At 41.5% G+C, this 70,248-nt stretch overlaps 2 protein-coding genes across 2 annotated transcripts; both read right to left on the bottom strand.

Moving 5' to 3' along the window:
* Positions 1 to 10,278: 10,278 nt before the first annotated feature.
* Positions 10,279 to 20,465, bottom strand: DDO (D-aspartate oxidase). The gene is made up of 5 exons (XM_085306869.1): positions 20,330 to 20,465; positions 17,200 to 17,403; positions 16,585 to 16,693; positions 15,138 to 15,314; positions 10,279 to 12,201 (listed from the first exon to the last, which is right to left on the bottom strand). Exons 2-5 carry the CDS (start codon positions 17,369 to 17,371, stop codon positions 11,634 to 11,636), a joined length of 1,026 nt encoding a protein of 341 aa, XP_085162995.1. The 5' UTR covers positions 17,372 to 17,403; positions 20,330 to 20,465; the 3' UTR covers positions 10,279 to 11,633.
* Positions 20,466 to 28,647: 8,182 nt separating this feature from the next.
* On the bottom strand, positions 28,648 to 65,167 carry SLC22A16 (solute carrier family 22 member 16). Its single transcript, XM_085306958.1, has 8 exons — positions 65,118 to 65,167; positions 42,961 to 43,437; positions 40,133 to 40,250; positions 37,685 to 38,234; positions 35,601 to 35,728; positions 35,107 to 35,216; positions 34,501 to 34,600; positions 28,648 to 29,204 (listed from the first exon to the last, which is right to left on the bottom strand). Exons 1-8 carry the CDS (start codon positions 65,165 to 65,167, stop codon positions 29,013 to 29,015), a joined length of 1,725 nt encoding a protein of 574 aa, XP_085163084.1. The 3' UTR covers positions 28,648 to 29,012.
* Positions 65,168 to 70,248: the final 5,081 nt, after the last annotated feature.

Here is a 70,248-nt window from a genome sequence, read left to right as displayed (position 1 = left end):
GGGCGGAGCCGCGGCGGCAGCGAAGGTGTTACAAAAGTAAAGGTTTGCGTGTTACAAAAGTAAAGGTTTGCGAACGTAATTCTCGTTTTTTACCCCCCCCCCCCGGGGGGCCGCCCGTTCTTCTCCCGTCCCTGTGTAAGTTCGGCAGAAAGGTCCCGCGCTCGGGCGCAGCCGTTGCGGCCGCCCGTCCTCGCTGAGCCGCGGCCCCTGCGCGGGCCGCCTGCTCTGCGGGCGAGCTGAGGGCGCTCCCGGTGCGGGGCGGCTCGGGGCTTTCGCCTCGCGTGTCCGTTTTCCTCTCGTATTTCAGCAAACAGCGGATTTTTTTTYCACCTCTTCTTCCTCATCTCTTCTCGGTGTAAGGCTTTCTGCCTGTTTAAAACAGCACGCGAGGATTCTCAGCYTTCACGAAACGTGCTCGTGCCTTGCGCCGGGCAGCAAGGAGCCTCCTCTCCCTGTTGCCCCACAAGSTGCGCAGAGCAAAAAGTACTGCCGCATGACACAGACTGGCAGCGAAACRCTGATTTTGAAGATGAGCACAGAATTGCTACTGGCGGCAGAGAGCATCATACTCCCTTAACTAAAAACAGACATCGGTCCTACTGGATCTAACTGCTATGTGTGTTCCACAGATTTCCRCAACTCTCTTTGCACAGAAAACTTTAAAAATGTAAAAATCCTCAAATATTTGAAAACTTATCTGCGGTGATAGCAGAGTTCTAAATCGCTAGAAAGAAAAAGTTTGATGTTTGCTTTTAAGAAAACCTTGAGAGCAGAGAGAACGTGGGGCTGTGGATCTTTGAACATCACAGAAAAGGCGAGACAGGCAAATTCCTTTAGTTTCCCATTGGCAACCCCTTTGCAACAGTTATTTAATGATTTCTCTTATGGCATTTTCAGTTCAGACATCTTGTCTACTGCCATCCATCTTCTGCCTCCTCCCACTGTCAAGACTTGTGTTTATCTTCTGGCTAGTCAAAATGCCTGCCCAGATCTCTACGCAAAATTAAACCCTCGGCAGAAAAAAAACACTGCTGGGAATACATTGGATTCTCCAGGGGCTGATAATGGAAGCAAAATGTTCCTCTTATAAAAGGAGCAAATTAATAAAAATGCACTTTTCTACTCTGCTTAACAGCATCGCTGGATTTGATGAGCCTTTTTGCCAAAAACTACAGGATAGAATGAAGGAAGATTTTCTTTTTTTCTCTCCTCCTTCCTATGTTCCTGGCTGATACTTTGAAAACGGAACACTGTTGCTACATACACATGAAAACAAGAGAGTTTTTGTGTAGAAGCTTCCACAAGGTTTAGAGTGAAAAAGCCAGTTGCTGCCACCGTGTCATTGGAAAAGTGTCCATAAAACGAAGCCCAGCGCCCGCCCTGCGGAAGATGCGTGGCTGCACCAGGCATCTCAGCCTGAGTCCCGAGGAGACAGCAATCTGGGTCCGGGTCCATCCCGTTGCCTTGGGGTGCAGCTCTGCCATAGCCCCAGGAAACGTCAGGCAAAGTGGTTAAGGCTCTCTGGGTGACTTGTTGGTGCTCACTTAGCTGCAAGTCTGGTCTCCCCTGTGCTCCTTAAAATTGCCGCTGGAAATGCTGGAAGTGCTGAGCCGTGCACCGAGCAACAGACCCCCCTGGGCCCCAACGCAGCCAGTGGCTCTGCGAATGACGTACAGCCCTTTCTCCTTCATGTGCTTTAAATCCCACTTAAAACACCAGGAAAGAATCTCCGCTATCTTTCAGACGTTAGCAACCAAGAAGTAAATTGGCCGCGTCAGTCTACTATCTGCTTACTGCTGTGAAGAAATGTGCGTCTGAAAAGCTGTCGTGGCTAACGCTCGGCTGCGTGGATCGTTAATACCACTTCTTAGCTCACCACTGGTAGGTTTGAAGATAACRACTGAAAAAAACGTTCATGTGGTCTCCCGTCAGCTCTCCTCAAGCTCATGGGCTATTTAGGCAGCTTAACAAAAGATTGATCACACTGGTAGCACTGTATGGGGGACGCAGGCAGAAGCTCTTTTCCCTCTGACTACAGAGAAATTCAAACAGCACAAACTAGCCACATGCTCTGAATTTGATGAAAAGTATTTGATAGTAACTGATCTGAAGAAGGGATTAGAAACCAAGACTTACCTCTGAGTCATGCATTCACACACAGACACCCCTATATCTATGCCCATAAAAAGCATTCGCTGCTGCAATAACAAGGGGGACAAGAAGGCTCTTTGGTAAAAGATGCTCTGCAGCCCTTCGCTATCCTTAGACACTAGCTTTATTTATTTAACTCGAAACTTTGTGGCACCTACAAATGCGACTATGCCTCCAACAGCTATGTTTCACTTAGAGAGAGGAGCAGTAGCACATGTTAGATTTGGCCTTTCTCTAAAATACCTGATTATTCTGAGCCTGCAAAAATATACCTGCAGTTTAAAGTAGAGGTTGGTGATTTTATTGAAAAGATTCTAGTATAAAATTAGAAAACAAACTGCTAGTTTTTTTAAAAGAGATTCCAGTTTATGGGAATTAAGTGGTGATGTCTCATGCAATTCGTAAGCTATTGCACAAAGATTTTTGCAATATTAGTTTGTTGTCTACATTTCCCCTCTATCTGTACTGTAATCTCAGACAGATGATCAACTTTGCTTAAAAATTACCCCAAGTTTCTATTAGAAATGTCTATTTTCARTATGTTTGAAGGGATACCTTGTATTACTCAGGACTCAGGTTTCTCATTTTATTTTGATGCAATCGATTTTAATGGCATTCTCGCTCTTCTAATTTTAAGGACAAATAGCTTTCATTAAGAAGTGTAATTTGGCAAAGGAATTAATCTTTAATTCTCAGAATTCTACAAAATACCGTGGCTGGGGTAGTAATTACAGTTTTAAGAAGTTATATGAGCCTTTTTATTGCATGTATTTAACGGGCTTACATAGTACAGTACAAATGCTGGTAATAGCACTGGAGTTATTTAACAGATGTCATAATTTGTTCAATGCAAGTGACCTTCTTYCATGTGTGCTTGGGGAAAAAATCCTTCCGAGGGGAGATGGAGAGTCAAAGCACAGGGGCTGCTGAAGAGCAGAATAGCAACATGGTCCAGGTAGCAGTTTCAAAATATTGATCATAATTGATGCTCCATGCATGTATCATCGATGATACCAAGCTGGGAGGAGTGGCTGAGACACCAGAGGTCTGTGCTGCCATTCAAAGAGACCTGGACAGGCTGGAGAGCTGGGCGGAGAGGAACCTCCTGAGGTTCAACAAGGGCAAGTGCAGGGTCCTGCACCTAGGGAAAAATAACCCCAGGACAAGCTGGGGACCAACCTTCTGGAGAGCAGCTCTGCAGAGAGGGACCTGGGAGTGCTGGTGGACAACAGGCTGACCATGAGCCAGCAATGTGCCCTTGTGGCCAAGAAGGCCAATAGTCTCCTGGGGTGCATTAGGAAGACTGTTGCCAGCAGGTCGAGGGAGGTGATCCTGCCCCTCYCCTCAGCCCTGGTGAGGCCTCATCTTGAGTACTGTGTCCAGTTCTGGGCTCCCCAGTACAACAGAGACATGGAGCTACTGGAGAGAGTCCAGCGTAGGGCTACAAAGATGATCAGAGGGCTGGAGCACCTGCCCTRTGAGGAACGGCTGTGAGAGCTGGGCCTSTKYAGCCTGGGGAAGAGAAGACTGAGGRGGGATCTTAYCAATGTGTACAAGTACCTGAAGGGAGGGTGTCAAGGGGACGGGGACAAACTCTTCAGTTGTCCCATGTGACAGGACAAGAGGCAATGGGCAGAAATTGAAGCACAGGAAGTTCCRCCTGACCGTGAGGGGGAATTTCTTCCCTGTGAGAGTGACAGAGCACTGGCACAGGTTGCCCAGAGAGGTTGTGGAGTCTCCTTCTCTGGAGATCTTCAAGGCCCGCCTGGATGCAACCCCGTCTACCATGCTCTAGGTGACCCTGCTGAGCAGGGAGGTTGGACTAGATGATCTCCAGAGRTCCCTTCCAACCTTACTGATTCTATGATTCTATGGTCTTCTGAAATCTGTGGTGCAATGCTTTGTGCTGTTCCAGCAGGCTCCTTCTCACGGCAGTTTGGCYGCAGTGCAGTGTGGAATAGCTTCAGTGATACGGACTTACTGGTATTGCTATGAAGTGGATTAACCTCCTTAGCCCAGTGTTGGTATATAGGTGTATATATATATGCATGTATATAYAGGTGACATTCTTTTGGCGTGTGCTTTCCCACAGGGTGCCTGCATCCACCCTTGGTCGTGGGAAGTGCAGGCCAGCCAGACTGCTTGGGGATGCATTGAGGATGAAGTAGGTCTGTGAAGATCCAGGTTCCTTTGCAGGGCAGGGATGCTTCAGGTAGTAAACACTCTGCCAGGCTAATGTTTGATTTTGCATCCAAACTGTCATCTCACTGGCAGTCCGCTTGTTAGGAGGAGCTTGTTTGGACATATTTGTTTGATTTTCTTCAGGAAAAAAGGTAATTTCTCTGAGCTATGTTAAAAAGTAAAGTACGTACTCCCAAAAGGGTAAAGGCTCTTTTCTCGTGGCCTGGTTGCCCTCCCCTGCAGAGCCTTCGTGGAGGGTGGTGGAGGGGGGATGTGGCTGCAGCCCACTGCTATCCTTGTGATAAGGCTGGACAGAAAGCAGGCAGCTGTCAAGGAAACCTGCTGTGCCAGCCCTGAGCCGTCCAGGGGCTACCTCAGAAGCTACTTACCTCTCCTTCAAGGCAAAGGAGAAGTAACTAGTCTCAGTCATAGCTGGGCGAAAGCCCGAAGCCAGGCTAAAATGCAGCTTACCCTGGCTGGAGTGCAGGGCACCCAAGCAAGCACTGGGCACCCAGCACTGAGATCAGTACGGCAGAGGCTGAAAGAAGCAAATTTCCCCACTAGCATCTCACTCCTCCCTCAGGCTAAATGAGAGGGGAGGAAAGTGATGACTGATATACAGCAATGGGAACCTTTAAAAATCAAGGGCTTTTTGCTCAGTCGTTGTGCTAATGTGCTCAGTCTTGTCCCTCTAATACAAACAGCAGCAAGATTGCTCTCAGAAACCCAGACAAGAACATTTTAGTGCATAATTATGTATGAGCTGCAAGAGAGTGAAAAAAAAAGAGTGAAAACATCTGTTCACATACAGTTTATTGCCATTCACTTAAGAGGCCCATTAAATGCCAGAAAAAGGCAATTTATCCTTCTGTTTGAGGCAGTTATCATACTGCAAATCTCTATGGCAATCAACTCCATGATTATCCCTGGGATCCTGACAACGTGCAGATATACTCAGAACATGGAAAAAAGATGCCTTACCCTCCATGACTTATGGAGGATTTTTCAAAAGCAGGTTAGCCAGTGCTTCTCAAAGTTTTACCCTATACTTCACTTCTGTGAAAAGGTGGGTTGTGTCTTGCAGTCTGAGGCTTTCAGAGTTTTCCTGATGCTTAATTTATTTACTTCATGGACTAGAAAGTGGGCAGTTATTAGAAAGTGAAAGCAAAGTTACCAAGCTCCGTGGGCAAAAGGCTCCAGGACTTGGCTACCATGGTGAAAACTGCACAGTGTACTTTGGCCTTGTGCATTCCACTTACAAGGCATGGAAAGAACTGCTCACCGAAGGAAAGGATGCCACAAAGCTGGGAAACTGTGCAGAGCTGCCAAGCCTAGAGAAGAGAAAACGTGGAGGGAACGGTGCATCCTAATCATGTCTTCTCCTAGCAGGATGTCGTGTTGCTTGGCCCTGCAAGGACTCATAACTCCTGATCTTCTCCTGGGCTTCRGATATTTAAGCTCCTTTCTTTCAAAAATCAAGAGGATTGTTTTCTGTGAAAGTACTGCTAAAAGAGAAATTGCTCTTCTTTAATCCAGTATCCCAGTGACTGGGCTCTTCCCCGAGATGTGAGAAGCCTGAACACAGCTCTTTGCATGCTCAGAGGAGACAAGCTCTCCCACCTGCTCGGAGACTGCTTTACTTGCTAGGCAGCAAGACGTGCAGGARGAGAGGCTGTACCTCTTGAAGCCTGGTTCTGCACTCCTTTGGTGAGAAGGAAAGCCAACAGAAGGGTGAGGTAATCTTCCCTCCTTGGCTCCAGCGCATTCCCTGAGTGAAGGTTTGTTTTCCAGACCTTTGCTTTAGCCAAAATATTAATTGAAGCAAGGGTGGAGCCGAAGCTGTGAGTCCTGCCACGGCGCAGGTGTAAGTTAGCAGATCGCCAAGACAAATGTGTCGCTGGCCGTGATCACAGGCAGAACTGGCAGCAGGGAGATCTCTGGAGAGCTGGCAGTGACTTGAGGATTAGTCAGGAGTTTTGAAAATACTCCATTCTGATAGAAGTGCATAAAGCAGAAATGAGGACATAAATCCCTATGTCCTTTCAATAATATAAGTAAAGTTAGAAACATGAGATTGTTGGCATGGGGAATGTTCTGGRTAGGTGACAGTGGCTGCTGGGAACACTGTGTCACCCACAGCTTCRTTGCTGTCCTGCTGAAAAGCTGCCTAGCAAGCCCTGCCACACACGGGCAGCCCAGCGAGGAGCCTGGACTTCCCTCTGCCGATGGGTTGCAGAGGAGCACAACATATGCAAGGTCTTCAGAAACACTGACAGCTTGTTCGGTTGCTTAATTCTCTGGTGACATAAAAAACAAACAAGAAAAGCCCTCACTCCTTTTTGCCTCATTAAATTTAAGGAAAGGCTAATGCAAGGCGGTCAACTGAGACATTACAAAAGTGAAATAAAAGGACAGCAAAAAGCAACTGTGACAGAAGCACAGTRCGTGCGGCAAGCCCGTTAAAAATATGAGAACTATATTCTCCGCATTGTAGGCAATGGAAATAGCATGAGCACAAATGGAGGAGAGCAATGAATTCAGAGAGTGCGGTCCTGTGCTCACTGAAAGAAATGGCAAAGTTCTGCTTGCTCTCAGTGGTGTCAGGTGACGTCTCAAAGGAGTGAAAACAAAACACAAGAAAAAGTGTCTCTTGAAATTTCTTTCACATTTAGAAATATCATTTCTATGAAACGATCATTTTCGGTACAGCGAAGTAGTTCACTCRTAAAAGAATATTTCTTTCCTTTTCTCCTCAGCCATTGCATTTCTTCACATGGCTAAATTTTGACTCATGGCACTTTTCCTTCTCCAAAAAATGTTAATTTTGCCTTCTTTTTTGAGGAACACAAACATTTGGGGGAGGAAATTCCCTGGAAAGAGAAAAGACCATTTCTGATCAGCTTCAAACAGTGCTTCTAGCTACTAAAGAATCTGCGTGCACAGCRTGAGATGAGACGTGCACCTGGAAGGGCAGCCGAGGCATCGGGGCGGGCAGCTGGCGGCGCTGCGAGAAAACTGCCCTTGGCTTCCACGCGCTCAGCACCGGTAGCGGTACCAGGGGAGCCAGGACCGCGGCCGGACGGCTGCTCCTGCTAGCGGCTTTAGGGCCCCAGCACAAGGAACTGAGGACTCTTGGCTACCCATGAGAGTGTTTTTCMCCACAGCCTTTTGGTGGCAGAGAAGTGCTAGGAGATCCTGTAATAGCAATGGTTTGATCTAAGATTAAATCCAATTATTTTTATTAATGACAGCACTGGTATGTTGCTCCCTCTCATGTTCTCATTTCCTCAATGCACATTTTCTTAYACTCTCTCTATAACATTTCAAAGTACTAACTGAACGTTATTATTTCTCAAGCTCGACTGCTGCTCCCTCAACCTTCAAGCCACCTGTGCATTACACATATGTGGGAGCTCTGTAGCCCAACAGGCTACATTTCCACTTACCTTCTTAATTTAGCATCACTGTGTCTTCCCCTTGTGGTGGAATTTGTGTTTTCCTTAGTAACTTCTTAATCCAACATCGCCCTCTAGTGGAAAATAGAGAATAAAGCAGAATAAAAGAAACCATCCCACAGCAATTACAATTATTCGAGAAGATGTGAAAACAATACAGATGTCTGCCCAGGCCTTGAGTTTTCCCTTTAATTGCTATATTTATCCCAAACGAATTAGAATTTATGAGACTGAAGTTTGTCTCAAGAAGTCGATTCGTTTGGGAAAGAATGCTAATGAATGGCACATGCTGTTTTTTCTCTATTTTTTGAAGAAACTGGCAAATGTGTTTAAATATAGGCAAAAGTCTATATTGAGACAATATATCTTTACAGCTTTGTTTTTGTGACACAAGATGAGTAAAATTCATTATTACAGAAAACTATTAATTTGTGCCTAGGTTCTAARATCTATCATACAGCCCATCTGCTGGCTGCAATCCTAAGGATTGATAAAAATGTTTCAAATATAATTGTTCCTTTGTTATGTTGTAATTATGCCTCTGGAGTTCATTATGGCTGAGACAGATCGGTTGCCATCTGTCAGGCATGTCTATTCCACGTAGATTAGAAAGTGGGGATAAGAAGGAAATACTCGTGTATGGTCCATTTAACTTTTGTCTGGACACGCAAGGCCTTAGGAATGGGGCAGTGATAAAATGCCTCATGAGACCAGGCCATTTCTGAAACCTAATTAACATTCCCAGGGATTTCAGACTGAATAGTGAAAGCCATGGGAGGAAAGGACATTATGCTGGGTAGAGAAAGACAAGAAAAGATGTGCCTTGAATTGAGCTGTGGAGCTTAAGCAGGTGAAGCTCAAACTGCTCTTGTGCTTCAAGGAGTGCTGACAGCTTTCTACAAGTGATGGCCAAGTCTTTCTTTAAGGGCCATTTCATCAGGATGGAAAATTGTTGAGATTTAATGACTTTCAACTGTTACCCCTCTCCCACGTGCAAGAGTTTCTCTGGCACTTCCAGGTGAAGAAGTAACAGCACAGACAGATTTAGAGTCAAAATGGAGTTTCACAAATTCCTTAGCTACCAGCTAAGCTGGAGTTGGAGCTAAAGAGTTAACACAAGTCACTGGTTTGCTTCAGATCCTGGCAAGGCTCTTAAGTGAGGAGCAGAAGCTCAGGGATGACTGATGAGATGTTGCCAGAGACTAACACAGGAGGGAGGGCAGCTGAAGAGCACAAGGATTCATCTCTGTAGCCTTCAGCTACCTCAAAGCCAAGGTTTGCATGTAAGCAAGCCAGCTTGCAGGCATCTCAGAGTTGTGAATCCCCTTTGGGGGTAGGTGTGTACTTGGCTCAGGGCACTATCATCAGGAAATGCCCATGTCAACCCTGATAAAGCCAACTCTGACATGGGACGTCATGTCGCTGGGGCCGTGCAGTGCTGCTCCTGGRCTAAGTAACACCGTGGAGGGTGGCCCAGGGCCTGGGTGACCTGATGCCTTGCTCAGAGCTCCACCAGACCAGTTTATTTCTGTGCTGTGTGACAGGCACTGCCTTATAGAGAAGCTAATGGAGGRACAAGCATCCGTGCTTCCTTCTTTCTTTACTATGTAGATAGAAAATTGGACTCAGTAWTTAATTTCTGGCTGTGACTGAGAGATTATGATATAAATGTATAAATTCACAAAAGATGACTAAAGCGTAGTACGTGGTTTCAAAAGTGATCTGACAAATGTGTGGAAGATATCACTTGAGGGCTATGAAACACTAAGCCACTGCTCAGCTGAGGAAGCGCCCCAGCCAGGAAGGGCTAGAAGTGGCCCTCTTCTGCTGGGCCACTTCAGGCAGCTTTTAGAAGTAAATTAGAAGAAATCCCACCATCCTGCAGAGTGGAAATACACAACCAGAGCTCAAACATGATTTGAGTTTCTCATGGTGCTAYGAGCATACCATTGTCATTAGTAGAGTTTCTAGCTCCAGACTAAGCTGAACTGTTTGTTTGTGTTTCTTAGATGAAAATCAAGATTAAGAAAAAATAACTCTTCCTCTGGGTTTTTTCCACACGTTTCCTTGTTCCGTGTTAGCTGAGGACAAAGCTGCAGCTCAACAAACACTATGCCGAGACCACCGCCAAAAGAAGCAGCTCTGCCCTCTCCTGTCGCTGGAAAGGTGAATTAATGGCGAGGGGGAGAGAGGAGCAAAATTAGCAGCTAGAGCTGAGAAGAAAAGGGCAAGACACCTGAAAGCAAGGCTGGCTTAGGCTGATCCCAAGCAGATTAACCTGTGCTTTAATATGACGACATTCCTTTAGACAGCTGTCCCTCGCTAAGGATAACTGTCTTCGTCGCCACTGAGAGTAGCAGGAGTTGGCAGCCTTTGCAAAYGTGATAGCTATGCATGGGCTTTTTTTTCGCCCTGTCAAGCCCCACTGAGTGGAAAAAAAAAATGAACTTGTTTATGAAAGAAAACACTTCAGAAGAGACCTCTGCTTCATTATTAGACTTTTATTTATCAGTTAATTTTAATCACRTGAATTCTTGAAAGGTTTTGATTTGTTTTGTAATTGTAAGGACAAAAGCCAGTCAAAAATGGATGCTAATTCTCTTAAATGAGTCATTTAAGATCTAATGAGYAGTTAATCCCTAACAGTCAGACATTCATCCTGTACTTTGACAGTAAGCTCTAATTCTGGGCAGTGAATATCTTCAGACACATCCAAGGGCTTGAACTGTGGAAAGTGGAAAGTTCAGCTCAGCCCTTACATGACAGTCAGAAGTTTGGCTTCATCATGAGAGATGAGTTCACTCACATCSCATTTCAGAAAAATTTGTCTTTATAGTGTTTAGCTTGACTTAAATGTTTTTTCTCTCTCTTATRTAACTGAAATTGGTGTTAAGATCCATGTTGGTTTGTCACTGGTTAATCATATCAGTCGTTGCAAGAAAAGGAGTTACAAGTTACATGTTACAAGTGCTGATGAGAAGCAGCCAGGAAAGGATACACGCCTAAGCCTGCCCTGAAAAATCCTCTTCCGCAGGAGACAGGCCATGTCAAAGCTGCTTTTGAGGTSGTACATGGGAAAAAAAACCAAAAAAATAAAGAGAGCAAGGTCTCAAAGGTTCAGGAAAAAAGTGATTTGCAAGCTGGCATGAGAAAAGATACACAAAACTATAGCTCATACAGGGCAACTTCCTCTCCCAGAAGCCTTGTGTTTCCTCCTGAGGTGTAACATTAGTGAATGCAGTGATCAGTCTCATAAACCTGCTCTTAAAATCATGCTTGTGTGGTCACTGCACGTGACAGTGACCTAACGTTTTTTGTAAGAGCTGACCTAGAGCACTGCAATGCAGCACTATGTGGGGTTTTCATTTCCCTGTAGATTGTATAGAAAATGATAAAAGTTTGTTRGCAAGATGGCAGGAACAAGGGCAATATTAGATTAGATTTAGTACAGTAGTAGAAAATTAGTTTTGCTGAATCTGAATCTAGTTCATCCAATACAATTTAGATGCAGATGAACAAATGGCACATTTATATCATTTATATTATACTTCAGCAATATGATTCCTGCTATATGGACATTTATTATCTCTCATCCTTCTCAGCACAAACCTAGGAGAAATCACTGAGGCAAGAGCAATACTAGACGGAGGAGACAGGCAGCTGTGCTAATGCTTGGATCAACCCATCACACCTTCTTAGAGTGCCACCTGTAAGCCGGGTGAGATACCACCAGGCGCCTGCAATGGCGCTAGCTGTTAGCTTAGGTTTCTTCCATCCAGAGGTCCAAAGATGCTACTAGGGGATGCAGTATTAGCTTATCATTAATGGAAAAGAAACCTCTGAAGTTCAAAGCTTGGCCCTCGATGAGGAGTCTTGCAGGGCGGCAATGCACTCCCCTACCAAGTGGGCAGCCTCTTTGGCTGTGCCCCTGTGCATYGAAAAGCCACCTGACCCGTGGCCATAGTTGTGGACCACCAGGAGCTTTGCTCCTCCTTGGCTCAAGACCTCTCTCTCCAGTCTCACGCACGCTCGGGACGGCCTCAGGCCCACCTTCACCTTTATATCCCGAGCTTGATGAAGTGAGGGCTCAAGGGAACAGCATCTGTCAAAGATATCTTTGGTAGTGCTGGGATCAGGGGAGAGGCTCCAGTTTTCCCTTTCCCTGGTTCCCCCTAGGGTTACACTGTGTATCCCTGGGTAGATGTAAGTTAAGCCATCCCCATCCCGGATAAAGTTTTTCACCCAAGGAGCATGAACCTCGAGTACTTGGCCCCTGACAGGAAACAGCTTCTGGTCCCCCACGAGCTGGTGGGCACCAATGCCCGCACAGTTGACAACGATGTTATATTCGCTGTGCAGCTCCCATAAGTTTGTGACTTTCCTGGTATACATCTGGACACCTTTTGCTTTCAACCTGGAAAAAGACAAAACAAAATAAAACACCCTGAAGTGAGGCTGAAATGAAACCCCTAAACCCTCATGTAATTGTTATGCACATCAAGTAAGTGAGATTGTCTTTAACATACAGATCAAAAACAAGCAACAGATGGGACAAAAAGCAAAGGAAGTGGTATGGGGCTTCTGTTTGTGGTTTGTCTGATTTGACCTGATCAAAAATATTTTTTAGTGTGAGMAGGAAAAGATACAGCAAGTTGATAGCTATTACAGAGAAGGGTCTGACATAAGATCCTAGATACATATTCAGACAGATCCTCGTGGTCTCATTGATTCATTTCTATAACGATTCCAAACTTTAGCAGCCCCAGCAAGCTGAAAATGTCACTGCTCATGCTGTTCGTGATAGCATGTCCCCTTTTAATGTTCGTGTTGCATACTGTCACGTTCATTCCCTTGACACCAGGGGAGCCACTCWGCAGTACTCGGGTACTAAACTCAGTCACCTCATGCCATGTCARATGCCCTGGAGTCTCAGGGATGTCCCTACAGGCTGGGCAGGTATGGCATAGGAYCCACAGGAGACCTGGGCCTTCGGGAACAGCGGCTGGGAGCCATACAGCGTAGTACAGAGCATTAACCACCCATCTCCGAGCACCAGAACCACTTCACAGGCATCAGCCAGGCCAGCGGGCAGCCTGACTGTCTCAGGCAGAGCTTGCATTTCTAAAACTATTCCTGTAAGGTCTTTTTTTCTTCTGTGTTTACTTTTGTGCACCTCCCTGCGTACCCTTCTGCAACAATAATAAGGGATTGCTCTGCAGTTAAGGGGGCCTCCCTTGCAAATGCAGGGGGCTGCAGGGCCTGGCAGGAGTTAGAAAGGAAAGAAGTATGAGGAGAGCAAGGAGAGCGAGACCCCGTTCCCAGAGCCATTGCACCGAGCAGCATTTGCTTCTGTTCACACTATTTGGAAATGGAGATCTGCTGCAGGATGGRCAACATAGTTCTGGACAAGTTCAGTTCACAGACCACCATCTCAAGCAAAACTCAYGCCTTCCCAAGGTTCATCTCTGGGCTAAATTTCAAGCTAAACTCCACCCAGAACTTGCCTGAAGCTTGAACTCCTTCCTGGTGGAGAAACRTTTCCCTGGCCCCAGGGAAATGCTCTGTCCGAGTGAGGTGAAGGCACCATGCACTGCCAGCCACACCAAGTGCTTGGCATCTTTGGCAGGAGTTTTGGCATGAGCAAATCAGGAGACAGGCCATTGATCCAGGCACTAAGTGAGAAATCTTGTCCCTTGCAATACTCTGGCAGCTGGCAAAGTGATCGGTCCAAATATAAGTTGGTAGTTTCCTCCAAAGCAATGAATGAGCCAAGGATCAGCTCAGTGCTTCAGGACCCGGATTTGGGTGCAGCAGGACACAGACTGGCTGGGAAGAACTGGGGAGGTCCCATGCAACAGCTCTGCCTGGACAAACTGCTGGGGATCTCACAAGCATTGTATTTAGGACTCTGCCATTATGCCACCAAAAATACAGCAATATTAAAAGCTGCTGAAAACTCCTGAATTCAGACAAGCAAGCAGGAAAAGGTTCCTATTTTTGAACCAGCAAAGTGAACACAAAAACAGTTTTCCTTGTCAACTGCGAAGAGAACGGTCCATAAATACTGCTCAGATCACTGGGGTTTTAAGAATTAGTTACATGATTGCTATGCTCTCTTTTCTAATCACCAGAGAGAAGAGAAAGAAAAGAAGCTTGATCATCTTATTAGACTACATCCTCTGAGAAATAAGGAGGCTATAACAGGAATAAGGAGGGAGCAGAAATCACATGACAGATACCAAATGGATTTAATAATTTAGTTGTGCTTCAGTGGAAATTTCCCATGGGGTGAGCAACGAAACATGACAGAACATGTGTTCGGAGGAGACAGAACAGCCGTCACGTGGCCTTGGTGGCACTGGCGTGCTCCCAATTGGGCGGGTTGTAAGAACAAGCAACATTTTTTCACAATTTGCATTGAGATGAAAGATATCCTAGATTAGCTGGCAATTTGTACCATGATGAAGGTACATGGCTTGTTACTTAACCTCAATTCAGCTTGCGGCTCATCACTTTCTCCCAAGCCAAGACAACTGTTTGCTCATTTTAAGGGTACTAAGTGGACTAAAYGTACACTCCAGGTGCCAGAACTTTTTTAGATCTGCATCCTGTGACTGACTCCCCTGTGGTTCTTTGAAATCCATGTAATTTGGGGAAAGCTTGTCTTGCCAACACGTATAACCTTCCTGTCAATCCAGGCATGACTTCTAAAGCTGCGATTCCCCTGAGTGTATCACCYGTTCTGCGCAGGAAAATGTTTCCAGAAGGTTTGTTACAAGACGATGTTATCTAAGCTTTTTTTACCTGCCCGGATTAAAAATGACTGAGGTTGTTGACCAAATTTGAGRTGAATTGGACCAACCAATTCTTAAATCCAAAGTCCTGGCAAATTAGACATCTTCCCAGATATCCACATTCCCCTCAGGAACTAGAGGTATCTTGAAGAGTGGAGGAATATATCTGGGAAGTCTGGCAAGTGAGGAGAACCCATGTGCTCCCCTCGGATGTGGCAGGTTCCCAACATATCTTAAAAGTTCAGCTGGCCTGTGGCTCCCTGTGGCTGTATTAATGCTGTGCTCAGARGTATTCCCAATTTAAAGCCCCATGGTATAACCAGAGTGATAGAAAGTTGTCAGTAYGAAAATGGGGCCTTTAAAAGTTTGGAAAGATTGGGTATTTATTGCTAGTGCTCTCCTCTAAGAATCACCTTGCTGGAATTTCCCCAGTGAAAAAGAGTCCTTTTCCAGATGAGTTCAAACCTATGATTCCCAACCTCTTATGAGTCCCCAGCTTCCCACAGTCCCTTCGGTTGGATGTCGCTCTGCACCCTCAGCCTGCAGCAAAACCAACCTTTTCTCCAGCCACAGTAGGTAGGGTGGGCAGTTGCATTTCAGCGTCGTAAAGGCCTGACCACACACGTGCTGTGGGAATTTCTGGAGTTCGGCTTCGGACATAGGTCGAAATCCCAGGACGACGTCAGACCAGAACGGTAACTCTTCCTTGGGAGTGCTCTTAAACACCTGCCAGCTGAAAGGACATGGATAAAAAGCAGCAGAACTTAGTTATGATTGCTCTACCATGTCACGTCACTGCGACCTTAGCTGAAAAATAAGAGTTCAGGAATCCGTTCYCATTGATCAGTGCAGCTCACCAGTGTTAATAGCAAAGGGAAAGCATTGCTGCCTGCAGCCRTAATAAACGCCTCTGCAAACAGGCAGAGGGGCTGTCACAGTCGAGCTGGAGGGCTAGATATTGGGATAAATAATGTGGAGAGAGGCTCAGAGTCTAGATTGAAATTTGCCAAATGTCAAGAACTGAAGAAAATAATATGCTCACAAAAGGCCTACTATGTGGCCTATGCAATACGGGGGATGGAGGGACAGGGACTATTTCTAATATAGTCTCTGTCCTCTTGCGTCTCCATGACCACTCTCAGTTGGGACACAAACTCCTCCAGGGGCAGGAATGATGTCCGTCAAAACCGTCCTCCTGCTCTCCACTTGCTCTCCAGCTCCCTGGAGCAAACCTGGGGAGATGCTCAGGAGTGCAATTACAGCAGCCCTGGCTCCTGARGGCTCTGCACTTTGGACAGGAGGAGGTTTATGTCTAGATCCCATTGGCTCCAGAGTGGCTCTCACAAGGCTCATCAGCAAAAAAAATCCCCTCTAGCTTAATAGCTTTTCTCCATATGGTCTTAAACCCACATTTCTTTCCAGCTCCTCACACAACAGTCTCCCAGCAATTATAAAAGCATGAAGTCCCCTCACCTAATGCAGTGTGCCCACCACTGCTGTGGCSTCCCCAGCTGGACCTTTTTGCAGGGCCACCCTCTGTGTAGGGTCACACCATTTTTGGGTGCTCATAAAGCTACACAGTGTCCAGCCTCAGCACTCTCAACAGGCAGATCTCTGTGTACATATTAGGCAGCATGAAACACCCATGCATACACTGATCGCATCCGTACACCTAGCTGCTAGAGCTGGAGGATCCTGCAGTCCCAACCCTATGCAGACCGCCCTGCTGCAAGCAATTGATGGATGACAGTACGGAAAACATCAGTTATAAAAAGATACTTGTGGCAAGCAGGCCAGCTGAGAGTGTTCCTCTCTGTACCCCTATGGATGAATCTTGCTTGAAAATATATCCTACCTGAGCAGCTGCACTACAGCTTTTGGGGAGTACGGCCAGGTTCCCCACTCTGGATGGGGAATGCAGCTGGTCTCCAGCAGGGTATTGGCRCTGTGTGCTGCAGCGCGTGGCACACGGGCACCAGGCAGCCTCGGAGGGCTGCTCTTACCCGGACACGAGGTGAATGCCAGCCTCCGACGCCTCYGCCGAATTGCTGATGGCAAACAGGTAAGTGAACGTCTCTTTGAACCGCTGCTTCTGCACGTGGATTGGTATGTCTGCACGGAAATAAGACCAAAAGTGTCAAGAGGAAAGATGCAGAGGAGGACAAGATACGAGGCAGCAGCGGAGCGAAGGGACAGGCAGGAGCGCAAGGAAGGGTGCTTTTCTCCCCGGGAAATGCTGTGCGTTGGTGCTGCGCTGCGCGCGCAGGGGACACGCGAGGTGAGCCACGTCCGGGCGCGTGGAGGCCGTGCGCGCAGGGCGCTGGCAGCGGGGTCCGCGCGGGCAGCAGAGCCCGAGGGGGAGGCAGCTCCCAGGTCTGGCTTCCCGCAGCGCAGGGGGCGAGGGGGAGGCACAAAGCAGCGCATATTTGTATGGGTGATTGCAGGAACAGAGGCGTAAGCAGGGCCATTTCGGGGGCCCCGCAACCCCTGGGGCAGTGGGTGGACAAACAGCCGGAGCCCCTGCTCAGTCCTGTTTTATTTGGTGCCATAGAGCAGGGCAACGACTGTCAGACTGCCAGTTTGGGGGTTGGTTTGGGGAGGGGTGGGTTTTTTTGCACCTGGGGTGGTGTGAGGGATGAGCATCCCCGCTGCCACATCACTCGTCGTGCTGGGGGTGAAGCGCTCTGCAACGACAGCGAGGGAGCAGGTGGGGAAGGTCTCCACGATGCACAGCGCCGTGGACAGCCCGACGACTCCTGCGCCGACCACGGCCACCTTGGGGGCTGCCATCACCGGAGAAGGGAGCCGCAGCGCAGCGGCGCCTGCAAAGGCACAGAAATAGCATAGCCCGTGTTGGCAATTACGGGCTACAAAAGCAGCCGAAGGAYGCTGCAGGGCTGGATCCAGCGAGCAGCCGCATGGGGCATGCTGGCGGAGGACGTGCTCATATATGCCACGGAAAATGCAGATTTTGTAAACCTGCCTGGGCAGCAGGACTAAATGCTGCACGAAGAGAATGGAGACTGCAGTAAAAAAAAAAACACGGCTGATTTTGAAAAGTTTTTGAAGTTCAGGAGCTGCTACCCCCTGTCCTTAGCATGGGGCGCAAAAGGCAGTAGGGAGATTTATCTGTATAGCACTGGTGTTCAAGCTGGAGTAATGTGGAGCCCAAGGGACTGAGGCACCCATCAAGTTTTCTGCAGCATCYGGGGCAAATGTGCTGTTTGGAGCTYTGGGAAAACTGGCCTTTTGCCACCGAGAGAAAAAATGTTGTTCGAACATTGGCATCTCTAGCAATGAGGTGAGACTCTGCCCAGACAGTGGAAGCAAATCCCAAGGAGGCAAATTGATTCCCCGAAGCAGCAGGTCCAACACATATTGTGGGRAAAAAAAATCGTTTTTCTTAGCGTGCATCTTAATTCCCCTGCTGCACATTGCTCTCTGTTTTGAACCTGCAGATGGGGGGGGAACTTGCTGAGCTCTGGTCTAGGAAACAGGGATTTTTACCATTAACTGCAATGAGTTTCCTAAGGTGCAGCTGGGCTGTTTTTACTCCCACATCCACAAACTGCCTGGRCCCTGATCCCTTAGCTGGGGTAAAGCAACGCAAGAGAAGCCACCTGCACCCCGGGGGATTTTGTGGTCCTGCTGACCTGAGGCCTCCAGGAACCGGCCGGGTCGCTGCCCKGGAGCGTGCTGAGCACGTGCGTTTGCCCCCCTCCACCTTGCACTATAGGCAGCTTTGTGGCCTGGAGCAGCTCTGCTTCACTTCTTGTTACCTTTTAATTATTGCTCTGGGAGGAGCAAGGTTTGGGGGAGGGTGGAGGGGATTGCTTAGCTGGGCCAAATTTCTGAGCTTGGCACCTGCCCCAGCGAGTGGCGTCCAGCTCCCAGTCAATACTTACCCGGTGCAGCTCCCGGAGAGGGGCTGGCGCGCCCACAGGTTTAACACGGGCAAAGGCTTGAAGCAGAATGAAACCGTGCGACATGATCCCCCCCTGCAAGCTTCCCGAAGGCAGGATTTAAACGGATCTGAAAGGGGCTGCAGAACCCATAGGTGATAAATCGTTCTGTGCCTTTGAAATGTAGGCGTCTAGGTGCACTTGCTGGCTCAGGCACTCCTTCAGGGTTTACTGCCAAAAGCTGAGAGCATATGTAGGGGGAAAAACAGCCTTGATAACATGATGTTCCTGCTACGCAGGAAGGGAGAGAGGACAAGGCACCGTTGCCCGTCATTGCATTGCAGCTGAGCGTTGTTACAGTCCCTGTTCTCCCTCCCAGAGCAATGCTTACGAGTCTTCCTGTTAATTATTATACCTTCTGCAAGGCAGCTATGAAAGTGCCCACACAGCAGTGAAAATGGAAACTGCACAGGGTGAGGATGAACCCGGCACCAGAATCCTGGACCTGCATTGCTGCCCAGGCAGAAACCCAGGCTGGAAAAACACCGATTCGAATGTCAGCTTCRTCTCTCAGCTCGGCCGCTGCCCCGGAGCCCCCTAGACCCGGCGCTGCTTGAACCAACTGCAAAATGGATTTCTACAGAATAGCAATGTTGTTCCCATTTCGCAGGGCATGAGTTGTTTATACTTCTCTACTATATTCTCCAGAATATTTTGCACTATTTTTTTTATTTAAAGACAGAGCAAGAAAAAAAGTAAATAAAAATGAGGGAAGAWTTAATTCAGAAAATGGTTAAAAAAAATAGGTTCTGAAAAGAGTGTCTCATAGCATTTTAATTAACAAATCTTTTCGTTCACCGCTGGCAGCTGTAGTGGAAATTGTATGCCGCTCTCTGCATGTYCACCAAGTGCTTTCGTGGCCTCGGAGCAATCCAGGGATGAACCCAGTCCTGCTTCGTCAGCCGCCCCCGGGATATCCGTGATGGACACGCCATTCACCTGCCAAAGACCTGGGCTCGGTTGTCCCTCACCTCTCTCATCTGACACTCGGTCCACGAGGGAGGCTGAATTTCTTCGCTCGGACCTTGCTCCGGAGACAGCCCCGGCCACCCAGACCTCACGACTGAAAAGCTAACAAGCTGCTTTTCCCAGCGCTTACTGCCCTACCGGAGTCAATCAAGAGTTAATCCGCTAATATGCCAAAAGTTGGTCCAAAACAGAGGCTAAAGGCCACYCAGCTTATACGAGCGAGCCCAGTCTGTGTTTTACAAAACTAACAGCGTGGCAGCGGGAGCGAGAGCCACCCGCGCCTGTGTGCCTGGCAGCACCGGCTGTCCCGGCAGGGGCTGTGACCCTGCCCGCGGGGGCACACGAGGACAGGCTATTTCCAGCCTGCCTGGCACACCAGCTCAGTCCTAGCCGCCACTTCTCACCCCCTCAGACTGGCTTGTGCTGAGGGTTTTGCAAAAATTGGCATGAAAAAGCAAACCCAGTTGCAATAACCCGGGTTTTGGGGGGAGGAAGGGCGAGCTGGTGCCATTTAGCTCTTTGCCCAGAGCAGGGCTTTGCCATGCTGATGCCTCTTCCTCGCGGGACGAAGGCAAAGATGCCATCTTCCCCGAGCAAGGGGCGCCTGTGGGAAGCTGTCCAAGACCCTCCTCAGCCTTCCTGCCAGGCGCATGTAGGCTCCCAGCATCGCACATGTGAGCTGCTTGCACGGGAGAGCCCCAGACTACCGGGGAGGCTGGGGAGCACCCCTGCTTCCCCACATCCTGCGCCGAGCAGAGGGGCGCTGCACCGAGATACTCCCAACGGAAAGAAAAGCAGGGGGAGAGACGGGAAATACCTGGCGAGGGAAAGACGCCTGGAAGCGTTGCTGTCCCCAGGGCAGCGCGCGGCGGCCGAGCGGCGCAGGGAGGGAGCACCGCCGGCGGGGAGGAGCGYGGGGCTGCCCGGCACCAGCCCCTGGCCACTCGCCTTCGCTCCCCGCCRCTAATGAAGGAGCTGCGTGCAGCCGGGCAAAGGCCGCTGCCGCTGGCGTGTCGCCRGGAGGGCTGTCCCGGGAGGGCAGCTCTGCCCTGCTTCGCCCACCGCTAGTTCTTTTCCTTGGCTTTTTTCTCCATGCATTTGAAAGGAGACAGGCAGTTGTCCAACGCACGTTGCAATTTCTTTTTATCTCACTCACAAGCAATTAATTATGTTCCTAACRTTCCTGAAGTTGCACTGGGGTCGCTGTAATACTTGAGTAATCGTGCTAGTAATCAGGATCTTAATAGCGCAGCGTATCTGCAGGCCTGTTTCCAGTCATCCCAGTTGGATGACGAACAAGTCCCTCTGCTCGACCAAGTTGCAAAGGACTAATGAGCCCGGCCAGCCAGGCCAGTTTTGATTACCCTTCTTCATCAGAAAGCACAAGTTTGTCAAAAATAAAGCTGCTTKCAGGATCTCTGGGATTTTGATGAGACTGTAAACCAGGGGTTTTCAGCTCCAGGGCACAATTTMCCCATCGGAAGAGCTCACATCCTCACTGGTAATAACTGGTCTGGCTTAATCTCACATGCCTGGGGACTCAGGGGTGCACATTCACATTTGCCAAAATTTTGAAGACCATAATTTTATYGGTTTGAGCCATACTTTGTCACGGGAAATGGCAGCTCCATGTCKTAGAGATGAGACGATGTTGCACTAACCTGGCATGTGCAACCCACCTCCAGAACTGACGTTTCCTTTTCACCACGTTATGGCTAATAATCACCTGCCATAGTCCTTGAACAGGCGCAGGAGGACTCGGGTGTCTGGAAACCGTTCTGCTCCAGCCCTGTYGAACAGCATTTGCCAGGAATCTGCCAAATATGCCTTTTTTTTCTTTTCATAGCCATTTAAATGAAGAGCAGGCAGCTCCCCCGACAGTGTCTGTGCACGCGACAGCAGGCAGGACTAGCGGCACACCGACCGTCTGCCCAATACCTGGTGAATTATTCTCACTTCGCAAAAGCTTACACGTGTCCACAGCTCAAGCCTACAAGAAGAGCATAAACYCTGCAAAAGCAACAACTCAGCAGACTTTCATATGAACATCCAAGAACTATTACAAGATAAGGAATCCAATGTCTACAAACTTCTTTCCGGTTTGGAACATTTAAACATATAAAATGTATTTAACTCTTCAAAGAATCTGTGTTCTTAAATGGAAAAGCTGAAGCACGTGCTATTACAGATATACTAATTGCTGACCTTTTCAGATGCATAGTTCCTGTTTTTTTTTTTCCCTATCACAGTGAAACGAACAAGGAATAATTCTGCCAAAGTAACTGTATAGCAGGTTTTGAGAAGGTAAGAAAACAGAGACTTGGATAAGATAGAGAAGGAGGCAGAAGGAATGGCGAAGATTTGCTTGTTTTGAAATGAAAAAAACTGATGGGAAGCTTGATGTATTTAGGGTGAAATGCACCTATTTTATGTCATTGCAGGATGTCTGTAATTTTGGAGAGGAACCTTTCAGATATGGAAATCTCTCCTCTCTCATATATAAACAGTCACCATGCCAGTAAGATTAAAACTGCCTGATGTCTTTCATTCTGATATTCTATTTCTAGTTGCTYATAACTTAGCCAGACTTGAAGGATTTGGATTGAAATCCTCTATGTCACATGTTTAGGCAAGGTCAAAAGTCTGGGGGAATTCCCAGTGCACGGTTTCCTGAGGAGGAGGCCCAGGAAACACAAGCTGATTTGGCAATGCAATACCAACTCTTGCAGCCATTTCACTGAGAAACTCTTGCTCTTCCATGTGCTAAAACCTTTTGGAGTGCACCGTGTCTTGCTGAAGTTCCCATACCTAATGTACACCAGAATTAAGGATGAAGAGTTTTGTCTTCCCTTTCTGTACTTCTGTGTTTTTCCATCACAAATGTTTATCTATGCAGACAACTATGAAGAGAAGCAATTCCAATTCTTCAGCGCTATCATTGATTTTCTTATCTCAGTTCTTTACTAAAATGACCAGCACAATACAGTGCATCTTTGGTCTAACTCCCACAGCCCTAGCTGTGATTAACAGAAGCTATTCTGTACYGAGACCTTCAAGACATGTTTTTGCTATAAATGTCAGCACTTTCTCATAAAAAATGGGAAAAGCACAGGAGGACATATGTAATAAGCTCCAAATAATAGCCAAACTGCTTAAGACCTCCAGGATGTTTGTGAATGTATTATTCCGTGTATTGTGCACAAAATGTAGTTTTGAATTAACAGATAATTGGCTAAATAGGACCCCAAGTGCAATGTTCACTCTATTTATATTTCAAGAATGCCTCTGTCAGGCTGTGTGATAGTGGCTATTATATCTTTTGACTAAGTGCAACTCATGGATTGGTCATGCAGGAAGAGATAGGCAGGCTTCTGGCATAGATCAAACGCAGCACTGACAACACTTGGAGCTGTTTCCGAACGACGACCAGCAGTGGCAGAGCATCTCAGCACACCACTAAACCCAGCCAGAGCAGTGCTTCAGAAAGGCTCTCTCTTAGCTTAGGAMTCCCTTTTCTTTCTGTACACTTTTGAAAAGAGCAATAGCAATAACTGGAGTTGACCTAAATGAACAAAATGRTACAAGCCTGTTCATGATCTTATGAATGCAGTGGATCCCTTCCCCATCGCTTCTTCTTTAACCAGTTCCAAGCTCAARTCAAGCGTCACTGTCCATGGCAAGTTATCCTTTCAGCAGACAGGCTGCACTGCTCCTCATTTTACTGTTTTCTCATKATATTTATTGACTCCTGGGGTAATTTTCTCAATATAGAGAAAGACACTGGCAAAATGGATGGGTCTATTGAAAAGCCTTGTTAAAATATTTACTCAGAGGTTGCCCATTTGATTCTTTTGCTATGATAATGATTGATTCAGTCAAAACTGCTCTTCATTCTCATTATTGGCAATGAGATCTTGGGGAGAATCTGCATCCAAATTGCCCCTTGATGTTAAGATTTTTTTTTATTCCTATGCAAGTGAGTTCTTCTACGCATGAAATATTAAGAGGCAACATTAATAACTCGATGCCTGTGAMTCCATGGTTGGATTGTCCTTACATGCAACAAACACCTGAGCATTACCCAAGCCTGAATGTTAGACAGGAATGCAGAGGAAAGTGCAGGTATTTCTCATTACTTCTGACTAATCATAATCCTTGTACATTTAAAATAAAAAGCTAGTAATGTCTTTGAAGGAGCTGCTTTGGTGTGCACATCTCTGTGCAATCAATCATATTAATGCATCAATCATATTAAGAAAAGGGCGTGAGATTTTTTTAGGCTTGTTTTTTTCTCAGCTTGATCACACTCAGTGCTCTTGAAGTCAGTATCAGAGATRATTCAAATTTCTCACTTTTAGCAAACAAATATTTGAATTTCARTGAGCTGTTCTTAATTTTTTTCATCTTCTACATTCTATTTCTCATAACAAAACCTTTCACTATGCTTACCTTCAGAGTTGAACCTAAAGCACCTCACAAGGATGAATAAARCAGTAATAACATAATAACGAAGTATAATAAAGTAATAATGAAGCCATGTGACTGATATAACTTGATCAAAAAATTAAGATTAATATGTGTGGAAAATAGTGTAACTTGCATTAATTTGAAATATACAGGAAATACAAAATAAATAGGTGCCTGAGAGGGTGTAAGAGGAGAAAGCCCAAAGAACAGAGCTACAGGTTGTCACAATTCTCATTTTCGTTGCATTATTTGCCAGCTCCAGTTCCTGCATGAACAAGTTACAGTCAGTGTTCACATCCACTGAACACCAAGTGCATACAAGTTTCATTGGTTTGTCATTCTTACAGTTACCTGCTCCTCTCTCTGTGATCAACTCATTCCCATCCTACAATATCCACAGCTATTTTTGTCACTACTGACTTTGTCCCAAGGACATCTGCCCCAGCCARTTTATAGGAAGGAATATTGGCAAAAAAAGAATCAAGTTCTTCCTGCAACTGATAYGCAAAACATGTCACATTTTTAATGCACATTATGTCACAGCCATCACCTAACACATTATCCAAATCTTGATTTATGYCTGGAAACAAAAACAGGGAAAGGACACATGTACGATACTTGCCTGCTCAAAGCATGCAAAAGGCATCAGGTGCACTGCCCTGCAGAAAGAGGCGCCACATGGGATGCCGCAGTGCCTGCCCGGCCCTACAAGTGAGCATATACTAAACGGAGACTTGATGACTGTAGGAGTTCATTAAATTAAGAAGTAACAATTAAATAATTGCAGGTAAGAAAAACACAACATTAAAAAAATTCCATTATTAACTTATATTGTATTAAATCCACATATTCTGGACAGACAAACCCCTTCCAGAGACTACATACCTCCCCTACAGGTTACCAAAATCCACATTTCACTTGGTACAGAAGCTTGCACAAGATATTTAGGTAGATGTGCTCTAACTTTTCTTCGCRAGAGATGCAGCACAGCAGCCACTGCTTCACTGCATTCACTACAACTTTTCTTAATAACACAAACTTGTTCTTTTATCTATGCTCATAATCATTTTTTAAAATGTGCGTTTACTTTCCCTCCTATGAATCTGTGGTGGGATTTAGATGAGCACGTTGAAGTTACGTTTGAACAAGGGCATAGGGTGAACCCAGACCCTCCCTTTCGCGGCCACCAGCGCCTTSCATTTTGTAAGCACACAGGCCTTGCGTGCTGCAGAGTGCAGCTCTAAGCATCTGCATGTTAAGCGTCGGTAGCAATAAGCTGTGAAAGATCCAGGAGGACGCCAGGGCATCTTYCAGCCCTTTCAGCCTCGGACTGGCCATCTCCGCAGAGAACAGAACCCCTCAGCCCGCAGGCACGGTTCCCTCCCTTGTCAGACATCCAGGGTACCGCCTGCTGCATTCGGCACCGGGCATGCAGTGTGCATAGCTGTTTTTAAACACAGTTGATGAAACTACAGGCATTTAAACAAAGAAATTAAAGTCAGACATTAAAGTAGAAAGTATGCCATTTAGCATAGTTTTAAAACAGTATATTCAAAATATCAAACACATTTACTTACTGTTTTTYCTTTAGTTAGCATTAAAGTAATAATAATTGCTCTCATTCCTATTATTTAACCCAGAAAGTAGGCGCATGACAAACGACAAGTCTGTCTAATAAAATACGATCTCGATTTAGGACAAAACATTTGCCATTACAGCAATAATATAATAATAACCGGCAATTAAGGCAGACCAGAATTCAAATCCAGTATCTTATCAAACCATTATATATGTCCAGAGTTTTTTTCAGCCTAAGAAATTTGCACTGAGATAGAGATGACAAATACAAACATACAAAAATTTAAAGACTCAAATAAGAAACTATGAAAAAGAATTCTTTTTAATGAGCGAAGAAGGGAAAATATGTTCCAGAGGAGTAGAAGCATTTTTTTTTGCAAACTCAGTGCCCTCTTTAAAGAGGATTCAGACAATTTAGGAATACGTGAAAGAAAGAAATCAACTCACCCTTTCTACGGTACATTTATAATGTAGTACTAGTGTTAAACACATTCTTGTCAGCATGGAAAAACCAAGYGAACATAAATGCTACAGACACATATACATATGGTATTTCCTTTTTACAGTAATAAGCTTCTTCAGCTATAAGAACAGGGTACCCCAGAACATCCTCAAAGCTACTCATGCATTAAATCACAAAAGGTGTACCTGTAGGGCAATAAACATTTTATTTCCAGGAATAAAAGAGACATCATTGATTCAGAGAAAATCCAAGTCTCATTTGAATCAAAGACCAAATACCAACTGACTTCAGTGACAGGAGAATCAAGTTTAAAGGGTTAAAAGCCAACAGGCTACATTTTGTGTCAGAATTATCRTTAAAAAATTGTAGCCTGTAAGGATTGCTCAAGTATCCTTGCATATTTAGGGCTTTGCTTTTTTGCTTTTTTTTCTTTACCTTACCTGTCCTGATTACAGAAGATTTGGTCTCAATTCACTCAAATCAAAGTAATAGATAATATACATTGACTGTTCACAGAAGGATAATCCCAAAAACAAATTTTCTGCACTCAGATAAGGAAGCTGAGAAATTAATTTTAATTTTTCTTTAGTACCTTGTTAGAAGTGTACTTTCCCCAGCACAAAAGACAAAGGTGTTTTAGATAGGACCATATGCTAAAAAAGGAGGTGTATCAGTRTGAAATAACCCCAGAAAATGCAGTTACTTGGAGCTTTGTAGGGGAGGGTGGTTGCAATGTCAGACAGTCAGAACTTTTGCACAGCAACTTTCCTTTGCAGCACTGCTGAGCCCTTGTTAAAGGCAGGGAGGGCATGCAGGGTTTGGAAGCAGATGCTGCAGATAAGGACAGCTGCTGTGCCCTGGGGAATGGAGGGGAAAAGTAGTGGAAGAATACTAGGTCTGCTCTTCAGCAAAATAGAAAGCCGTAGCATGTGAGTAATTCCATCTTTAGTCATCAAAGTATGTATTCAAGCACTCCTCTGAATAATGATGGGATTACTCACATGGTTAAGGTTAAGCACATGCTTTTGCTGAATTAATATATCTGGACAGAAGCCATCGTATTCTAACGCAGTTCTCTTCTGAGGTTTTCTCTGTCAATATTGGAACACCCACATAACTCGGGGGAAAATAACAATCCCATTCAGCTTTACATGGACTTATCACATAGAAACTRCCTAAATTTAAACTTGTTGATTTTTGTTTGACTTTGAAACTCGCTAGACTTCACATATGATATGATCTTGTCCTAAGTCCAAGAYCAAAATGCTACTTGGTACTCCAGGACTGTGTAGTGGTTGAAGAAAAAATCTTTATTTTCTTTTTCAAACMGATATAGACCAAATTCTGGTTTTAGATGTCACTGAAACTAATATGACTGTGCAGACATAACAGAAAAAGCATGAACAATGACTTACACAGCATAAAGAATATTTAGCTACAGTAATTTAGATGTCTTATTTAAGAGTATATTGCCATGAAGTAAAAAAGGGAAGACTTGTTTTGATGAGGTCTTACCAGCTAGCTTGAGAGGAGGTGTCTAGGACAAGAAAAATTACTATTTCAATCTGAGGTTGACAGAGTTCACGCAGGTCAGGCAACGGAGGGCTCCCTCAACCCGGACATACACAAGCTTCTTGGGCTGCCTGCCTCAATTCAAGGAAGACAGAGATGAGGATGTGGGAGAGGAAGAAACACCGAGGTCTGGAGGTACACCAAAAAAGGAGAGCTGGGACAAGAAGCCATAAAAGCAGCAGCCAGAGTAATGCATTCAGCGCTGTACTCGTTTCCTGTGGTCCACAGTCATCAGACACGATCGCTGCACCAGCAGGTAAGCGTTGATGCACACACGAGGTGTGACAACAGTGGGATGCTCACACGCGCACTSGGACTAAAACTACCTCTGTCGATCAGTTTCTTCCAGCTGCCATATTTTCAATTTCTAATTTTGCATCTGATTTTGTGTAGTACGCAGAAAAAATTGAGCTACGTAGAGCCGGCCTGTGCTAAAAATGGTGTGTAGGTACCACGTCTACCAATCCACCTCTGTGTGGAGAGCCTGAGTAAGATCTACRTGCCACTTACTCTATTTCACGAAGGACTCGGCAGGGCTAGGCCTTGTTGCAGGCATTTGGCAAAGCTGCTGGTGTAACTCTTAAAAAGTTCTGAAGAATCTGATGCTAGATCTGAGCTGAAATAAGTAAGAAGAGTGCACTGAAATAACGGTCTGGAATGAATACGATTTTCAAAGGCATCAGGTGTTACCTAAACTAAAAAGAATTTACTAAGACAGCAACAGATCTAGTAAATAATTTTTTCTAAACTGCGAAGAAAAATGTTTGCCATTCAACAGAATGAATAGTATACAAACTATCTGCACATTCTGCAAATGTAATATTACTATTTCAGTCAGAGTCTGTTCCACAGAATACTTTTCTTTGCTAGCAATGGCAGCTTTTCCAGTAGCAAATTTGAAAAACAAATGGAATAGATTAGTTTAACTCTGAAATTACTGATATGACTTGATGCAATGCTAAGTCTTCTCTGTTAAATTATATGTTTMATTTTACCATGGTCTGAAGTCTGAATCCTGTAACTGTCAATTGCAATAGGACAAGGATGGACAGGGCATTTTGTGGTGTGTTTACAAATGTAATTGCAAAGAATCTGAAGCAAAGAATTGGCATATTTTTGTACATAAGTATAATCAGGTATCTTTCAAAATTTAGAGTAGTCATTCCAACTGGTCACAACAAGTCAGATAGGTTTTCTAAACTCTGAGGAAGTTCTTCTGAGAGAGGATCTAGAAATCCCATCAAAATTTCTGCAGTACCTGAGTCACATGGAGAAGGTTTTGTGTACTTCCTCTATTGGAAAGAAAAAACTGGATACAAATTAAAAGGCACAGATATTATAGTGAGGTCATATTCCTGAATAAAATGACCTTAAGAATTATATAATGATTAAAATCAGGAATAGCCATTTTGCTGTTGCTTTATTTCTCAATGCTGGCTGTTTCTTGACCAAACATCTCTATCTTTTCTGGAGGAGTCTTCCCTGAACAGCTTTTCTTGTTTCTTCCCATTTCTGTGGCTTCCACCAAAGTATTAGTCAATGGTTTTCCAAGAGTTTCTGGAAGCATTATTGTTAATATTCCACTCAGAAGAGCCATGATTCCGACAAGCAACTAGAAGAAATAAACAGTAGCTGTAAGGGTAGCAATGTCTTTCAAGTCATGTAAATCTTGCTTGAGAGTGCACTTAAAATAAAGAGCAGGAAGCTGTAATGCAAAGCAAAGATCTTAATCCTTAAATGTTGACTATATAAAAGATCTGCTTCTGTGGGTATAGAAGAAAGCTTATGCAGAAAAGTTAATGAAGAACAAGTGAAGTGTTTTGTTCCACATGGGATCAATACAGTGCAGGGAGGAGGAACTCTGAGAAAATAGAATACATATACCTTYATTTAGTATTCCTCTTATCAGGTATGTATTTAAGAACTGGTTTYAGGATTGCATACATTCATTTTGCATGCACTTTCATAGAGCTAAAACCTCCTCGCCATGCATAACCTCTGCTCACTCTCTAGCTCCTGAAGCTATTCCCATGGTATCCAGGTGCCTGTTTCTCCCGTACAGTCACACTCAATATGGAACCTAGGCCTGGAACTAAAAAGGTAGCTGAGTGCTCATCCCTGCTCAGGGCGGTACTTCCGCACATACTGAATTCAGCTCTTAATAGACTTCCCTGAACCGCAGTCAAAGATCTGACAACGRTGCAGGCATCTACTGACGTACGCATTGTGATCATGTCTTAGATTCATCCATAGTGTACACACTACTGTAATTGCAACTTAATTCAGTGTGAGTSGTGCAAAGATTGAGATTGTTTAGGGTAGATACTAGAGCATACACATGTTCCAGAAATATCTTTTCTTATCCTTTATTTCTGTGCCTTGTTTAGTAATAACATTTCACACTTTACTCCTTCAAAATACGGAACAAACATTAAACTCCAACTTTCTTCCATTGCTAGACTCTAAATAACCTAAATCTATTTTGATACTAATGTTTACATAAAATACAACATGCCTGGGCTGTGTTTTTTCCTGTTTTACAACTGTGTACTGTGATACTATATTTTCCTTACTTTGTCCTAAGCTGGTTCTAAGGTCTGCCTCATTTGTTTAATTCTTTCTTTCCGAGTGTGAGAGAACATCTGGAATTACTACACCTAGGTCTCTCATATAGAGCTGGAGACAAAGACCAGCCACCTATCATCTGCTTGTAAGTGAGGCTCACTTAAGTCAAAAAGAAGCTTTAAAATTGGAATTCTCCATAGTAACCCTGAACAGAGCTTTTTCATGTAAATGCACCTTGCTGCCTTTATTCCTCCTGAGTTAAGATGCTAGCTTGATTCAAGCAGTTTTTTGAGAAGCAGACTTACGTACACTATTCTTTTTGAACTTTGAATATAGATGATGACAAAATAAAAAATTAAGCAAAATACTGTTGAATACTGCAAACTATAGTGAAAATAAAATAGATGATGACAAAATAAAAAATTAAGCAAAATACTGTTGAATACTGCAAACTATAGTGAAAATAAAACAGTCATGCACCTATCATAAGAAATTACGCCCCCCCCCCCAAAAAAAAAAAAAAAAAAAAAAGAAAACAGTAATAGGACCAGTGGAATAGTACTGAGTGATAAACTGAGTGAAACCCTTGCAGACATATATTTATGGTAGAAAGGGTATATAAAAATATTTCAGAGACAGTCAGCTCTCACATCTGAGTGGCAAAATTCTTCTCTACTACTGAAACATGATTTTTCTGCCATGGTAAGACAGGCTGAATAGTAATATGGCAGCTATTCCTCAGTAACTCTCTTTTATACATACCCTTTAGGCTGTCATAAGTTCATATTTGAGGACACTGAAGGCTACTAAAAGATACTGAAGCTCACACATTACTAATTTCCTTGGTTAGCCATACATTTGTTGTATATGAGAACAGGGTCACTACTGATGCCCAGCAGAACAAGGTAAATCAATAGTATGTGCTCCGAGTGTGTGTGTCTTCTCTGTTCCAGTTAGTCTTTAAGACACTTTGCATTCTTCTCAGGTTTTCTTTCCTCATGAAGCTACCCCTTATTCCTCTGCTAACTGTCCCTATTCTGTAAGTGTAGTCATCACCATCCTCCCTGCCTTTTAATCTCAGCTCTCTTTATCCCATCACCATGTGCTGATTTTCTTTTTCAGTGTGAAAAAGCTGCTGCACCCAAACTGCTAATTTATTGCATCTCCCTGACTCTACAAAGCATTTTCCCACAAAAAGAGAGACTATGAAAGAAATTAAGTCACCAGATTAATGAAAGGACTTTTCAAATGTCACCTAAATTTCAGGGCAGAACACTCACCTATCAGTGGAGTTACTCACATTTAGTCACGTAAGTCTTTTGCAGGGTTATCTTGGCATTCTTCTTCCTGAGGTATCTGACATAATTTAGCCCTTTGCTTGTTCTTAACAAATGTGTACATTGTGTATGCATGCAATATTTTACATATAACTCAGCATCAGAAAATGCTCTTCTTAAGTAATCCATTAGATGTATTTTTATGGATTAAAGGGTATTCTGTAAGTTATTTAATTAAGTTTAAGCTCTGTTAAATTTAATGGGACAGGAGTACCTGCTTAAATTTATTGCTTTTTCAGTGTTGTAATTTAAATCTGACTTTCTGGAAGGTCAAACTCTCAAAGTATTTCCAACATTCCCATAAAGCCAGCAATTTCTAACAGCTACCATAAATAACTTCAAACATAGATTTATCACTATCTTTCTTGTGTCTTCCTCCCCTACCTGAAGCAGCAGATATAATTTCACACTGGTCTACAGGCCAGAATTAAATACTCCATCTCTAGATGGAGAATAAGGATAATTCGCAATAAATATYCTTCAAAAATACTTTTTACTTCAAAGAACCAAAGATTCTTCTGTTCTGCTGATCAAATATATTTATATCCAAACCTGATAGCTCAAAACCAACTTAAAAATGTGATCAAATTTACAAAATTCCTACTTTAACAAAAGAAGATTAAGTTTTGTCCTGAAAATTCAGTAGTATTAGACACAGGATTTGCACTTAATTAACTTTATGGACCTTGATGAAGCTTTTTTTTTTTTATTTGTACTTTATGGTTTATCTGCAAGAGAAATCAAGTCTGTTAAAGGGCTAATGTAACATAATGCTTAACAGCTGAGAAACAGAAATAGATTATACGTAGAGCATTTCTTTTACTCTAAGTTTTCTAGAAAGTTGTCAAATGAACAACATATTTGGCAAGTTATTCCAGATTTATATGCATTCAGCAGGATATCTTGCATTACTTGCAGGTGGCAGAGCTGTAAGTGAGGTAGACTGTCAACCAAATAGCAGYATTAACTGCTTGATAAAGTGTGGTGTATACAATAGATAAAAATGAGGTATATCAGTTTACTTAAAAATATAATCCATTTCATWTCACTTTAATTCCAGAACACTTACATTAGCTGAGATCTGGCATGCTACACTCCAGCTGAAGACAYTTCTATTTAAAAAACTGAAAAATGCTTTGTAGTAAGAGCTAATAATGAAAACATATTGACAGTTAACTGCTGTACAACTCCACAGATACTCTGAATACCTTTTATACACTAAGTTGTTCATATTTGAAATCGTTTCTCTCATTTAYACTGTCATTTTCACTGCTCTCCTGAATGTTTCAACATTTCCCATCTGTAGTTTGACTGCAGCACTTCTGCACGGATAAACCTTATCTCAGCTAGTAAAGGCAAAGCACTGACATGAGAAAGAGAATGTGCCCCCAGGATCACCCTGTTGTGCAAATTTTGATTTCTATGCCTTTTGTTCTGGGCTGATATCTTGGTTTGTGTAGAGCTATTATTAAGAAAGAAAACATTTTGTGGTCTGCTTCCTCCTGTTAAGTTTCATCCCAAACAGCTGGAAGCAACTAATTTAAATAACGAACCAAGTTCCCAAGAATTCTCTCAAACCAATATCTGGCATTTATAATTGAAGATTTTACAGTTGCAAAATCAATGGACACAATGCCAGTTCTGTTGGAAATTCAATGTGGTGGACAAAATTAGAGTAAGAATCTAGGTCAAGGACTCACCCCATTATGATTTTACCTTCTGACGTATATTATCTATATATAACATTAGTTTGCCAGTCACAGTGAATTCTAAGRGTTTTGGAAGAACTGAAACCATTTTTAAATGGTTAATAAGCTCGTTCTCTACTTAAATCCTTAGTATAAAGTTTGTAATTACTTATGTTTCTGCATATAAGGGCATAAATTRCCCTTCAGAAGAAAAAAATGATGGAATAGCTGCAGGATTTCTAAGTAGTAAATGTCTCATAGCAGGATCATAATGAAGAAATATGTTTTGTTTGAGAGCAGGAAATAATTAAAATAATTTGTATAAAATGGATTTAAAGAGCTACATAATATAGAGGAAACGCCCAAACTCCACGAAGAAATAGTCTCACCTGTCTTTTCCTGGGGCAAGTGGAGCTACAAGATAAGGACCTAATGGTAGCATGACCTGGAATTACCTACAAATTGGATGTGCTTAACGAATCCAAGGGGTTCTGTTGCTTGTCAGAGTCCCCATTAAATTCATCAACATATCATTTTCTTCTCTTTTATCTCCTTCAGTGGTTATACATCAGCTGTCGATACTGTTGACTCCTAAGCACTTCCGCTATCTCATTACTTGCTTGTTTCCAGCCTAATACTTTTTAGCCTTCCACAGGGCAGAATGTTCTGGCCACAGGTAACTGACTTTCATGAAATATTATATATGACTACCTTTTTCTTCCTGGACTTCACTTTGGTTCATGTAAAAGAAAAATGTAAAAAAGGTGCTTTGGGACAGCTTGGAAGACCAAATTTAATAAATATATGAAATTCTTRATCTTTTGGAAGGCTATTCCAAAGATGCAATGTCTGGTGGAAAAGATTACGGAATAATATTAAGAAAAGCCTAGGAGCCATCCATCCTGAATTCCAAGAATGGAAAAAATACCCTTTGACAAAAGAGTGAATTATCAGCATAGCCCAGAACTGCTATGCCTGCTGAGTAAGTACAGAGTGAATTATGTCATAGATGTTACATGATTGATAAAGTATGTTTTTGTAGAAAAGACACTAGGATTCAATGCATAACTATGTTTCTGTCTTCAATCATAATAACTTCTGAGAAGATTTTAGTGACTCAAAATATCTCTTTTGCTTATCTGCATATTCTTAAYAATATGAAGTTACTAAATTCTGAGACTTAAAATTTAGAACAAGAATAGTTTGTTCAATTTGCTTTTCAATGTAAAGGTTCTTGAACATTCAGTTCTTAAAAAAATAAGTGATACACACTCCTTTTTCAAAACCAGAAATACTCGCCATTGAAATAAACACTTACAAGTGGCATGAAAATCCAGACACTTCTCAGATATACACAGAAAGGAGCGACCACACTTCCTACACGGCACATCATGCTCCCGCTTCCAACAGCAAGTGATCTGTGGATAAAACGAAGACTTTAATAAGAATTCTGGTAAATATAGCAAACAGTTAGAAATGCATAGAAACCTGTAACACCAGCAAGATGATATGTGTCTATATGCAATTATACTAGAAGATACTGCTACACAATGTAAATATCTGCTGGACTGAAACTTAGCTGCTCCCATAATTAAGATTAAGTACAATCACTGTTCAAGATAGATCACAGGTTGAACAATCAGGAGTGTTAAGAAAGGCCTAAGTAACATTTAAGAAAGTATTAAGCGTTCTTCTGGTTCCTCAGTGAAAGCAATCAATGCACACTGAAATGAAAAATGAAAAAACATGTATTTTACAGCCAAATATTAGGCAGCTCTGCAGCAACATAGAAACTCATCCCATTCCAAGACTTTTGGACCACTGCCATTAATGTCAAGAGGAGCTGGATTTGGCCCAAGAACATAACCCAAGAAAGGAAATAAGAGCAGAACAATGAAAATGTATGGCTGGCAAAAGCTCTTACCTTACAATTGTTGGATACAGTTCTGCCGTGTAGAGATAAATAAGGCCAAATGCCACACCTATTGAAAATTTTCCAGCCATATTTGCTAAGATAATTAATATATTGAAATCCTAATGAAAGAGAGCACAAAAAAAATCAGAAAATGTCACTGTTTCAAACCTAATTTACATCCTTCAAAAGCTGTGTCACTTTTTTAAACAATAAGTAATATTTATTGGGTTTTTCTAAACAGTCTTAATAAGTAACTAGCGCCCATATGACTTTTACAGGTCTTGGTTCATTCAAGCCCTCAGAACATTTTACCTGTGACTCCTACAATGACAGTGTGAAATCTCTAGTGAAAATACAGAAATCGATCTTAGACTGACAGCTATATTTTAAAGATGGTGTTTAATCAGCGACATGATTTAGAAAGAACAATTGCATTTACAGACCTCAGATTCCATAAAATTAAATTTCTACTATAGGAACACTTTAAACGACATGTGACTAACCTGAGGTATGAACATAATTAAAACACAAATCAGTGCACTTGATAAAAGGAACGGAATGAGTGTGTTTCTCCTTCCCAGTTTGTCCATCCCAATGCAAGCAATGACATAGGAAGGCAACTCCACAGCACCTGTCAGTATGAAATTAATTTGGTTTTAACCCGTGACGACATACTCTTTTAATAACTCTGACYTCCTCTTTGTCAGGATTCAGTTAATCTAGGAATTAGACTGATTTTAAATGCAGTACATATGTGAAATCTGGAGATAACCGATGTGTTGGGCTTGTTCATTTCCTCACAAAAATGGCAACAATAAGTAAAAATCATGGCCTAAAATGTGGTAGTGGCAGGTGAAGAAGGGACGAATGAGCCAGGTTTTACAGCATAAAGAAGCTCCTGTTCAATTTGTGGTGGAAGTGAAGCACAGAAATGGTTGGAAAAATACAGAAGCAGCGAGGCCTTGGCCCTGCTCTCCCGAGGCTGACATCTGTGCAGAAAGCACTCCATTTGCCATTCTTTTGCTTCAGGTCTTTCCGCCCCAACAGCTTAAGAGGGCTCACTGGACATAGATTGCTGGTGTCCGTGCTGACACCTTGCTCAAGATCTGCCAACTTATACCTGGACTGCAGAGCTGAAGCCATCGACCTCCTCCAAGTGCAGACATTGCACCCCAATGTAAAAGGCAAAAAATGGTTTTTCAAGGTCTAGTTTCCTCTGACTCAGCTCCACAAATGCCAAGACTGGGGCTTCATTTTTCTCTCTTCCCCATCAAAAAGAGGGCAGGCGCTTACAATATCCCACTGTCACCAACATTTTCTCTTTCTAATGTCTCTTTCCAGAGAAAAACTTCTGCAGCTATAAAGGAACTAGAGTTTGGCTAGAACTGTTTACAAATCCTGTTTAAACATGATTTGCCCCTGGACAAATTATACGGAGTCTAAGCCAGTTTGGACATGTTTAAACCAGCTTGCTCATGAAGAATGTGACTATGTCCAATGCAAAATCAAGGAAGAGCATAAGATACAACCCCAAACAAATAGGCTGCATTCCTTTACTAAGCACCTATAGTATGTCAATACACTTACAACATAAGGAAACAGTCTTTTGGCTTTGTATTGGTATAAACAGGCTGCAGTTATTCAGGGTATGTTAGAGTCTCCTGAAGCATTTTTGAAATAGGTAGATACAGTGATTTATGTATGTGCTCGTGTCATACCAATGTAGTTATCCGGGCAATACTAGCATCCARTCTTCAACACAACAGTCAGTCTACCAATGCGCTATAATACGTGACAAAACAAACTGAATTAACGAAAGTCCCAGTCTTTCAATGTGCTTATGTACATGGACAGTCACATTCACTTTACTGAGAGTACTCAGATGCATAAAGCAAAGTGCATGATTTAATTCTTTGCTGGCTCAGAGCTGCATGCCTGATCTAGATTCCTGTGAAGTCAATAGAGTATTTCCACTGATCTTAATGAGCTTTGGATCAGGCCTTGAATGCATGAGCCTTTATAAACAACTTACATACCAGAGGAAGATTATAGTCAGGCAGACAAAATTAAAAAAATACTGCAATTGAACTAAAAAAAATAGTTCTGAAAAAAATAAAATTACTCTTGCTTCTAAAAATAGAATGAATCTGTTGTCAGTACAGACTGACTTAATATTATCAGGACTGTAAGTAATTAGAGGAATAATCTTTACTGCCTTTTTCCCAGTTTCTGTATTTAATGGAGCTGTGGGAATTTGTGTTGCTGGTCCAGTTCCCTTGTTGTTTGCGTGGATCTGCTATACGCTTATGGGGAGAAGAGGGAAAAAGAGATTATGGTTTTATAACCACAAAGCCAGATAGAGAAGAATTTTGTACCTCAAAAAATTTGAAATTCTTTTTTTCCCCCATCAACAGTGAGATCTGAAGGGAATGATATCCCTCCAGTGTTAGTTAACAACACAAACATTTTTGAGCAAGATTCAGAATAGAAGAAATAAAGTCAGGAAATTATCTGTCAGATCTCTAGACACTTCTAAATTATATGTTCTACTTCTGTCATAAGCAGAATAAAGCACAAAAATATTTACCTATGAGAAACAGATTTAAATACTCATTGCCTCCTAGATTGACCGAACTCAGGGAGAATACGTAGTATCCTAAACTCCCAGTGAACCAGACCAGCCAGACTGTAATGGTCCTTCTTGCAATGTGCCAATTACAAAACAGATCTAGGATGTTGTGCTTCTTCGTTGAAGATACGTCATTATCACCTTTTCTGCCACTGACTAGATCGTCTTGTTGGACTGAGCAGAGTTCAGCAATTTTACAAGGAGTGCTTACTTTGTTCCATCTTGCCATTATATTAATTACTTTTTGTGCATCTTCGTATCTTTCCTCTGACAAGAGCCAAAAAGGTGTTTCTGGGAGCATCCAGCAGCACAAGACAAAGGGAAGAGTTGTTATGGAGAGAAACATCTGATAGACCCACCAGGTCCGAACCAAAAATCCCACGAGTGCCACAACCATAACTCCCATAGCAAAAAAAGCATGGACATGCATGGAAGCCCAGGTTCGAGCTTTAGTGCCAACAAATTCAGTCACATAAACAAAAGCCACAACCAGATAGCCACTTGAAACCTGGGGGGGGAAGAGAGAGAGAAAAATAAGTGTGAGGTTCGTGCCTACTCTCTTTGCGCAACAGCAGTAAAACCAAACAGCTAACAGTGTTCCAGATCTGTGTACACTTAACATGCAGGGCACTGGCATGTCACACTCTGACAGGAAAAAAGCAATCCCGAAAACAAATCAACTGGAGAAAAAGCTCACTCAAACCTTCAGAATACCAGGGAGCGGTATTCAAAACTGTGGTGGGATTTTGGATGTCTCTCTTTAGTGAGGGAGGGGAGCCAGCAAGAGAAACCTAAAAAAATTTGAGCCTAATTTGCTAATGTCACTAAGCCCCTCACCTCTGAAGATCAGGTCCATTAATGGCATCACAAATTGGACACGTACAAAAGCAAGGTACACCAAAATAACAGCCACTTCTGAAAATCTTGACCTGGGCTTTAAGTAGACTATTAGTAACCTGCCTGTCAGGGAAATACAAATTTACTGCAAATTAGCTTTCATACTCTGGTAAATTATCTCATTAATTCATTTTCTGACAATGTTGGAAGAGAATCACATTTATAGATTATAGGAAAATTGTTACAGGTTTTCATATGTTAACTAGCCAAATTAACAGAATGTAATTACCAGTGTAGTCTTCATTAAAGCATTTCTTCATCAAACATATATTTCAACTTCTCTAGTAACACTCTAAATTCTTGGCATCTCAGAACATAAATACAATTAGAAAATCTAGATTAGAAAATATTCCAGTGAATTATTTTGATTAGTCAATTTTCTGGTTACAAATGCTGCATATAATAAACTCTGATGCTGAATCCACTGAATCTGCTAGGAAAGCTGCCACCGATCTCAGTGGCATGGGGTTAGGGCCTTGGACCTCCGCCTTGCAAATCAGTCCCAGCAGGCAATGAAAACCAACAGCATCTGTCCAGTCAGAGCTTTTTTGCTTTTATAAACTACCATAGCCTCTAGCATCAACAGCCAAGGGACTCATTAGAGGGACTCCTGTTGATCTCACTGAAATGCCTGTGCAGTTTTCCCCCATAGGAAATCCTCAGGGAGTCTACTCAGGCAAAGGGAGGTCCAGATCCAAGGTCCTCTCTTGACTAATGCACTGCCAGCAGGATTTAAATAAATGATGTGATTATTCTCAAATTTCTTAACTACTTTAGGTAACATACTATTTTCCTTGTGATAGCTTTGTAATTTCTCAATGCATTATATAATGAAAGACTATAAATATTCAAACTTTGGATGTAAAATTGTAATTTAAATTTGGTCACTAAGTATATACACAATGTACGTAAGTAGACACACACACACACACACACACACACACACACACACACACACACACACACCCTGTACATACCCTGTACACACACGTATTGGAATACTCTCAAGTATAGTACAAACATCTAGATGTTCAACACATCTACCTAGATACTTAGTATTTCAGACGTAGTTTAAAAGACCAAAGAGATGCATGGAAGAGAATCGCATCTCTCCTCCATCACTGAAAATGGTAGAGATAAAATCATACTTATAGATTTGTTATTTTCAGAAAAATATAGTCCACTTCTAACAAGGAGATATGCAATGCTAGCTGCAATGCAGAAATCAGAGTTTGCTGTTTCACACTTGGTATTTAATTACCAGTCCAGCAGAGGTTGGGATGGAGGAAGTACCAAACACTGCTTCATACAGATGCTTTCTATTAATTCAAAGAGGAAAAGTGTTGTTGGTCCAAGAATATTCAGACTCTCCCTGCTCTGCTGAAATAAGTGCAACAGAGGGGCTTTAGAATAATGAAGTAGGGGAGGAAACAGGGAAAAAGGGAAGTTTTCCTGAGGAGGGGTAGGAAACGACACATAAAAAGAGGCAGGATGAACACCCCTTCTTACCATAGCAAGGAGAAAGCGCACAACCACAAAACTGTAGTAGTCAAATGTGAACGCCACTGCAATGCCAAATACAAACTGACCAGCACTTGTGAACCATATAACTCGCCGTCTTCCCATTCTGCAAATCATAGCAATAATAAAGTTATGAATAAGCATAAACATCCTACTAAAAAACAACTGCAACTCCTGAGAGCTCATCTAGAAGTAAGTCTGAAGACACTCTACTTAGTGCTCTGACTCACCACAGAAATCCTAGTTACTCTCCTTTATTTTGTTTACCACATGAGAAAGAAAACTATTAAATTTTCAGTAAATCCAACTAAACTCCAGGAAAATAAAACACTTACGGAAGAAATTTCCACTCCAGAATTTTTGGTTGGAAGGAAAGTGCAGAAATGGGCATTATATATGGTCATTTCCAGTTTCAAGTTTAACTTCCACATAACTAATTTGTTAATTTATTCTGAGGACTATAGGTAAGACTCACTTTTTCAGACATTTTATATTAAGTAATGTCTACTTAGTAAATTCTAACACAMGTTAGCTGTGACAACACATGTTATCTCCTAACAACAGTAAAAAMCAATTTGGATAGTAAAGAAAGGCCTCTGTAATGTATCTTTGTCCAATTACTTGAAGTTAAATTCTCTAATCAATGACAGTTACACAGCATGCATGTACAGACATAGACATCCAGTAAGCTAGCAGCAAAAAAAAAAATATGTCAAACACTAGTTTCCTATCAAAAACATACTTTGTAATTTTCAGTATAAAAGAAGGGCATTTGGTAAAACGGAATCTCTATCTCCTTCCCATACCTCAGAGAGAAAAGCATGTACAGCAAGCAGAGCTAGCTGTACCTAAACAAATGAGCCCATACTATCAACAAGCTCAACTGAGGAGAAAGCCTAGAAATCTGCAATAGATATACAATACTCTATTGACAGATTCATTATATTCTATTTTGTCTACAAATGTTCTGTAATACCAAATATGTTGACTCATTTTTATTCCCTGATAGTATAGTCTTGGATTCTTATTACTGTGAACCACTTTTCACCAATGTTTGGGTGGAGAGCGTGGAGACTTCAGGGGCAGGGGGTTGTTTGTCTGTTTTTCTCTGTAGGTACTTAGTACTACATTAAAACAGCCCTGGAAAGTGAGGCTGTAAATAGGAGGTGTAGTCCAAACAAGGACACTGCGTAGTTCTTTCCACTGCCCTCCCCTTTTCCTCTGACTCTGAGCTAGAAGATCTGTGTGGAAGGAGTCATCATGCACATTTGGTCGCTAACTCCTGCCAGGATTGACAGAAGTGATCCCAGTGGGTCCTAGCTGTTGGGCCTCTTCTGTGGAAAATCTGTTAACTGGCAATGGGAGGAACCCACAAACTTRTTTCCCACCAGCCAGGATCTGTCAGAAAATAACAACTTTCAGCTGTAAAATCTACAGTTGCAAATCCACAATTCAGAATGTGGGTATTATCTTAACTGGTTGTCCATGGCTTGAATTAATGAAAATGAGAACAATGTGATCATAACCTCATAAGGCATGTCCGAATATTAATTAATAAAGCTATGACTGATTTAAAGAGACACAGAACAAATGTTGGCATTAAATTCTGGTTTTGTATTAAATACAGTTTTACAAAGCCTTGGCGCAGGAGAAAGGATTGCTTCCATGTGTTCCAAAATCCTCCAAAAAATTATCTTTACTCCTGTATTCGCATGTTACAACTGCAACACTGTAGCATTGTGCTGACCAAGGAAAACCAGAAAACAACATAACTGGCCTACTTCTGCTCATACTCTTAGCTGTGGAGCAGGATTTCATCCTCCATGTAACAGAGCTGTTAGTCTATAAGCTCCTTTATAGAAAGACATAAACAAAGTTAAAGTGGTTTTTAAATGAAAATAAAGGTACATATGCTTCCTYGAACAAAGCCAAATACAACACAGCTTAGGAATTTGAACCTAATACGGATAATTCATTGTGTCATCTGACAAAACACCCAGGGAGGAGGCACTGGAGGGGAGCAAGCTGACAGAGATCCTTGGCACAGCGAGCAGGGCACTGGTCTAATCGAGTCCCCTCATCCTCAGACAGACTTTTGTACATGCTGGTAAATAAGTGAAATTACAGCAAAGCTTCCTGACAACCATTTTTCTTCCTACCTGGATGAATCTACCAGAGCCTAAYATTAAGCTAGCCATTCAGGGAAGAACTACAGCTGGATTGCAACACTGATAAGGAAAGGTAATATATAGTGTTTACTTTAAGAACATAGGGCTTGATCAAACTCTCAAAGCTTTTGCATCACTCCTACATAGTTGTATTCATGACAGAGATTAGGAAATTTGTAATTCAAAAATGTATGGTTTTTAACTTTACATTATCCCTTTAACTATTTATTATAATCAGAAATAAACATCTATATTTCCATGAAGAATTTCTCCTACTCATGGAAAATAAGGCAAAAAAAACATTGCCAGCTTTTACTATTGCTATTACTACTTACCGCTACTATTCTTGTGAGGAAAAAGAATAATCTTGGGGCAAAATACAAGCTGCACAGGGCAATTTGAGGACTGAAGGCTTAGAACAACAGCTGATATAAATTAGGCAACAAATTCTAAAAGCAAATTATTTGCAAAGATGTTGTAAAAYTAGTACTTGCTACAGGAAAAAAGAAACTGAGTTAAACACATCTGTGAATAAAACTACATCAGCAACTCCTGAATTCATGTGTAATAAACTAAACAACAGAACCAATAGATACACACAGAGTTACTGAGGTCTGAAGCTACAATTTTCAGAGGATGGCATTTTACCTGTCAGCAATATCACCAAAAATCACTGCTCCAATCAAGACTCCAAGCATGAATGTAGGCTGGATTAATTTTGCAAGCCATTCTCGGTCACAGACCAAATCCCACTCTGTAACAATAGTGCTCTTCCATTTTGTGTGATCATAGAGAAAYCCATCAGAACAAGAGAATTCAGACTTGTTGCCTTTGTATTCATAGGTGAGATCCGAACTGACTTCTCGTTTGGACCTGCTGCATTGATTAAGTTCCCAAGTTTCTCCATTTTCCAGCTGGACCACAATGTAATTTTCTGTTGATGTCAATAGTGTCCAGATATCCTCTATGCTTGATCCAGAGGAGTTGTAGGAGAGAACAGTACTCACATTTCCAGGGATATTGCATACAAAGTTAGGAGTAACAGCCATGAACACAGAAGCTAAATAGTGGATACCGCATGACATAGCTTGAAAGACAGATGCAAAATAGACRAATGCTTGGAATCTGTAAAGAAAGACAAAAACATGTTTACTGAAGAAAAGTTCCCTATACATAAAAGACAAAACCATTAACATAATTCATTTGCTAGGACTGCGTCAGTCATTTTGGCAAAGTTGTATATGGAGACAATATTAAGTGTCTAGAGATTTGTTACACAGCATTGCTTCAAAATTAGCCCTGCAGGAGACCAAAGATGAGAAAAGATCCACAAGGAAAATCATCTGTCCCCAGGAAACATCAAGAGTCTCTTTGTCAAAAAACAAACTCATGCTTTTTGTCATACTGAACACAGATAAGACCATTTAAAAAGAAACAATTCTAAACTTAAGCACTTAATTTGTAGTAAAAAAAAAATGCCCCTCCAGTTCTGTGTTGTGTATCCCTTCAAAATAAGGCTTTAGATTACTGGAATGGTTAGGAAAAAAAAAATAAATAAATAAAATGTTACRACTTTGGGTTCTGAGGCATAGGGATAAGTACCTCAAATAAAACAAAACAAAACAAAACAAATTATCTCCTTTTCATCTAGTTGTATCCATCTACCTGTATTCTACCTAATTTCCATCTGTATTTATTGCTTCCAAAATATGAAGACAGAATACATGTAGACACAGGTAGCTGAAGATAGAATCTGAACAACGTAAAATGCTCTGTACCAAAATGTAGCTGTAAACTAGGTTGGTTTTGGCTTGAACAAGACATGCATTTATACATTAAAGATTTTATCATAAAATAAACCTGCTAAATGAATGTTTTATGCAGAACTTGGATTTTGGCATTTTAACAGCTTTTCAAATATGCTTGAGATCATTTGTTTATAAAATGCCTATGTATTCAGAAGAAGCTGACCTATTCCTCAACATATAGGCCTGCATTTATGTCAAAATACTCGCAGTGAACTCTAGTGTCAGTGAGTGCAACTTCTAGGACAGTTTCTGCTAATCTAAACAAAAGGAGTCTTTTATTCAATTAAATGCTAAAATTATTGACAGAATCAGTACAGTTCTCACTCAGAAAAACTAACTTTGGTTTCACCTTCATTTTTATTTGCTAGAAGCCAATCAGTTGCACTAATCTGAAGATGTACCTAATCCAACCTTGAATTCCCATAGTAAAGGTTATGATTAACTTGTTACAACAGTACCTAGTCTAGGACTTCTAAAGTAACTATCATCACAATAGCTAATGAATTTCTGAACTATCCGTAACCAGAGTATATGAATACAATTTGCTGGGTGCATTGCTTTAATGTCCAATTAACCTTTTCAATTAAACAGTCCTCTTGTATAACCTAATTCTGCTCACCACTGTCATTCTCCACTGGCTTTTACCTTGTGATCTTTGATTCCTTCCTGGTAAATGTACGCCCATTTGCCTATCCTGTATTTTGATTGAAATTATTGCCATTTAGATGCAATGCTTTTTGTCCCTCTTTCTCTTGGGAACAGCTCTATTGATTTTTCCATGGCTAAACCCATGGTGCCAACCAGTGGCAGCTCAAAAGTTGGCTCCACTTCCCTCTTGAAGACTTGCTTCATAGGGTGCTCCTCACAAAGGCACTGTGCTGCTTTTCACAATAAACCTCGGGAGAGAGATAGTCAAGGGAAACTGCACATAGCAAAGGCATCCCATAAGCTTATCTATCTATTCCCTGCCAAGAGGACTGAGTAGCTTAACTGCAAACCAAAGCAAGGTTTGGTTTGGTTTACCCTGTTCTAAAAGGCTTTTGGACTATCTTGGACCAGAAAGAAGCGAAGTTTATTCTGAGTCATCTTCATCTCTCTATTAATACAGGCAAATATGGTCAGCAACATTTTCTAGTTCCTCTTTCACAGCATTATTAACTGTAACTGTTTCCATCAAAAGAGAGCAACCCACTTTACAAATAGCAGAAAAGAGCAAATTCTTCAACTTGGGCTCTTGCTACAGCATACAGAATGATGGAATCAGGACTAGAAGACCCCTAGAAAATTAGCAAATAAAATCCCCAGAAGCTATGCAGTTGCATCTTCCACTAGCTATGAAAAAGTGGCATATCTGGAACCAGGATCCCCAGTATTTACAGTATCTGTCATTATACATCAGGAAATCCCAATGTCAGAAAGCTCAGTTGGTATTTCCCCAGACATGGGGGAAAGAATGAAGTAATTTAAAACTCTCACACATTCATCTTGAGTTTGCTAATTAGCTCTCCTACTACAACAGATAATCGTCTCTCTTCTGTCCAGTGAAAGTCAGCAAGAAAAGGACACTTACATCCTTTCCTGTTGAAGAGGCTTGAAAGAAGATAACAACTTGTAAGGCTACTGGCTGAGAAAATGGCATGAACCAAYGCACAATGACATTTTTGTAAAACTTAAATCCCTAGAGCATCACCAGGGCTATAATTTAGAACATTTGTAGCTAATCTCCGAACTAGCTTCTCCCTTGAGAGTTTTATCTTATCTCTTCCGAACACTTCTTACAGTTGTGCTTCAATAACCATTTTTGACAGACTGCTCTACTGTCAAATATTTCTATTGGAAAGTTTCTCATTATATCTAATCTCAAYGTCCCCTTTTTCAGTGTAAGGCTATTAGCAGCTTATAAAACATCCTTGTGCAACCTTGAATAAATCTTCCTTGTCTTTTATCATTTCTTTATAGAGAATTATCAGTTATCCCCCTCTAGTTACTTTCTAAAACTATATAAATTATACTTCCTTACCCTTTTCCTCATTTTTCCTTTGTCCCCTATGGAACAGCTTCCACCTCTATAAAAAGCAATAAAAGATCTATTTTTTAAAAATATCTGTGTCATACTGTACCCCATCCATCTTTTAAAGGTTTAACTTAGAACTAGATATATTCTTGTAAAAATGTTGTTCCCTTTTCAATATCATGAAAATCTTACTCATCTCCAACAAAGAAAACTGTTCCATAGTTTCATTATTTTCCTTACTTAATTTGTAGCAGCTATTCTAAGCACACACAAAATGTGGTATAAGATGACAGATATATGGTATTAGATATAATTTATGCTGCTTATTATTTAAGAACAGGAAAAGGTGTGTTTTTGTAACAGAATAGTGATGTTGTTGCAGAATCCTGATGGATGGATTGCACTGCAGTTTTAACCTCTAACTGYTAAATAAAAAAAGCCAAGAAGTAGGCATGGGAAGCAGGGAGAGGGGAGAATAAGGCCTGATGTGACACTATAGAAGTGTTTGGCAGCGGTAGTGGCTGAAGGCATCCCACAGCCCTGCCACCACACTAATRTGCTGCTCCCCTGCTTGTTAAAACTATCCACTGTGGTTTCTAGGACAATTCACAATGGACTAGCTAAATCTATATATTTGTGTATATATATGTTAAAAAAAATTGAAAGCCTTCCTTTGCTGTGAAGGCAAAAATCATTGCTGACTACAGCRCAGTGTTATGACAGTGCTGGACTGAGCAGACCAGCCTTACAAGCTGTTGAGTAGCTGTGGTGGGTAGGAAGAGCTTTTCTTCTACAAGGACCTAGTGAATAGAGGTCAGGAAATTTGCAGCTTGTATAGTTACGAAAAAGGAGTTAATTAGGCAGTCAGTGACAACATACAGAAAGCATGAGAAGTATGTAGGGAGGATGATATGTGSGATGGGAGAATATTAAAGATGCATTGAGCTTTCCTTGCCAGAACAGCTGAAGAGTAAGCAAAGACAGAGAAAAACAGAGCTTATGGCAGACACAGGTCTGCTAGAACAGAATTTGGGGAAGCAGAGGGTGCTGAGCAAGGAGGAAAGGAAAGCTGCTGCCTTTCTCTTTTGCTRCCTTGCTAGTCTGGGATCCCTCTCTTTGGACAGCCAGGTACATGAGTTAAAATTCAAGCCCTCTTGGTGTGGCCACATCACTATTCTTCCCCAGTCTTAAAACTCTTTCATGCAGGTATGGGRCTGCTGCTCACCCCATGCTCACCCCACCACTGAGCAGTCTCTCCTYTTTGTGAGAGGACCTGTGGCAGGGGACAGAGGAGGCTGGAGACCCCTGCTCAGGATCCTGGAGCGCCCACAGCAGCAGGCAATAAAAGGGAGAGCCGTATCACCTCCCGGGCACTAACACACCTCAGCGCAGCTCCACGGCAGCGGTAGCCACAGCAGAATGCAGGTAGGTTGCATACTATGCTGACCCTGAGGCACAGGTTAAAGTCTATGTTGTCCTTGCTATGCATTGTAAATGATTAACTTTTTTCTCTAATTCCTAGTTTAGGAACACCAGACTGACAAGAAACTCCTCTGTTACTGACTTCAAATCTCTCTACTGTAAACAACCATGTAAAACAATCCCTTTAGTAACATCATCATCCCTGAAATAAGAGATAACTGCTACTCATGCCTCAAAACGTAAAGAAAATAACATTGCAATAGGGACAAATACTGCAGAAAATCACCAAGAAAAAGGCAAGACTTCTGTGATCAAAGCCTGCCATTTATTTTCCTATTATCACAAAAAAGACAATTTTTAGAGTGTRTATATTATATGCTAGAATACAAAGAATACTAGTGATCTTCATATACAGACATCAGATTAGGTGAGATATATATATATATATATATGTATATATAAAAAATATTGCTGCAACCAATAATTTTCAAAAACATGTTTTACAGATATTCTTCTTATTCCAAAATATACTTTTTGCAATTTGTAAGATCTATGGACGTGATCCCTGTCCTAGAAGATATGATAATCTCTGATTCTTCACGGTGTTTTTCCATCTCTTTGGTGACTTGCCACGGGAGATAATTATTTGGCAGGCACATTTTGTCACTCTTGCCAGGAGTGTCAAATATAGAAATGAAGAAGACTTTGTAGGTTACTGCTCCAGTATAAGAAAGCTTAATGAATGCCAAAAGTCAAATGAGCATCAAACTGCCTACAYGAAAGCCTGAGCAAGACACAGCATGAAAATAGTCTAGTCTTTCTTACAATATTTCTGTGAAACTTCTCAACTATTCTTTTTCAATTTACAGTGAAAAAGACTTCAACATTTTCTGATTCTTTGTGATTCTGATTCCCCATTTTATTATCTCATTTGTGAGAAAAGTAAATGTTATTTTTATGATTTCAACACCTAAAAAGAAGAAATATTTCTGCATGAAGGTAATGAACCAGATGTCAAAACACTGTCACTGTGGCTGGAGCTTCATGATACAGCACACTCTGTGGCACTGGCACTGTAAAGGATTTCCTCCCTCCTTCTTTCATGCTCTTTATTCATCCCTGAGATACMGTGCACTCTACCCTCAGTTGCAGTGGAATATTTTGTGTGGACTGGCTGTGAATTGTATCTGGGAAACTCATTTAACTTGAAAAAAAGCTGTCAAAAGAGATGATGATTGAAAAAATCAAGCCAGACCAGTTGTTAGATCCAATTAACATTGCATCCATGCAAACAAGCTGGGCCAGCCTATTTAAGAGGTAGTTGATCTGAGAGGCAAAAATATCTGAACTGGACCTTATGCTACMTATACGTTGGAGAATGAGGCCTCAGCCTTCAGACACTTTTACCATTGAAAGTTATTGCAGTGTATAGCTGGAACAAAATTTGTTAGCCACTAGTTTCATGTTAACTATGAAATTTGTGACAGTGTCTGTTTCCTTGTCTGTTCCTTCAAATAGGGAAAAAATAGGGGTAAATCTACCCCTTAAAAACTAATTCCTTAAAAAAAAAAAAAAAAAAAAAAAAAAAAAAAAAAAAAAAAAAAAAGATCAGTGCATCACAGAGTAACAAGGCTGTTCTGTGATTAGCTAAAGATTTGTACTATTCCACAGGTTTTACAAGAACTATTTTTACCGTTTGTCTTTTCAACCACCTTGTTAGCAAATTGCTCACTCTCAGTCAGAAAACAAAGCCTGTTTTTGTTGTGCAGAGTACACTCAACAGGATGGTTTCAGTGGAAAGAAAATCTCCAGATATTTACTACTTTTGAAAGAATTTGTGTTCAGTAACCATTTTACCTCTGTACTCCATTTTTATTTTTTAATGTGAGAAAAAAGACTTAACATTCTTTCCACTTTAAACCAACAAGCTATGAATAGTGCACTTACACATTTATTTTTGAGAGGAAGGCAGCTGAATGAGCTGAATGAGTATATTTGCTACGGTACAGCAATGTTGGTTTGGAAGCAACCTTAAATATACAACAGACGTGGCCTTGTTTGACTTACAGTGTCAAAAAGAGTAAACTTCCTTCCCTCCTTGGGACGGTTTTAACTACACTAAGGCTCGGTCTCAGTCTACATCAGCAAGGTAGTCATTCCCAGATTCTGTTTTCAGTGGAAGAAAATGCTGTGTTCGATACCTAATTTAATCATGCCAATAGCTTKTTAGAAAAATAGAAAATGCCAATTAGAAAACCTAGAGAGAGARGAAAGCCCCAGGAATTATGTATCACCACCAGAGTCAATGTGTGCATCAATATGCAGTCACCAAACAGCAGACATTTACCAAATCATTCTTACAAGATTTTAAAAATGATTTGCTGAAGAATTGTAACACTTCTGTCCCAATACACCCATGTATGTTTCCACTTTGATCAACATGAGCCCAGAATTTGTTCACTGCGGTCAGGAAGAGAAATACATTGACTACTCACTACTGCACATTTGATGTAACAGCTTAGCTGAAGAAAGTCATGCCAGTGTAAAACTTGAGAATCAGACCTACAAAATTAAAGACAATATTTTTAAAATTCTTTATTTAATTTTTTTATTCCATATTTAAAATATATTCCACTCAATATATTAATAGCCTATATTTAAAATTCTTTCCTTTATGCTAATTTATGCCATGCCAGAAGAGTCTAAGAATGGCAAAGCAAAAAGTTCATTCTGAATGCAGGGAAAAAAAATGTCTTTCTTACTCAAAATCTTTACCAAAAAGAGGAGGCAAGTTCCCTCTTTTTACCATATATTCTTGTGTTCCTCTTCCACTGTAGCAAACAAATACTAATTGCCAGAAGATTCCAAGCTTTAAGAAATATAATTGCAAGCTCTTAATTTTTTTTCACCTCTCTGGAAGCTTTCACCTGTTTTTTTAATATATTTTTCTGCATGTATCTAAGGCTGAAATTTAAGGAAWATCAAGGCTGCTTGATTTTGGTTAACTGAACATATCCAATTAATTGGATATTAGTTATATGATGCCCCAAAACATATTAGGAATTCTTTTTGTGCCTATTTTTTAGTCAAATACTTGTAACATCCTGTGTCCTGTCCACCTGATCGCTCTTCTTCATTCTGAGACTCTCATAATCTCAGTGCAAGCCACAACCCTGACACATTTCCTGGGCAGGGGTTCCCCCAGGCTCACTGCCTACATCCTGAACTTCTCCCGCAGCCCTCRTGAACCCTATAATGCAAAATCAAACAGCATTAATAGGCATAAGGAACTCACTTCACAGAATCACAGAATGCATAAGGTTGGAAGGGACCTCTGGAGATCATCTAGTCCAACCTCCCTGCTCAGCAGGGTCACCTGGAGCATGTTGCACAGGATCCCCTCCAGGCAGGTTTTGARYGTCTTCAGAGGAGACTCCACAACCTCTCTGGGCAACCTGTTCCAGTGCTCTGACACTCTCGCAGTAAAGAAGTTTTTCCTCACTCCTTCAACAGCTTTTTTTTATTATTATTTTTATTCAAACAAAAAAGCATGTTCTGTTTCAACATCCTCCATTATCAAATTCAATCCAAGTATCCAGACGTGTGTGTAACAAGCACCGACCAGACATCCCCTCTTGCAAGGAACGCCACTCACCACTGCCTCACGAGAACTATACAGTAACCATTATTTTGATAATGGGCAATCTTTCCCTTAATTAACACATTTCTAGTTAGTGTAGTTCCTGCATAAAGTTACTTTTACTTAGTGCTTAGACGTCTTCTTCACAACTGATGAAACTGTTATTTGTTTTTGACCATCTAAACTGTGCACACTAGTTTTCTGTTCTCGCTTGTGACAAAATAAGCTAGTTGATATTTTTCAGTCATTTAATCGCACAGCTTTCAGCTATTGACAGATACATACAGCAGAAAGGGCGGTTTCTGTTAAAGATGCTCAGGTGTTTCTTGTTTCCCTCTGCCTCTGGAGGAGAGACAGCCAGGTGGAAGGTGTGCTCATGCCTCTACCTACCCAGGCAGTCTCCAGCAGAGAGATCTGCATGACGTGTGTGTAACAAGCACCAACCAGACATCCCCTCTTGCTTGCTGTGAGCTGCAACTACAGCTTTTCTTCTTTATATGTTTATACTATCTATATTATAGCTAGCACATGTAAAGCAATGAAAGTTGGGGGGAAAGCGGAAACAGAAAACAATCACTAAAAACAGTGAGAAAACATTCAGTGGCACACACCCATTTCTAACCTTCTTCAGGTCAACCTTCTTTTTGCTGGTCACAATCAGTACGAAATAAATTTTTATATTTCTAATAAATTTACACCTATACAGGTTCCAGTAAACTCCTCAAACTTGAGGTCACAGCTCCACATGGGGCCAGGACAGTTACCGGTGGAGTGACAAGCAGCAATGAACTGCAATGGAAAATGAGAAAAGCAATTTAACACCTTACAGTGGCAGAGCTGGGGTCAACCTATTTCATCCTAAGCTGTCCACTTGTCCTTTCTGCTTTCCATACTTCAAGAATATTTACCAGGAAAATAAAAAAGAGATTGTGCAGCATTTAAGTTATTTACATTTGTTTTGGAATGATTTGGATCAATGCTAAACACAGTAGGTAGCTGTTCATTAGTAACCACCTCCAGCTCTATTTTTTGATGTTTTCATTCCAGGAACAGCAATTTTATAAACAGCTACTATCTAGCTATACAAACTCTTTTCAGTTGTCCCATGTGACAAGAGGCAATGGGCAGAAATTGAAGCACAGGAAGTTCCGCCTGACCGTGAGGGGGAATTTCTTCCCTGTGAGAGTGACGGAGCACTGGCCCAGGCTGCCCAGAGAGGTTGTGGAGTCTCCTTCTCTGGAGATCTTCAAGGTCTGCCTGGATGCAACCCCRTCTACCATGCTCTAGGTGACCCTGCTGAGCAGGGAGGTTGGACTAGATGATCTCCAGAGGTCCCTTCCAACCTTACTGATTCTATGATTCTAGTATGTATTCTATCTGCACAATGCATTACTAGCATTACTTCTTACACGGAAAACTCCATACTAGCATCTTTAGTAACACTGTCTTCTTTTGGTCAGCTTCTTGTTTTGGAACAAATCCAAATTATATTTTCAATTCCCTTCCACGCTGTAGCTTTTCCATCAGCTTAAGTAAGTAAATCATTTCACTTCATGATCTGTAAAGCGTCTAATAGAATTTAATTGGGGGGGGTGCAGTTCCATCCGATTAGAGACATAGGTGCTACTTCTTGTACAAATTGGTATTACATTTCGTTCCCCCTCCTCCTCCATTTGGGAAATCAGATGTTTTCTCCTGTTTACTTTGATGGTACATTGTACTAACTTTGTTCAAAGTGTGGAAGTTTACATATATTCTGTCTGAATTTTCTTCTCTATATAATCCCAAAGTAAAACTAGTCAATTTTGATATAAGTTATCTTACTTATTTGTTAGTCTACTTACATGTTCCTACAGCCTGGTATAGCTGATGGTACAAATAGATGGAATGAATACCCACTTGACAGTGGTGAAAACTTTCCATTCTGAAACAACTAGAAATCTGCTCTTCAAAGATTATATTGCAAAATATTTAAACCTTACTGCTCCCATAGTAAATTATGCTTTTTAGGTACTCTTTTTTGCTCCCCATTCATAGGAATGCCCTAGAAGATTTGGACATAGCCAGCTCATTTTCAGTCTGAATTCAATATAAATTCTCTTCATGTCATGCCAGGCTTATTTTCGAGCATACTACCCAATACTATAAATTTCTATGTTGGAAATTTAATTCCTCCTTGATTGGAAGATGATTGTAAAATGTTTCATTCTTCAAAGGTTTTTGAAAGATCTCCTGCAAAAGGTAAAACTGGTAAGAAATCTGCATAATCAATTCAAGCAAACAGGTCATCATTTACCTAACAAATTTTATAACCATTCTTGCATATACTTATATCTCTCCAGTTTTCAGTCAGAAATAATAAGTAATATTAGCTCTATGGATCAAATTTAATTTATAATCATTTCTGTAAAYATTTGACAGAGATGTCATAGAATTTTGAGTCATTTCTATTTCTTTCTTCCTTAATATAAGCATTAATTTTACAACCTAAAATATGATCAAGATGATCTACATCAAGTTCAGGGGGCTACATAAAACACTGTTATCACCTGGAAAAAGGGTTATTTTACTCTCTCTGGCTCCATTTGCAGCTCTTACAATGTTTTCTTGTAAACCTGATTTTCACTATAGTGATTCTACTTCAAGAGCAAAACAGAAGAGCTAGAGCAAATACCTTGTCTTCTGTTTTTAGGAATATTTCACCGATAAAAAATAAACATTTAACAAGATGTTACATTTGTGGAATTAGCATCAGATAACTCTGTCTTCTAAAATTTGAGACAAAGTCAATATGTAAATGAAGCTATCCCTTTGGGAAAAGCAAAACAACTTCAGCCAGAGATTCTCTACTGCCAAAGGCAATACACCAATTCGTAATTTTACATGTGCAGAATTCTACAACTTTAATTCTACAGTTCTACARCTTGAAGAAAGGATTCAATTCAATGCACACTGGGGATGGTCTAAGTATTGTCTTCTGTTAAAGGTCCTTTGCTTATGTATCAGTTGTTTAAATATAATCAAATTTAGCAGCTATTTCTACATTCAGAAGGAAAAATTGCCCTCGACCAACAGYTTTTCACTCCTTGTGTAACAGTGTAGCACTTGATCCTTCGCTTTGTATCTCTCTACAGACCCACTAAAGCTCACCTAGGACAATAGAGATGAGTAAGACACAGGAGCACCGTTCCCTCTTTCCTCTCTTTTCAGTAGCTGACACTACAGACCCACCAGAAGTCCATCAGCTCTCTGTTTAGTGGCTCTTGCAAGGTCAGCCAGTCTGTCCCAGTCATGGTCCTGCTCCTGGGCCAGTTTAATACCTACCGATAGGCWGTTTTCTCCAAGACAAGGCAGGTATCTCTAAATCCACATAAAAGAAGGTTAATGACTGCAAAAGGACTTTCAACTTCTTTTGCAGGTTCATAGTTCACCTTCTCTCTAAATCATCTCTCTTACCTGCATGTGTGTAGCTAGCTCACTCTTCACCTAAGACTCCTCAAGCCAGATGGCTATGGGAACCTGCCCTGTAACAAGACCTTATTAAATGATTAATTTAGAGATTATATGTAGAGATTTTTAGTTTATTTTGTTTTGATTAGCAGTCTGATCATAAAATTCTAGCTGATTTTTGTTTACCTACAGCTCTTCTCGTTTCAGTGCAGGATATTTGTTCAGCTAATCTATGTCCTCATAGAACGAGAAAAATATTTCTGTTTTCTCTCCTCTGAGAGATTTACACATTGTAGAGTATATAAAATAGTATGAAATCTCAAAAGCTGATTTAATAGATCTTGGGTATTTGACATACTGCCTTTGATTTTAATTAGACAAGGAGCTTTTCTATAACCTCCCTAAAGAAGACGAGTCAAAATCTTAACAGTTTTATTGATCTTTCCAAAGAAAAAGTATTTTCATTAGTTTCATTGGTCATTTATCTCTTCTGTCACCAAAAACTGAGTTATTCTATATTGTCCTTGATTTCTTAATAGAAATCACATGACCTTTTCATTTCTTCTCATTGAAGGAAGATGTTTCTGCTATCTTTATATTGTCGAAATTCAAATGAATTTAAATTAAAAATAAAGAAATACACATTAAGGAATTCACTGCTTCCATGTTTAAAAATGTACTTATTAAATRTATTCTGCAATGCTCTTTTATAACTATGGTTATACTTCCATAGTGGAGGACCACTTCCTTTCCTCAAGTCTTCCTCTTATGGTAGYTCATACAAGGGAATTATCTGGAATRATRCTGTTTTCTAACCTTACCTAAATATTAATAAGCAATATATAGGGTCCCATTCTCCACAAGAGTCCAGTAAAGAAGCTGGATTCCACTCAGACTTGACAAGATACTGCTGGATAAATCTATTTTTGTACCAGCTGCCTTTTTTTTTCCTCAATGGACAAGAAGAGACAGACCAGAGCTCAGTTATACTGATCTACAAAGGACTTACAGTTCTCCAARGAGCCTAAAATACCAGTGTAAATGGCATCAGGGTTCAGTTGCTCTGACCCTGCAACTGACACAAATTAGCTCGCAGAATAGTGGAGCTACAAATCATTTCTAGGCATTTCCCAGTTCTGCTGACTTAAACCAGTSTCAAAGATGGAAAAAAAAATCCAACTAGCAATTAGTTCTGGAATATGAGCTAAGAACACAGGTTTTTTGAATGAAAAGCAGCCTCATCCATGTAATTTTGCCATATATCCAGTAGCCGAGTGTCAGATAATGCTTTTGGCTAGCTTATCTATCATTGCTTATTTTTTGTTATTTGTATTTGATTTTCTGTTTAATGCAAGRCAAACACCCTAATGAAGCACTATAAGAATTGTGGTCATAATATATAAAATAAAGCCTAAATGAATATTATGAATATCTTCCCTTTTYCATAAAGATACAAAGATTTATGTTTGAAATTTAAAGGCTAAAAAATACATTTTGCCTACTTTGTAAGTTATAAATGACTGCATTCATCTCCTTTTTTCTCTTCTCAGAATGTCAGTTTCAGGTTTTCTTTTCTTTTCTTTTCTTTTCTTTTCTTTTCTTTTCTTTTCTTTTCTTTTCTTTTCTTTTCTTTTCTTTTCTTTTCTTTTCTTTTCTCACTTTGTATATCTTCTTTATTTCTACTTTTTCAGAATAGGCTTACTCTCTTATATCTGACATCAATGCTCCCAGTTCAACAGTTGGCCTAAAACAAGCTTTCCTGGAACTACCAGTATTCAGGGAACTGATACAAAGTGTTGAAAGTCCAGAAAGTCAACAATGAAGCAAGCATCATAATAGTAGCATAAGAACCTGATAGTTTTTATGCTGTCTGATGTACCTYAGAGCAATGCAATTGATTGAGAAAGCCACAGAGCAATGCAAGGATTAAGAAAGCCAATGTCACGCCAGTCTTCAAGAAGGGCAAGAAGGAGGACCCAGGCAACTATAGACTGGTCAGCCTCACCTCCATCCCTGAAAGGTGATGGAACAGCTCATTCTGGATGTCATCTCCAGACATGTCGRAGAAAAAAAAAAAAAAAAAGGTGATCAGGAGTATTCAGCATGGAGTCACCAAGGGGAAATCGTACTTAACCAATCTGATAGCCTTCTCTGATGGAATGACTCACTGGGCAGATGAGGGGAGAGCAGTGGACGTTGTGTACCTTGACTTCAGCAAGGCTTTTGACACCATCTCCCATAACATCCTCCTAGATAAGCTCTGGAAGTGTAGGTTAGACTAGTGGAAAGTGAGATGGATTGAAAACTGTCTGAAAGGCAGAGCTCAGAGGGTCATCATCAGTGGCATGAAGTCTAGTTGGAGGACTGTGGCTAGTTGCGTCCCCCAGGACTCAGTACTGGGTCCCATCCTGTTCAGCTTCTTCATCAGTGACCTGCACAAAGGGACAGAGTGCCTCCTCAGCAAGTCTGCCAGTGATACCAAGCTGGGAGGAGTGATTGACATACCTGAGGTCTGTGCTGCCATTCAGAGAGACCTGGACAGGCTGGAGAGCTGGGCGGAGAGGAACCCCCTGAGGTTCAACAAGGGCAAGTGCAGGGTCYTGCACCTAGGGAAAAATAACCCCAGGCACCAGTACAAGCTGGGGACCGACCTTGTGGAGAGCAGCTCTGCAGAGAAGGACCTGGGAGTGCTGGTGGATGACAAGTTGACCATGAGCCAGCAATGTGCCCTTGTGGCCAGGAAGGCCAATGGTATCCTGGAGTGCATTGGGAAGACTGTTGCCAGCAGGTCGAGGGAGGTGATCCTGCCCCTCTCCTCAGCCCTGGGGAGGCCTCATCTCGAGTMCTGYRTCCAGTTSTGGGCTCYCCAGGACAAGAGAGTCATGGAGCWACTGGAGAGAGTCCAGTGTAGGGCTACAAAGATGATCAGAGGGCTGGAGCATCTGCCCTGAGGAATGGCTGCAAGAGCTGGGCCTCTTCAGCCTGGGGAAGAGAAGACTGAGGGGGGATCTTATCAATGTGTACAAGTACCTGAAGGGAGGGTGTCAAGGGGACGRGGACAAACTCTTTTCAGTTGTCCCATGTGACGGGACAAGAGGCAATGGGCAGAAATTGAAGCACAGGAAGTTCTGCCTGACTGTGAAGGGGAATTTCTTCCCTGTGAGAGTGACGGAGCACTGGCACAGGTTGCCCAGAGAGGTTGTGGAGTCTCCTTCTCTGGAGATCTTCAAGGCCTGCCTGGATGCAACCCTGTCTAACCTGCTCTAGGTGACCCTGCTGAGCAGGGAGGTTGGACTAGATGATCTCCAGAGGTCCTTTCCAACCTTATCCATTCTGTGATTCGGTGATTTTAGCTCCTGCATCACACTGTCTTGAGAGAAAGGTCCTGGCTAATGCTGTGATACAAAAGATGTCCTGCCAGAAGTATCTCCCACATCCCAACTTTCTTAATTTAGGTTGAAAGCAAAGAAGAATTTGTAGGTATACTGTACATTTGAATGCAATATATTGGATAGAATATACAACTCTAATGCTGCTACCTCATAGCTCCAAATAACAGAAAGAGGAATCTGAACTGTAACCTTCTAAAGAAAATATTTTCTGGAAGAGAATTTCTAGGTTCAGTCTCTGATCCCATGGATAGTGCTTGTAGACTTCTCAAATCATGTTTTCAATGCATGTGATCTTCAGAGAATATCTGCTCCCAGGGAACTGAGCATTATAGTTTGGCTGTCAATGTATGATACTAAGGCATATGTTAGCTCTCTAGGTAATTTAAGTATTTTCCAAAGGCAGGTGAGATTTATCCCCAAATATGTGGACAATCTGACAGATCAAATACCTCTGTCTTGTACAGTTCATCACCACATTTTTTCCAGTCTTGGCTTTGTAACTGAGAAATAGGTWCCTCTGCTGACATTTTCTGTCTTGTGATGGTTTCTGTATTTTTGACAAGTTGAGGATCTCATGTTCTTGTTCAGCTGCCATAGCTTAATGCTGCAAGCCTACCTGAAGTAAAATGTCAGCTGTGTAGGTATCTCAGGTCCATTCTTGTTGCACACAGCAGCATGGTAGTGCAGAAGTTTTCATAGCATATGCTGAAGGCTTTTGGAACCTTTAAAAATTGTCTAAATTTAAAATTATTTTCTAGTTGAATCATTTCATTTCCTGGAATAAAATTGACAAACTTTTCATGAGTAAGCCCTTTTATAAAACATTTCCTTCCAACTTTGGTGTACTTTTGTACTGTTGGAAATCATGACTATCATGAGAAAATTACTTAGAGAGCTTTTATAGAAGTGATACTCCAGGTACCCTATCACAGGGAACACACTGTCAGTACCTTGTGTATTTCCTTTTCATTCACACCATAGTATTTCAGGATGGAAGAGCTGATCATCAGCTTCATGCTGTCACAACTATGCTCATGCTACTAGAAGCAACCCTGAGGTTTTGCTGACATTTCAAAGACTCAGACAAAGTCTCAGCAGCTGGTTTACAAATCTTAATTGATAGACTGCCTTTAAGTCTGAATTGCTTGTATTGCCGGTTACAGTTTTTGGGTAGCAATGAATAGTATTACAGACAAGTGCAATTTTGTCTTCATTTAATTATTGATCTGCTTTTTTGGTCCAGAAACAGGCACAGTGAGTCTGTTGACATGTTCTGACGCACCACACTTCTCTKTGTGCTGATCCTGCACTAGACTGCCTCTGTCATGTCCTGGATCCCAACAAACACTGCTAGTACCTCGCACACAGCATTCTTCGTCTGTTGTTTACTTAATCCAGCAGCACTTGCCAGTATCCATTTTTGGTATTGAGCCCTGAGAACATTTCTACTTTTGTTTAGTCAGGCATAGATAATACGAGCTTTGTTTAAGCTGCTAGAGTCTGGTCTGTGAAAACACATGGCTTGTCTCACCTCTCCAAGGCTATTATGATGCTATCCAATGAATGGGATCGAGTACTCTTTGCAAAGTATCTGGACACCAGAAAAGGAAAAGCAGTTATTGCTGTAAAGCAGTTAGGTCCACTTATTTTATCCTACGAGCATCTGAGATGAGCACAGACTGATTCAGATGTTGTAATGTGGTGTGGCTATAAGTTAAAGAGCATCTGATCAAGCATTTCTGCCAAGCACCACTTCTGACTAGGAGCCAAAGGAGGACTTAGACTTGAGATTCTTCTCTCTGGCACATTCCARTAAACACAAACAGCTGCCCACTGATACGTTCTGAAAACTGAATGACAGATATGTTGCTAGAACTTGTCCACTATATAAAATAGAGAGTATGCAGAAAAAAAAAAGTTTTTTGAAAACAGTCTGAAGAGCACAGTTTTTTGCTAATCTTTGGGACATTACTAAAAGGTTAAACAGAAATTCTTCTTTTTTTTTTTTTTTTTTTTTTGCAAATATTCATTGAGTTCAGGATGTATTTAAATATTTAAATACTAAATGCACTAGTACTTCTAGAGAAGCTGATCGTGATTCCATTTTAAAGTTAAAGCTAATCATCTCTTCAAAAGCTGAGTATGATTACCTGCTTCCTTATACTAGATTGGAAAAGGAAAGAAAATTAATTTCTTTTGCACGTTTTATCAAGTATACTCCTCTGCCTGAAAAACATATTTTTGGAGAAGGACCTTTCAAGACATCTGTAAGATATACAAATTTGAAAGATCATTGCTGGAAAGTATTCTTATTTTCCTTTTATGGAAAGAAACAGTAAGCATGTACTTTAAGATAGTTGGGACTCTTTGTTATTTGATACAAATCCAAGCATTCCTGGAAGTATCATGTACACACCACAATTTGCAGAAGATGTAATCTGATCACAACAAGAGCTGTGAGCTATGAAACAAGAGAGCGAATACAGGCATCAGCATGAAAATAGGAGCCTTGAAAAGTTCTGAGATGTGCAAAGATGAGAGACCATTTGGTGTAATACTTTAGAAGTGAACCAAGATCTTTTCAAAGTACATAGAAGAGAAACAGTGCTAGCAGTGAGTGTTCAAATATTGCTACTGCAGCATTGACCAGCCTGGACAGAAAAAACTATTAAAAAAACAGGGCCCACATTATAGAAATCCATCAAAAGAGTTTCTGCAAAAGCCAAAGTATTTTTTTTTATGAGTTAAACACAGTCTCTGTTTATTTAACACTAGAAAATCCCTGGAAAATTAACAGAAAATGTTGAAACTGTTTAAAAGTTGTAATCTCTACTAAACTYTATGTTAGCATGCAACAGGTCAGCATCCTAGCCAAACAAGCAAACCGTGCTGCTTCACTGCTCCTCCAGGCAGCCATGCTAATTCTTGCATTGGTTGCTTCTAAAATCCAATTTGTAGCAACTTAACAGGCAAAAAGTTATACAAGGCAATGATGTAAAAAAGACATTAAAAACTAAATATATATCCAAACATTTCAGTAAAGATGAAAAGCAATCATTGTTAATTTATTAAATAGTTCAGCTGCTGGTAGAACATTTTATTTATAACCACATYTGAAAATCTGGATAATTTCTCCATTTTGTAAAAGACAGAATAGTTTTTAAAGAACACAATCTTTTAAAAAACTATAATTTTTTTATTACAAAACCTGAAAATAGTACCAGTGAGTTGCAGTCTTCCCCTCTCTGCCTGACAGTTTTTATCATCTGCTTTTAGCTAAAGTATAAGCCATGTCTTGAAAACTGTAAATCACAGCAAACTCTACATACCAGGCAATCCCATAACTACCAGAGGTCCAAATTGGGAAACTGAATTCTTACTCTCACCTACTTTTACAACTAGAAGTACCTTATTATATTTCTCTCTGTACAGCTATTTCAGATTCGATCATATCCTATTTCAACATTCTGTAATGGTCTAGATCAAAGCTGCAAAATRCATAGTCTGTTACTCACAAGCAAGCTGGTAAGTAACTTCTGTGGTAGAAGCTGGTAGATGACAGTCACTCAAGTTATTAAAAGTCCTTTAGTTTACCTCGGAACTAGAYGTAAGGCAGTGTGAGCCAGTCAGCCAGCTCCTAGAGCATGCTTCCCAATCTAAACAGCCGGCACATGCTGGCTGGACAGCCAAAAACGAGCAGGTACAGGAGATGCGCACGTGGCGCATGCCAAGTAGCACACTGCTGCTGCTAGCGTACAGATCTACCAGGACCTAGGTGAGCTCTGCTGCTGACCTTAAGCCCATCGGTTGTTTTTAACCTTTCCCAGTATGCTGGCTGTCCACAGCAGCAGGTGACTGACCTTATGCCTACTCTTTACCTGATATGCGTATGAGCGGGTCATTGTAATTGGAGTGGCTGGGCAGAAAAGGGGCACAGAAAGCAAGAGCACATAGGCAGGATCTGGCAGGAACTGCTGTAAAGAGGAAAGGTGCAGTTTGAGGTGGGCAAGTTGGGAGCTTTTAGTGTCCTGCCAAGTCATTAGACATGAGGCCTTTTGAGCCAGATAGGACATTTTCCTTCACCTCTACAACACCAAGCAGTGATTTCATGCTCTAGAGACAGACTCAAGAGCAAAGTTTAGAAATATTCTCCCTGAATTTATGGGCCACAGATACTTCACATGCCCGAATTCAAAGACAAGTATAGTCATCCTTTAACAGACATAGGAAACAGAAGCTGTTACATTTTTATGGTTGTTCATGCACATCTCAAGACCCTAGGGGGAATTATAGCATCTCTGAGAGTTTTCAAGAGAAGTCCAAATGGAAAACAAAATACTGTCAGTATCCATGTGAATGTCAGTTCTGCAAAATTCATGCTTTTAAYTAAACTGAAAGGTTTACACCTTACATATATATATGTGTATATATATTTGTGTGTGTATATATATATACACACACACATACATGCATRCATACAAAGGTATTACATATATAGAAATGTAAACAGCTGTTTACATATAAACAGCTAGCCATTCTTTACCGAATCTGTCAGAGTTCAATAACATCAGAATTGTCCCCAAAAAACTATCAGTCGTGTTTGGATTGCTCAGAATCTGACTATGGCAGCATTAAGTAGTTCATATGTGTCTTATAAAAATTTCTTGAGCTGAAGAAATTACTGACTATTTGTCAGTGTCACAATTACGCATAAATATAAACTAATGAGAACTTCAAAATTTCAGTTAAGTTTAACAAATTATTTTATATAAAACACATTTGCATTTATCTAAAGCAGTATCAAGGAAAACAATTAAAAAGAGCTTTTATGAGTTTTCAAAATAGGTACATCCACTATAAGTTACTGTTATAGTTATTTTTCTCATGTAGTCTTTAAAATCTTGAACAGATTTTGGTTATGTAAATTTTGGTAATCTGGGGTTCATCTGAAAGGTCCTAAACCTAAAGCAACCCCTAAGAACTACATCTCAAATAATCTAGTCTCAAGATCTGAGGTTATCATTGCAGAATTATTCTCCCTCTAATTGCAAGAAGTAGTGTTGAAAATCTCATCTAAAATTTCACCTAAATTTCATCTTCTGGCAAATGTTCTCAAGCAGGAAAAATTACTTCAGTAGTTACAAATAATTRCTTTCATGTTATTTCAGTATTTGATGCCAAGCACCTGGTTTTCACAAACAGCACCCAAGACAGAACATCAACAGCAAAATAACCTGCTGACCTGTAACTGTTAATGAATGAGATACTCTTCACAATGATATGCCTATGTCATACACTTGGTAGACGAAGGTACAAAGGTCCAAGTCAAGCAAAGAAGAAGTCTTTCCACCCTGAACACCTGTAGAGAACTATTGAAATCTATGATATTAGGTGGTAAATTATATTAAAAGCCTAYTTTGCTGTTGAGTGCAGGTATGTACTTGCACCACTACGAGTAGCTCCAGGGCTTTGTTGAAATGCTCTTCCTGCCTTCCACCTGACAGAGAGCAGATCAACATTGAGGTTTACGCTAACCCACTAGTGATTGGGCTAGAAAGTGCAAAACCATAATTCAACAGTTTAAACTTGCAGCCAGATTGTGACAGAAGGGTCTGTTCTAGACATGCTCTCTGAGATGCATGTGCCTGCAAAATCCATGCTTACCAGTGGGTCATGGAAGTCCCTGACAGAATGCCCCACTGTGAGGACATGCTCCTTTCAATCTTACAGTTCATCTGAACTAAAATTCCATTTCCTTGCTAAACACTTCTTTTCTGTACTAGTTTTAACCAGAATCTCACAGCCATGTATCACACACAGCATCCCTGTGTCTATAGCTACAGAAGTATTCACGCACGTACCACAGCTCAGTACCCCAATAAACTACATCGGTATATCCACACCAAAGACACACACCACCTAGAGGAAAACTGACCACACACGTCATACCAATCATCATTCATCATAATCTTTTGCAGATATACATATACATATACATATACATATATATACACACACACACACCTATATACTCCGTATCTATCTAATTTACTAAACCCAATCTTAATAAAAGCATGTTTTATTATCATTCCCAGCACATGATATGCACACATCGTGTATGTGAGTGAGCAAGTTTACCTGTGCGTGTGCAGCATGTGAGTGCCTAGGTGAATATGGTACATATGTTTATGTGTCGGAGTATGATTGCATGCCTATGTCAAACATATGTATACATATACATTTGAATATGTATACTCCATATTCATATACTGTATTCAGTATCAATCTCAATGAAAGCACATGMTATCTATTGCATACAATAAGCCTGTGGAAGACTACATACAGGGCACTTCTGTGCACGGATTGTGTGAGTACATGCCTGTGTCAGTGTGTGTCTGTGTAGTATGAGTAAATGCAGTCCAGCATGTGGGAATACACGTGTCAGTATGCCCATCCTCCTGTGTGTGTATCTGTGAGTCTCTTTGTGGATATGTGTGATACCTTGTGTGTGTCAGTTGCCTGCCTATGTTAATATGTGTGTGTGTGTATGCAAATGTGTTTGCAAGTGTGTGCAAGAGAGACAGTCAGCCCCTGTGTACGTAAGTCCCTGCGTGGATATGTGTGATGTGATACTGTGCGTCTGTCTGTCAGTGTGTCAGTCCCAGTGTTGGCGTATGGGGGCGGGGTGGGGGTCTGTCAGTCCATGTGTGCCCAGTGTGATAGTGTGCATGTGTGTGTGTGTGTCTGTCAATTCTGGTGCATGTGCGAGTCCCTGTGTGGTTATGTTTGATACCCTGGAGGAGGGGGGGGAACGTGGACAGCGTGAGTGCTGGCCTCTCTGTGCGCTAGCCTGTGTGTGCGCGCCCGAATCCGAGTCCCCGGGAGTACGTTAGTGTGTGCGTCTGTCAGTGTGCCAGTCCCTGCGCGTGTGTGTGCGTGTGTCACTCGCTGCGTCTTTTAGTGTGCGAGCCGCGGCATGTGTGCGAGTCCCTGTGTGCGTGCGCGGGGCAGAGGCAGCAGCCCAGCGGCACGGTCCGCCGGACGGGAGGGGACGGGACGGGACGGGGCTGCCCCGGTACCTGCCGAAGTGTCCCAGGGAGTCGAAGAGCCGGTCGGAGCTGGGAGCCATGGCGGGGCAGCAGCGAGCCGGGAGCCTCCGCGTCGCTGGCCCGGCGGTGCGGGGAAGAGACACGGTACCGTCCCGTCCCGTCCGCCCCCCGCCCCCGCGGCCCGCCCGGCCCCCGGCGTCCCCCGGACCCCTCGGGGCGGGCTCACCCGCCCCTCCCCGCCCGTCGCCGTGCCCGCCTCGGCCCGTGGGGCAGCCCTTCGCGCCGCCGCCCCTGCCCCGCCGCCCGGACGGCGGCCACCGCGGCTCGCCGCAGGGCTCTCGTCAGACGGAGCCTTTCGTCCCTGTCCCTAACAGCCACACATTTCCCCTTCTTCTGAAATGCCGGGGGGAGGGGGGGGACTCCTCAGCTGGCGGCCGTGGGGGCTGCGAGGCGGCAGCCGGGGCGTACCTAACGGTCACCGCCCCGCGCCCGCCCAACGGTCACCGCCTCCCGCCAGCCCCAACGGCCACCGCCCCCCGCCCGCCCCAACGGTCACCGCCCCCCGCCAGCTCCCCGGGGAGCAAACGGCACTCAAGGAGGCAAAAACTCGAGCAAAAGCCCCGTTCATGGCACTATTTAGATGACACCAGCCGGTAGACCTCTTCATGAGCAGGAAAAGCTGCACGAAGTAGCCGTCGTCTACCTTAACGGTGCCAGACAACAGTGTTGCGGTTATAGTTATTAAAAAGCTACTGCCTATTCAAAACAAACTGCAATTTAGGGAGGAGAAGTCGCGATTTCTGTATTACTGCTGAGGAATATTCTTTCCTGAGTGAATGGTTTAATCTCTTACATGGACTGAGTGCCTCAGACTGTTTCCTCTGAGAGACTGGCCTGTGTCAGGCATCTGTAACAGCATCTATAACACTCTTTTTTYCCTCAAATTAAATTAAAGAAAGCAATTACATGCTTGGATTCGCTTGTGACAATCATTAATAATCTAATATTTCAGCCTCTGGTGTATTTCATACGGAAATTTTCAATTAAAAGAGGTTATAAACTTTTTTTTAATCCAAGACATCTTCTGAATGTTAATAAGAGATATTTTTAGTAGTCTTATAATCTGTTCTGTTATTTAGATATATTACTTGGCAATTACTTGCTTGTTTTTTCAAAGTTTCAGCATACAAGGTACAATAGTATTATTTAATAAAAGTGAAAAATGTGATATGCTCCAAATCTGCACGACTGTCATTAATATTCCTATTTGTAATGAAGCTTCAATTATATTTGAACCTATTGCTCTATCTTAGTCAAAGCTGGCTAAAATCAATGTGAAATTGAGGATTAGAAAACTGACTTACAACAGGAGACCTTTATAATTAAGTTACCTTGGGGTTTTGTTGGAAAAGATATGCTTTAGCAGCTCAGTTGCTCTTGAGTGTGAGAGGAAAGATACAGAAAAATATACTGCTCCTGCCACAGGTGCAACTCTCGTGTTTAGCTTTTCCTTTCCCAGAATACTAAATTTCCCTTGTCAGTCAGAGCCAAGTTCAAAGTTGGCTCTGCCCTGAGTAAGGCTGGACCTGATAATCTCCAAAATCTCCTTCTAACTCAAATTATGCTGTGATTCCACAGCAAAATACATGTTTCCAGCAGACTACATGAACTCTTTCTGGGCTGCTTTATTGAAAAGCAGAGGAAAACCCCAAAAAAGCCAAATCAATTAAATCTTGCTCTATGATTTTTTTTTTTAGAAAGTACAAAAAAGCTCAAGAATAAAACTAAAAATGTTCTATTAAATCACTGGAAGTCCAACCGTCCACTTTCCAAAAACTGACCCAAATGCTTCTAACCAAATGTTGACCATCAGACCACTGCTTTGCAGGAAAGTGGACTTTTAAGAGGCTCTGGCATGGAGCAAGGGGCACAACTGTTCATCTGTGCAGAGCAGATGTTCACACAGTGCAGTGACAATCTGTTCCAGTGCAGACTTGGAAAAAAAAAAAACAGATGTTTGTCAAGTTCCTTGGCTCTCAGTGACTTCTGACCAGCACAGCAATGAGTTATATATAGTTATATATAGTTATATAATCACATTATATAACTAGAAACCTAAATAATAAGCTCAGCAGAGGATTCCTCCTCACAACTACTGTATTGTTCTGCCCCTCATCACAACAACAGTTTTGCAAGCATGGCTGTGTCTGACAAAGGCCACCATATGTCTCTTCATTAAGTGGCATCTGGAAAGGACTTCAATACTGAGTCTAGAGTTTTTTGTTGTTGTTACTTTCTCAGAATATGTAAACTAATAAGACTAAGGACAGACTTGTTTGCTTTTTGTAAGAATTTTTTATATTGCTTGTTTTTTACCGTATAAATATCAGCATTAAATGTAATCATCCTTGYTTTTCCTGGAGAATGTTTTTCAGGTTTAAAATGGCATGTGCTTGAAGGAAGCACTGGTTCTTTAACAAAGCATTTCTTTCTCTGAAGAACCACACTAGTTAAATAGTTATTTCGAAAACAAACACCAGGGAATAGTAAACATTCTGGTTAAATATTGCTTTGGTGCTCATTTGTCTGTTTTTAGTGTCTTGCCTCCTCGAACATGTAAATTCATTAGTTTTCCACAGCATAACAGTATAGAAAAGATCAATTTTTAGGGTAAAGATTAAGCAGGAAATACATAAAACCCTTTTAACACCATTTTTAAAACTTGAAAAAATCACTAATAATTTTCCCAGGTTCTTTTACAGACAGTCTTGCCCACACTGCTATGTTTGCATCTTTTACAACATCGTAACTTTATGCCACTTAACAGTATAAAGATAAGAAATCTACACTCGCTCTTTTTAAAGTCAGTGCTAAATACCCATGTGCCTGCATTTCCAAAAGYTGTTAGTGTCATATTTGCAGTGCCAACTCTCTTAAATATGTCATGATCATGGATTTACCTTGTTTCTTTCAAGCCTCAGAAGATGCACAACATGCTTTCAAGTCTGTCTTCCTCCTACCCTCTTATGCCACTGCTACATGAAGCAATAAATTTGCTTTTAGTAACAATTATTCCTCACTGAGTTGGTTTTCACTCCAGTCATCTAGAAATATTCATACAGAGGCAATTGCTAACTTTGTTCATGTGCAGTTCACAGTTCACTTTCCCAAGGATTTTTTTCATGTTACACATAAATTTAGGATAAATTCTCATGCTACAGAAAATTAGGGAACATCTAAACAAGAAATGAAGGATACCTATAATTAAAGTGTGTCAAAATGAGACCATCCACATCTGTGGTCTGCTTACTTTCGAAAATAATGGATTTTATTAACAGAAGAAACCAAAGGGAATTTGTAATTCCTTTCCTACAGTATCTTTAGAGACCATTGGGATGGGACGATTGAGGGTATTCACAACAGACAACACTCTCCAAATCTTTTAATCCCACAAGGGGAATATGCAGCAGCTCATCTCAAAAAACTTCAGTTATGGATTTAACCTCATTTCTGGCACTCAGAAGCAAGCTGGCGTTCAAAAGAGACATTCATTATTATAAAATCCTTGAGGAAGAAGTGATCTGCACAACCTGTAATGGGAGAAGAGATGGTTTGCAAAATAATCTCGCTATCGATTTCCACCTAGAAAAAATCTGCAATCTGTTAGCATGAATTGTTCTTAGACTCCCCTTTGGTAAGTCAAATTACAGCATCATCAAAATATGTGAGGTATATGAGGGACATGCTTCTAATTTAAATTCGTGTATRTGTTCTAATACACTCAGACATAAACATCAAGCTTCAAAATATATCTGAACCGTAAACACCAAAGTCATGTGGACAGTAAATAACTTRCAGTGTTTCCAACACTCTTCCATGGACACAGGTAATCAGTCCTTATATGGTTTTCCAGTCATTCTGAAATTGGCTTGTAACCCCATGGATGAAGGAAGGTTACGTGTAGTAACTAGCAGTTAACCCTTATCCTCTGTTCTTCTAACTAATATCGCCAACATTCATGTTAAGTGCAGAGGCAGAGTCCCTTCCTGAGTATCCTCCAACATCCACTTTTATCACACTAGCAAAAAACTCACTGAAATCAACCATGAGATAGTTTGAACTTAACTTTCCCACCTCCTGTTTTAATGTTGTCATTTCTGTTCCCTTCTAGGGAAAACCTGCAAGACTATTGCAAGTGAATGTATCAATGACAACAACAATGGAGGTTTCTCAAGATCCAAAATGGGTCTTACTTGCATAAATGACTGTCAGTCGTCAAATTCCTGATGCTGAAAAAAGCTTGCAGAAATCTTAAATTTATGTAAAACAGGGAAGTAACATAGGTATTGCTTTTGTCTGCTAGAATGTATGATAAGGTGTTAAATGAGTGATGCTTGGGTTTTGCTATTAGATTGCAATTTTTTGTGTCTTATTACCAGACTTTAAAACACCATCAACAGTGCAGCAAGCAGATTGATAAAGAGGACCTGCACATGCACCCAGCTATGCAAAACTTTGGGGATTTTCCTGAACTACAAAGAAAGATCCTTGCATCTCCCCAATTCTTATGACAGCCTGAGCATTCAGGCTAAGGAAATGCTGATTGATGGGATAATCAACYAGACAATTATGCAGTGGTTGTTCTGGTATCATTCATGTTCTGTTAAAAAATCTTAGTCTTGGCAGCAGATTGTAAACTCTTAACACCAAAATATTTGTCCCCAAATTCCCAGTTAGATGTAAGAAAGAGAGAAGCCAATAAATGCAAGGGCAGTCTTAGAAGGGAGTGAATTTCCAAAGGGGATATAAGAACGTCCCAGGAGACTTGCAGGTGATAYTGAAAGTGTCAGTAAAAGATAAACATGGAAATTTTCTCATCAACCAAGATTGATGGAAGAGTGTTTTTTCAGCAGCCACTATAAGACAAACATGCTCAAGGCCACCTCTTTTCCCTTCTGCTGCTACACAGGCAACAGACCAGACACGCATTAGGCAGTTGTGGAAAGCCTGAGCCATTCACTATAGTTTTGGCTGTATTTTTTTCTTCCATGATCTCCTTAATGGGAGTCTGGAACAATCACAAAAGAGACTCCTCAAGAGCACTCATTCAGGATTTATATTCAGCCCAATAAATGCCAAAACAGGATTTTGGAAGCTTAGC

Source organism: Rhea americana, unplaced genomic scaffold (genome assembly GCF_003343005.1).
Source record: "Rhea americana isolate MKP2758 unplaced genomic scaffold, rheAme1 scaffold_25, whole genome shotgun sequence".
Taxonomy (NCBI): Eukaryota; Metazoa; Chordata; class Aves; order Rheiformes; family Rheidae; genus Rhea; species Rhea americana.
The sequence above is the reverse complement of the archived record's forward strand: the minus strand, read 5'-3'. Positions and strand labels throughout refer to the sequence as shown.